The 58,487-nt window shown below is 41.3% G+C and overlaps 2 protein-coding genes across 12 annotated transcripts; one reads left to right on the forward strand and one right to left on the reverse strand.

The window, feature by feature from the left end:
• Positions 1 to 813: 813 nt before the first annotated feature.
• Positions 814 to 15,369, reverse strand: LOC128455125 (cytochrome c oxidase assembly factor 1 homolog). 11 transcript variants are annotated; one of them, XM_053438790.1, is made up of 9 exons: positions 15,303 to 15,327; positions 12,809 to 12,890; positions 12,514 to 12,690; positions 10,142 to 10,295; positions 9,829 to 9,898; positions 7,994 to 8,101; positions 4,555 to 4,706; positions 4,108 to 4,184; positions 814 to 1,214 (listed from the first exon to the last, which is right to left on the reverse strand). In XM_053438790.1, the coding sequence occupies exons 6-9, from the start codon at positions 8,085 to 8,087 to the stop codon at positions 929 to 931; spliced, it is 609 nt and encodes a 202-aa protein (XP_053294765.1). In that variant the 5' UTR covers positions 8,088 to 8,101; positions 9,829 to 9,898; positions 10,142 to 10,295; positions 12,514 to 12,690; positions 12,809 to 12,890; positions 15,303 to 15,327; the 3' UTR covers positions 814 to 928. The 11 variants fall into 11 exon arrangements, with proteins under 11 accessions (XP_053294765.1, XP_053294764.1, XP_053294768.1 ...); XM_053438789.1 differs by lacking the exon at positions 12,809 to 12,890 and having other exon boundaries at positions 15,303 to 15,369; XM_053438793.1 differs by lacking the exons at positions 12,514 to 12,690; positions 12,809 to 12,890 and having other exon boundaries at positions 9,841 to 9,898; positions 15,303 to 15,369.
• A 3,928-nt stretch (positions 15,370 to 19,297) lies between these two features.
• On the forward strand, positions 19,298 to 28,632 carry blvra (biliverdin reductase A). Its single transcript, XM_053438746.1, has 7 exons — positions 19,298 to 19,501; positions 23,122 to 23,245; positions 24,747 to 24,866; positions 25,750 to 25,847; positions 26,683 to 26,790; positions 27,019 to 27,184; positions 28,055 to 28,632. Exons 1-7 carry the CDS (start codon positions 19,381 to 19,383, stop codon positions 28,308 to 28,310), a joined length of 993 nt encoding a protein of 330 aa, XP_053294721.1. The 5' UTR covers positions 19,298 to 19,380; the 3' UTR covers positions 28,311 to 28,632.
• The last annotated feature ends 29,855 nt before the right edge of the window (positions 28,633 to 58,487 follow it).

Here is a 58,487-nt window from a genome sequence, read left to right on the forward strand (position 1 = left end):
TCATTTTAAGTGTGAAATGGCTCAACGCTGCAAACAGCTACTGGACACCAGCATTGAGAGGCAGAAGTAGTAGGGCTGGATCATTACACTCCTGTGACCAATCCTGCATGAGACTGCGGTTAGGCCCGCCTTTCTCATTAGCATAAGGACACTGCAAATGAAAAGGAAATGTATCAGGGAATAAATAAATGTGCAAATATATTTAAGACATTTATTTTGACATTTCTCTTGGTATTAACATATTTATTTATTTATTTCTGTATTTATTTATTTATTTCCATTTTTATTTATTCATTTATTTATTTATTTCTGTATTTATTTATACATTTATTTATTTATTTATTTTTACTTAAGTCATGTATGGTCCTCCATAATGTGTTGGGGTCATGTTGGTTTGGGAAAGGAAATCCTACTTATAAGTTCAAAAAACCTTGTCTGTCATCACTTCCTCTTTCTATCCGTCCTTCAATTTTCTGGACAACAACTCAACTGATCCACACTATTTCTGAAACTTACTTGAGTCCTGCTGTTCTGGGTTTGTACCCTCATGGTTGATGCACTTATTTGAAGTCGTTTTGGATGAAATCGTCAGCTAAATAATATGTTATGTAATTAATTTTATAATGTACTAGTTGTACTACTGTGACATCTCCAGTAACATCCCATAATATTTCTTTATGAGTTTATAAACAAACCCCATCGCCTGGCAATATTTTTGCAACAATGCAAAACAGTGACAGGCATATTTTTAACAAGCAAAAACAAAGTTACTGGTTATCAAAAAGAACAAAAAATCCTAACAGTATAGCCCAGTGGTAAGTGCAATAATATGAATTATTTATTCAAAACAGAACACAACAACCGGAGAAGCCAGGGAGAAGCACAATGACACTCACTGAGCTGTGCATCAAAACGAACTGTTGGCTCTTCACAAATGATGGTGGAGCTGATAGTGGATAGTTAGACTTCTATTCAGCACCTCCTGGAGCAGAACACCTTCAACTTCAGCATTCAGCTCCAGTGACCTGTCTCTAGTCCCCGTGTCTGCCCTGCTGCCTGGGTTTGTGGAGCGGCAACTGCTGAAGGAGGACTCAGCAGGTTGATGGTCTGTCCTCCTCGGAGATTCAGTACTGCCTGCTCCAGACTCCAGCTGCAGGTAGCATAAATACCAGTGATTTGTCCAGCAATGAAACGTATTGGATATGGAGGTGTACCTGGCAGGGGGACTCTGATGTGTTAAATTACGGTACCATAAGACATTGCGTAATTCATTTCCCCACCATTGATCCTGTCCATAAAAACACAGCCTTATTTGCCTACGGGAGGAGGTGTGTATTAAGTCAAGCAATGCTTTCAATTGATCATCTGGCAGTACATCTCCAAGGTCGTTCTCCCATAGTCTTCATGCGTCTTGCAGGGAGTGAGGAATGATATTGTTTATATTGTTATAGAGAACTGAGATTAGACCTTTGTGAAATGGGGATAGTGAGAGGATATGATCAACTGTGTTGCTGGCTGGAAGGCCTGGCAAATAAATAAGGCTTGTCTGGACAAAATGTCTAATTTGGAGATACCTACAAAATTTTAGTTTTGGTAAATTTAATGATTGTGAAAGTTGTGCAAAGGATCCAAACGTTAAATGTTGATCAAATTCTGATTGCGTGATAGACCGCTGGGTTAGAGCAAAACTGACTTTGAGGAGGGGGTGAAGGTCGATAGTAAGGAGTCTAGATTAAGTGGGAAGTAAGCATACTCCAATTGTACCCAGGTTTCACATCTACATGATCGGTCCCCCTCCACCGCAACATTGCCTTTATGTTCACAAGCTCGGCTCCGCAACTTAGAAACTCCGTTAGCTCTAACCCTAACCCTAGTTTAGCACGTAGCTTAGCCTTAACTAGCAGTCCCGTGCAGCCGGGAGCCCAGGGCAGCTGGGTGACGTTCCGGAGGGGGCATAGTGCTAGTCTTAAAAAGCCCACGATTAAAGAGCCACCAGCTCACGTTTCAAATAGATTCGCTCAACTCAGCAAGGCACCCGCTGATAAACAAACTCTGATTATTGGCGACTCGGTTCTGAGAAACGTCAGGTTAGCGACACCAGCGACCATAGTAAATTGTATCCCAGGGGCCAGATCCAGCGACATCGCATCTAAACTGAAGTTGCTGGCCAAAACCAAATGTAAATACAATCAAATCGTAATTCACGTCGGCAGCAATGACTCCCAGCTTCGCATGTCGGAGGTCACTAAAGTGAATGTTGAGTCGGTGTGTGCTTTCGCAAAAACGATGTCGGACACAGTAGTTTTCTCTGGCCCGCTCCCTAATACAACAGGTGATGACATGTTTAGCCGCATGTTATCTTTTAACCGCTGGCTGTCAAAGTGGTGTCCTGTAAATTGTGTGGGCTTTGTTGATAATTGGCAAACTTTTTGAGAAAACCTGGTCTTGTTAGGAGAGACACCGTTCATCCCACTTGGGATGGAGCAGCTCTCTTATCTAGGAATATTACTCAGTCTATTTCATGACAACCCATAGTTGGGACCAGGAAGCGGAGCTGCAGTGCTAAACACTTCTCTGCGCTCCCTCTGGATCAGTCACACAACCCCATAGAAATCGTGTCTGTCCACCATCCGATTAAATCATTGAAATTATACAATAACAGAGCGAGAACTCCACACAAAAATCGAATACAAATTAAAACAACCTCTGAAACAACACAGAAAACTAAGACTTTTAAATGTGGTCTTTTAAACTCATTTGAATGTCTTGTTCTTAGTCTTCCACGCCAATCCAGGAAACACCAACAGCCTATCATATTTGCTGTAGTTTAACGTGCTCCGGGGGCTTATACCTCACATGTGGCTCTCTCTGAGGTTTCTTCGTATTTTTACCCTATAAAAGGTTTTTTTTAAGTAGTTTTTCCTTACACTTGCTGAGGGTTAGGGAAAGAGGATGTCACACCCTGTTAAAGCCCTATGAGACGAATTGTAATTTGTGAATATGGGCTATACAAATAAAATTTGATTGATTGATGTTACATGCCCATTAATAATAATAATAAACACAGTTATTATAAGTTAGTGTTAATGTCCCAAATCTAATCTTTGGTTTTTGTTTCCCCAAAATACATTTTGGAATCATTCTGTTCATGAGGCACTTTGACAGGCAGTAGCTAAAAAATTTGGGTTCATGGGTGGCATAGGTATTATTTATTAGTTATTTGTACACTTAAGTATTTAATTACGTTATCCTTTCATTTCAATTACATTCTTATTTCATTTTCTTGAGCTTCATAGTTAAAAGCTGGGAGCTTGAGTTTTATGCAAGCTTAATTTTTAGCAAAAATAAAAATGATTGTTGAAAATTTTGATAAATTCCCTTATATTTGGATTTTGGTTGTAGAAGAGCAGTAGAGAGTTCAGATGTCTAATTACCAGGTTATTATTAAGAACCAAAATAAATATTCCTAACAAAGAATGAGTCAAAGGCCTTTTCTACCTATATCTATGAATACAGATCTAAAGAAGTTAAAGAAGTTTGCATGGATGGGCCTCCAAGATTGTTAGCAACTTTACAAGTTTCAACACTCCACTCCTCCATGTCAGCTGCTGCTCCATCGACTCAGATCCTGTCCATTATTTATTTTTAAATCAGCAACAATAAAATGTTGCTACAGGCAAACTTCTCCTCTGAATTCCGCCAGAGAAGTCCTGCCACTGCAGTATAACAACAATGATGTCATCTTGGAGAGCTTCAATAGCCTCCTATTCAGTTTGGTTTCAAGTGACATGGTCAGTGTCTTCACTTGTATTCAGATAGTTTGCCACATCTTGTGTGAATTGTCTCCTGTTTGTCTTTTGTTCCTTAATTTACAAGTGAGTACAAAGTACTCATTTAGATGGGATGAAAGTATTTCTAAGAGCCCCCTGAATCATTCTGCTGCTGGTTTCAGCTCCATACCAGAGGCCCTCATTACTGTATGTTTCTAAGAATATGCTGCTGTAATCCCTTGTATGTTCAGCATATAACAATAAACAAAAAAAAACAAAGAGTAACCATCATTTCCAGTGATCACAGAAGAGGACAGTGATATGAGAGTGTACTCACCTGTTGGTATTACAGTCTCTAACTGAAGAAGTATAAAGACAACCGCCAGTTTTTGACCCAGCTACATGGATCTTTATCTGTAACACAATACAAATTCAACATTAAGATCAGTGTCATATGAGACATATGGAAGACAGCTTAAACTATTGCTTTTCTCTTCATTTCTTTTCCTCGTTTATTTCTAGCATTATTGCTCAGTGAAAGAAGTGAGCTATAGCTTGTCGTATCAAGTTTAAAATATCTGGGTTGGAATGGTGTTAGGCCACTCTCATCCACACATGTTGGTAGAGTCAATGCAGCTCCAAATATAGTCCAAATATCCTGACCTTTGAGAGGCAGTAACAATTCAACATGGATCTTTAGGATAGTTACAAGCAAGACAAACAACATGCAGGTTCGACATGGCAACTTTTTTTAAATTTCAGCTGACATTCTAAAACATAGTACCTGAGCAGTGTCCTGATCTACACGGTTGTGTCTGTCAGTCAGATGGATGTTGTAGACTTTTAAAGGTGGGACACCTAGACTTTCCATGGCTGCAGGACATGCTTCCAACTTCTGCATAGACATTCTGTGCCAGTCTGACCCAGTGAACTTCTCTATTTGAAAAGTAGAAATGAAATAACAAAAAAGAAAATGAAACTGAATTGTAAACAAATTATAATTATTATAATAATAAGTAGAGGAATTGTGTTAAAGTATTTCTCTCTCCCAAGAGTGCCATATGAAACCAGTAAAATTATCAGATGAGAGCAGTTCAAAAGTTAGCCGGTATGTTGACATGTTGTAATTCATTGTGGATGGAAGCTCTAAATATTAGGGTTGGTACATCACGCCCATAAGTAAAATCTTCCAGCATCATGACTTGGAGAACCTAACTTGTGAAAACCTTGAGACAACCAATCATGCTTATTTTGAAAAAGTCTCCCATGTACCCAATGAGCTGTGTGCAATCAGATGTATACCACAGCCAATCATACGGTGAGGTGTGCTAGAGAGTCTATTGTTGTTTGGTAGAAGAGTAAGCAAGGTATGAAGAGTCGTGGCTTAGAGGGAAAGTCCATCTTATTCTCTAGGGGCTAGTTGAACTTCCTCTTGATTCCCTTCTCCTCCAAGGAGACTTGTGCACAGCCAAGGCAAACTACAGTTATCTATGACAATGGTGATAGGGATACTTCACCAAGCAAACAGAAAGGGAAAGGAGTATGTGAGAACAAAGCTTTTAAGAGATCCGGTTGCTACCACCTATGGCCACTTAGAATAGAGATCATATGCCGCCAAAGTCAGGTGCTGGGCATGGAGAAATATACAGAAACAGGCCTGCAAACATGTTCTCTCAGGTTGGTGTGACCTGCAGGGTGAGGTTTTCTGATGTAAAAAGTGCTGCCTGTACAAGTACAAATCGCATGGCATTGCCACCCTCTCCAAAATATTTTTGTTTGGTTGCAATGAGAGATTAAGAGGAGAATACAGTGGGTCATTTAGAGCCATGCTGAATACCAAAACTGTGTGGCATCACAGGTCATGATTGTGGGGCTTGTCAAAATCAGTGGTTAGGTCTTTGAGCAGCTGAGCAAGTAGAAATACATGTGCTGATGGTGTCCATGAGGAGGAAGTCCAGGTAGCAGCCGTCCTCACCAGGAGCCAGGCATTTTGGGTTTGGCAGCTGATTGGCTTGCAGAGGTGCAGCATGGCCAACATTAGCGTTAAATAGGTTGGAACATCTAGTAAAGGCCACAAACTTGAGCAGGCTAGTAAAAGTGTGCATTTGTCCCTATACAATGTACTGTGGTGACTGTAAAGGACATTAATGAAGAGCAATTATGCCCTTTTCCCACAATTTGTCAGTTTCTTGAGGTCTTAATACAATGTCTGTGATATACTTTGGTCAAAATAAAAAAGAACCAAAACATGACTGGAATAACAGTTTTTAAGCAATATGTAAATATTGTATATTTATATTTCTTTATATTCCTTCACTTAAGTACTGCCTGCTACTTATGTGCTGTCTTCTGCTGCTATAACATTGCAAAGTTCCCCATTGCAGGACTAATAAAGGACTTCTTATTGCAATACTGTTTGAATGTTGAAGTGGTAATGAACCACTCAGAAGATTCAAACATCATGCCAAGTGTTTGAATCTGTACAGACCAGTCTTAGGGACATCTTCTGCCAGTCAGCCAGATGATAAAGGAGATATCAGATAATTAATTGAATTAATGGATTCCACCCATGCTATGCTTCTTTGAGTACACTATCCAGTAGTGTCCTGGGAGTCCACCAACAGAGTGGAGCACTGATATTTCGCATATGCCTGATAAATAATGATATTTCAGCGCTCAAATTTCTGAAGGTCTTCATAACATGTTCAGCTAAGTGAAAATTTGACAAATTTTCAGATCCACTATATTAGTGATTTTTAACATGGGGGTGCAATGACATTTTTTTCATTTGCGGATGTGATGTTGCTTGAGCAAACATGTATGTGGAAGATTCACCAAATTGTTTGTTTAAATCCTTCAACTTTAGGTTTACGATTGTTGCTCAGAGATGTTTACTCTATGGCCTCTTGAAGCCTTAACCTTATGGTGTCTCTTTGCAAATGGTTGGGATCTCACACCTGGGGTCTCACTCTAGGGGTCGCCCAAAGAAAAATGAAGGCAGGATAGCTCCCACCCTGATAAGACATCAGGAGGGTAATAATTAACTTTACATACCGAATTGGAGGGGCTTGTGGGTTATACGAACACCACTCTGATCTCTGTTCTTTGCTCATTTGTACATGTCATTCAGGTGATTTTTATTTTGAGTCCATCTGCAGATGCTTGATTAAATTTACAGAAAGACAAGTGTTTGACTTTGTGCTTGATTAACAGAAATTGCCAGCAGAGGGGATAGCCTATTATTTTTGATACATTTGGAGCTGTGACCTATATTAAAGGAGATTTCCCTCCAAAAACGTCAAAATTAGTTGGCCATATCTCCCCTAATTACGGGTTTATTATATGACCAAATCAGCATACCAAATTGTATTAATATTTATGATGGTGCGGCCAAAAATGTTGATGATTTGACATGGAATAACTCTAGTATTACACTAGTAATTCCAGGTCATCGAAGTAAACTCCATGAATGTCTTTTAATATGTTGCATATGATTTTCTAGTAACACCTGGGGGTGCAGCTGCGAAAAAAAGGCATTCAGACGTGGCAAACTCCCAGCTTGGGTCACTAAAGCTATTAGGTAGGTTGTGGCTGCTTGGATGCAGCGGAAATGGCAGGTTGCCATGCACTGGTGGACTGACCTGTTGTTTCTGGAAAAATAATTCCATCAAAGCAAGACACTGTGTTTAGCATCTAACAAACTAATGCAAAGCGTCTAAAAAAGATGCATTGTAGTGTGGCTCACACACACAACAGTTCTATTTCCACCGTGTAGGCTGTATTTCTGTTGGTGACTACGCCCCTGCCACAGGATGTGTGTGATGTAACTAGTCCAGCAGGTGCTTACCTTCTGCTTTCGGTTGCTCCAGCTGGCTAGGTTAGGGTAGTAATTAGATAATATGGTTTTCTGGGGTATTTGGAAATAGGTGGCAGTTTTATAATCGTTCTGAAAAAAATTCTTTAAAAAAGCATTTACAGTGTTTGTTCAGAACACCACACCAAACATTGAGCAGATATTACCGAGGCACATATATTACCATAGTCTTGAGGCCTGAAGGATGCTTATGGTGTCATATGAATCGTAAGAGAACAAGGCAGGAAGGATACAGTATAAATGCCCACTTATGAACCCATCCCAACTCTCTTGTGCAGGGTTACACACAAAGTAACCTGCATTTACACACTAGCAACTGACACACACACACACACTCATTTGTACTCACGCTGTAGTAGATAGTACATGGTGCCAACCCCTCCACCAGTCAGTACAGTGGTGAAGATGGCGAGCTGCTGCAGATGACTATTGGAAACCCTCATCTTTGCTTTCTTTCCTGTGAGAGTGTTAAATAACATTCACATCTCAACAACAGCTTCAGACTTTAGTAAAAGAAGACTATGGGCAAACATGTAGAGGAAGAGACACGTTTATGCTAATGTTCTAAAAAGAACTGGATGCTACAACAGCAATAAAGAACACACACTGATGCAAAAACAGAGTTGGAAAAAACAGACAAACAAAAAATCTACAAGAAAAAACAGAGTCTGTATAGAACACAATATGTTGATAGATTAAAATTAAAGTAAATTATTGCTATTTTAATTACCATGTCTAGGAAGCACATTATGTGCAATTAGCATTATAAAAGTTGTAACAATGTATGTGGCTCCAGTTATCTGGATGTTCTAATTTCTAACAACAAATACTGCAGCCAGGGGATCTGGTTTTATACTTGAGAGAGGTGGATGAAACTGCATCAAGAACATATACAGGGTCTTTATTAGGATACATCTTACCAAGTTCCATTTAAGAGAAATGCAACTGATACAAAGCATCATACATTGAATATCTTGCTCCTCTTAACTTGGGATCTGGTGTAAAAAGTTCTATTGCTGCTGATCTTAGGAGGTCAGAGAAAGGAAGAACATTTTGATTTAATAACTTTGGACTGAAAAAAAGAAAAACTAAGTTTTAATGTTTGAGGAGACACGCACCAAATCAATATATTCTAGTTTTCATTCCATTGGTGCATGATTTTATATTTATCACATCAATCAACTCCTCAAAAGCTAAACCAATTATTTCAGTCAAATCTTAATCCCATGCTTAGTTGACTGAAAAATGTTAACGCTTTTTCCAGCTTCAGACAAGATGAACATAGATACTTATCATTAGATCACAGGACATGGCTAAACTAATTCTGTCATCTGCTGGTTCCATACTGGTACATATCAAGCCAGTTCCCAGGAATTGTGGCATCTGGTTTGACACTAATGTTAGTATTGAGTTGTTCAACAATTGAAAAGCTTTGTTGTGTTCACAACAAAGCTTTTCAATTTTAACCATCTTAGTAAAACATTTTTTTATATTTTCTACTTTAACTTTTGAAGACTCTGAGACCCCATCATGTCAGGACTATTTAAACAGTCTTCTTATCTGCCTCAATAAAAAATCTATTGACTGACTCCAATGTGAAACTCCAATGCTAGTCTTTTAGTAAGAACCAAGAGACATGATCACATCCTTCCTGTTATAGCCCATTTACACTGGTTTCCAGATTGTCTTGGAAATTATTTTAAGATCTTACTTATCTTTTTCATCTCAAACTGACCTTTTAGTACCAGATTATACAGAATGATCTGCCTGCGATAATCAGAATGACTGAATCATTTCTTTGCCGTCACTTCTTTAGACATACTTTGATCAGAAAGCCTTTCATGATTACATTTTTGGAACTGTCTGTTAACTTCTATAATCATTTTAATCAAATGATTTGTATATGCTAACCTGTGAAGCCCTTTATAATCTGAATTTTTAAATTGTGCTTTGTGAATAAAGAATACGTTTTTGTTGTTGTTGTCGTTGTTGTTTTTTATAATGAAATACTAGGATAGGCTTTCTCACAAACCGATAGAGAAGGAGCTTTGTAACGACTGTATACAATTTGATCTTAGACCCTAAATAAACATTTGAACAGGCCATGGTTGAATTCCCAGCTGAAGAGAGAGAAGAAAAAACAACAACAAATCACCCGCCGCATTAAGAAAAGTGAAAAAAAACCTGTGTGCACACTTGGCGTCTCAGCAGGAAGACAAAGCAGAAGACAGCGTTCACCTCACGGCTTATGGGCCTGGTATGGAAAAAGAGAAGAGACTGATTTAATTCGATTTTGATATTGGAAATGTTTTGTGGTAGTAATTTAAGTTAATGAAAATGATACAAGTTGATTCACATTGATTACAAGTGACGTTAATTTTTGTTTATCAGAGTATCAAGTTTGTTTTTTATTTTTGATGTACTTATGTATAGTTGAATGGATATTGTTATTATATATTTTGAAATTTTTTTACATTTGTCTTTAAAGGTTATCAACCTGAGATGAAGAAGAGAGTTGTCCTGTGTGTCCTTTAAACTTAACCAGGCCGTCTTAAGGACAAATCAGCCAAGAAAATGTATTGACTGGATCCAGACAGTGGAGAAAGCCCTGGCAGATCTCACAGCTTGTCCAAAATGCCGCAGCACGTGTCCTGACGAGAACAAAGAGAAGAGAGCACATTTCTCCAATATTAGCATCGCTACACTGGCTTCCGGTTAAATCTAGAATAGAATTTAAAATTCTCCTCCTCACCTTCAAGGCCCTTAATAATATAGCGCCTTTTTACCTTAAAGAGCTGTTAGTACCTTATAAACCCGCTAGAGCACTCCGCTCCCAGAATTCAAGCCTACTTGTCGTCCCTAAATTCTCTAAAAGTAGAGTAGGAGCCAGAGCTTTTAGCCATCAAGCCCCTCGGCTGTGGAATAATCTACCACTTTCAGTTCGGGAGGCAGTCACCATCTTTTCGTTTAAAAGTAGGCTCAAAACCTTCCTTTTGTTCTATTTTATGACACATGACACACGGAGCTTCTCTTTCCAGCTTCTCTTTCCTCTTCTCCATCCCTATCCCCCTTCCCCGGAATCCCTTTGCTTTATCACCCGCAGATCCAGGGCCTCTGTGGCCGCACCATGGATTGCGGTTTGTGGATCGTACACCGGGGGTCGCGGTGGTGGATCCATTGTGGCGGATTCTGAGTAATGTGGGCTGATCGTGGTGCTGGTGGCGGACCCTGTGTCGCGTTGGCATTGGGCACGGGCGGTGGACCAGGACCGCGGTGGTGGCTTGTGATGGGTCCTGGTGGGCGGCGGTGGACGGTGACTGAGGACTGGAGTGGCGTCTGGTCTGGATGGTGGATCGTGGTCTAGATGGTTGCTGAGCATTGACTGTGCTTGCAGCAGGACTGCTTGGCATGTCATGTTGGGGTTGTCCTTCGGGATGTCTACCCTCATCAAATGCTGCTAGAGACTTTGATTATTGATGATGTTTTCCTGCACGTGGCATCTATTGCACTTCTGTCCGTCCTGGGAGAGGGATCCCTCACATGTGGCTCTCTCTGAGGTTTCTACATATTTTTACCCTGTTAAAAGGGTTTTTAGTAGTTTTTCCTTACTCTTGCTGAGGGTTAAGGACAGAGGATGTCACACCCTGTTAAAGCCCTATGAGATGAATTGTAATTTGTGAATATGGGCTATACAAATACAATTTGATTGATTGATTGATTGATTGATTGATAGAGCTTGGAAAACAAAAGTGCCCTCAAAAACCCACTGTTAACTAGGTCCATAGAGAGCAAGCTACCTGACACTGGGAAAAAAGATTTTCATGGTGAACCCCAACACCAGACAACCGTTTTGATAGTCTCCTGGACTGATATAGGCAAATGTATTGTAAGAGCTACCAGTTATTATGATGCCACTAGAAGTCACTACAAATGCAGGGCAGAAAATTGGAACCCTGACAGACTTAGCTTCAGACACCAACTACATCACCCACAGAGCTGCCAATAGATTCAAGCTGAGGTGGGAAAATAACTTTAGTCGTCCATGAGGTTGGAGGGATGGCTATGAAGGTTAATACCAGAAGATACCTGCTCAGAGTGGGAGTCAAGACACCCAGATATACAGAAAGAGCTCATGAAATGGTTGGATATGGTCTCAACGAAATAGCCAAAGTGCACAGAGTCATCAAACCTGAGCAGTTGAGGAAATTCTTCCCAGAAACTAAACTGGAAGATTTAAGAAGACCCGAGCACATTTAGCTACTAATCAGCTACCGAGAAGGTAGACTCACAAGGCAATGAGTGAAGGTCATCGAGGACCTTTCTCTGTGGAGAGCCCCCTGGGGAAAACTGTAGGTGGCGCTCTTTCAGATCTCTTTGAGGAACTGGACATGCCAGCACATAAGTCTGAAACACACTTTGCTCGCTCCATGAGAAAAGCTGCTGCGAAGTATGAAGAGATCATCGAGGCACGATTCAAACTGAGACCCAGAGCACAGTTGCTGGCAGAGAGTTTCTGGAATGGTGGAAATGGGACAGTATTGGAGAAGCCACTGAACCGAAGTATGGAGGATGTCGCTGCGGAAACTGTCAAACAGGAGGGAATGAAATGACAAAGATGGAGGAGAAAGATCTTGAATTTATAAACTAAGGCCTCACCTACGTAAAAGCAGATGCCCACAGTAATACTCCACACTGGGACACAAAATATCCTTGGTTTGAAGACCCAATCCCTCTTTCCAATAACAGGAGTAGTGTGGAGGCCACTTTTCTGAAGACAGAAAAACAGCGCAAGCGGGAGCCCGAGTGGCAAGCTGCCTACAACGCTCAGGTACATGTAATGGTGGAAAAAGGAACAGCAAGAAAACTCACCACAGAGATTAATGTTTAAGGGACTGAGTATGAACGATCTCCTCCTGAAAGGACCTGATGAGCTTAATCCAATCCGAGCAGTTTTATTTAGGTTCAGAAGAGGAGTGTATGCAGCTCTAGGTGACATCAGGAAGATGTGCAATTCTGTGTGGCTTGAAGACGGGGAAATGCACATTCCTATGGGGAGACACTCATGGTGAGGAAAATAGAGAGTATGACATTACCAGAGTTAACATTGACGATTTATCTGCAGGGTGCATAGCACATGTGGCTATGCGAGAGACTAATAAATTACCATCTTTCCCCACTAAGAGGAAGAGCGTAGATTCCTGGTCGAAGATACCTACGTGGATGACATTTTGACATCCCACAATGACCTAAAAAATGTGAGACAAGAGCACAAAGGAAGTGGAGGAAATTCTGAGAGCTGGTGGGTTTTCTGTCAAACCATGGGTCCAGTCGGGCCAAAGCGGGAGGCAGAAGCATACGCTCAGAAAACCTGGACAGGAAAAGACAGTCTTCATACTCGCCATTTTGTCCACCCGTCAGGGTGCTCTGCCACGATCTTACTTTTTATCCAGTTTTAGGCCACATCTTTATAAATCTCTTTTAGATTATGGTCTTTTTAAACTATACATTTTAACTGGATAAAGGATTTTAGTCATCTGACGTGTATTTCAAAGTTATTTTAAGGACTTGTCTTCTGCTGGTGCTCTCACGGAATAGCGAGAACCTACGTCCGAGAATGACATAAAACCCATTTTTAATATTACTCTTTTACCGAACGTGGGATTACTTTTATCCCTTTTTAAAGACTGTTTTAAGAGTTATGCCTGGACTAAATTCAGTTATAATGGCGGTGTTCCGAAAGGGAGATCGGCTCCTAAACCTCCTTTAACCCTCTCTATATACTGCTTCTCGATTCTGGCAGACGAGCCTTAAGTCCATCCTGGCGATGGCTCCCCAGTCCTGGCTCCTATGGCTTCTCCCATCGCCGCTGCATCCCCTCTACCTGCTGCCAGCAGGTGGAGGGGATCTCGCTGTCTCGCAGCTCCTCCAGGGCTCCTCCTGTCACCGCCGCATCAACTCCACCTGTGGCCAGCGCAGGTCAGGCAGCCTGTCAATCCACAAAGGGGAAGAACTGCCGTCGGATGCCGTGGGAGGCCGTCACCACACGCTCAGGGGTCTTCCTCGTGCTGACCCTTCCCGCTGCTGTCCGCTCTACTACCCCCAAAAACCCAACCCGTCCTTTCTCTCCAACTAATCTGAATTTCTCACCCAGCTCTGCTCCATCTCACTCTCCATCCTGCTACTGGGCGACTTCAACATTTATATCGACTCCACAGACTGTAAATTAGCAACTCCACCCCGTCTACTGGCTCTGTTCCCCAAGCCCTCAGACTCGCTGTGTCACAATCATCCTAAAAAAGCCTGGCCATGACCCTGACATCCCCAGCAACTAAAGAACAATCTCCAATCTTTCCCTTCTGTCAAAAATAATGGAACGTACTGTTGCCTCCCGACTAAAAACCTACCTGGATTCCAATCAACTATACAAACCATTTCAATCCGGATTCAGATCTCATAACAGCACTGAAACCACCATAATCAGAGACACAAAAGACCTCCTCCTATCCTTTGATGATCACTCCCTCAACATCCCTATCCTCCTTGACCTTAGTGAAACCAGTTCAGTAAAGTTGGCAAGATATTCACAGATTCTGACTTCCTGGATCAATAAGTCATAAGCAAAACTTTGTTAAAGCACAAACGCTGCATAATTCCCACCGTAGTAATGTGGACAACGGGCTACAGGCCAGTTAACGTCAATATGAGTCTTCTTCCGTGATGGACACATAACATTGGTGTCTATGTACAGCCGAGTGTGCAGGGACCGTCTACAAAGTGCAACACCGAAAAGAGATATTACAAAAATATTCAATAACATCACTGTAATACTGTATATTCTCACCAAAATCATGTCACAGGTCCAGGGAGTCCGGCTGACTATCCTACAGTACTAACTTAGGGAAAAAGTGATTGAGCATAATTTTGGTAAATATTTGTTATGAATATTATTCAATAACTTCGGTCTCATACTGTATATTGTCACCAAAAACACGTCGGGGTCTCCTGCTGGCTATGCTACAGCACTAAGTTTGGGAAAAAGTGATTGAGCATAATACAGTATGAGACCAAAGTTATTGAATAATATTCATAACAAATATTTCCCCAAATTATGCTATTTCACGAAGGATGTTCTGCTTTCTATCTATTGTTTTATATTAATGTATACAGTTTTAAGTTAGGCAAGACAGGTTTCTGTTTAAGAAAGATTCTTATTTTATTCATTTAATTTAGTTTATTAGAGTGAATTGCTGGATAATAATTAGTTTTCCATGTGTTCCTGTCACTTAAAAATATGCATCTAATTCAATTCAGGGTCAAATAGTTAAAAAATCGTTCACTCACAAAAAAAGAGGCAAAAAAAATTCCCCAAATCAGGAAGGGTGAAGGCAATCGGGTCGGCCGGCCCTGACAATGAGGTTACCCTTATTTATTTTTCAGGGAGTTGGCAACCCTAATGGCAGCCAACCTGGCTAACGAGAGACCCACAGACGCAAGGACTACCTCATTACACTACTTCACTCTGCACCGCAGACAGTTTATTAAAATCTCCTGCACAACATCCAGAACACAAACAAGAGAAAAATAAACTTCCCATTCCAAACATGGGTTCACATCGGGCACTGCACCAACAGAACTGCAGAACGAGACAAACCTCTCACCTTCTGTTAAACCGGTAGATCGACGCTGCTCTGTATACTTCCGTAAACGTCACAAAGACTGTAGCCAATTGGGTGTGGGCTCGCTCCATTTTTACTCGGGCGTCTGCAACTCGTGCTCGGCCGGGCGGTGAGTGTAGTCTTTCAAGAAATCATATTAAGGGACAGGAAATATAAAGGAAATATACACATGAAGTACTGTTGGATTGTACGGAAGAGGATTAGGGCCACTGTGGAAAAAACAAGTGAGTTCTGAGTTTAAACTCAGAATTATGACTTTTTTCTCAGAATTATGACTTTAATCTCAGAATTCTGACTTTAAACTCAGAATTCTGACTTAAATCTCAGAATTCTGACTTTAAACTCAGAATTCACTTGTTTTTTTCCACAGTGGCCCTAATCCTCTTCCGTAGGATTGAGAGGAAAGAGAGACCAGGAGCCATTGTGTACAGGTTATGATTACTATAATAACAGTTATAATATAATACAAAAAAAATTGTATTAACAATAATTGCAGTCAAACTCCTCTTAACTCTAGGAACCACAAGGGAGCCTGCCTTTGAATAGAGTAGCGTTCTATAAGGTCCTAGAGATGCAATGGAGCTCGAATATAAAGAGATTTGTGTGTGTTAGGAGCAGGATCTTGAATTCTATTCTGAATTTCACAGGAAGCCAATGTAGAGAAGTTAAGACAGGCGTAACATGAGCTCTTTCTGTTCCGCTTCTTTCACAACTTCTAACATTTCAGTCTTTGTCAAAGTAAAAGCCTGCCAGTATGCACAACTAAATGTGCGAAAAGAGCTATAAGTGAAAACTAAAAGCTCTTTGCAGTACACATCACATTCACACACTATTGCTACACTGTCTGCACTTTCAGTATCTTGCCCAAAGACAGTTCAGAATGCAGACTGGAGAAGCCAGGGTTCAAACCACAGACCCTCTCTGCCTACTGACCAACACCCACCCTCCTAATAGCATTGGTTGTATTGGTGATCAGGAGTTTTTTTCTTCCCTCTTGTATTATTATTTATTGTTATATATATGTTTTTGTTTCCTTATTTATAGTCTTTACATGCTCAATTAATGCAACTGGATGTGCTTGTGTGTGTGTGAGTGGATGTGAGTGAAAGTGTTGAAGGTCAGAGAAGGTGGGTTAGTAAGAATGAGCATAAGCACGTGTATACAATATTATCTGCCACTGCAAGCATTTAACAGCCAGTTGTTGTTGTTGTTGTTGTGTTTTGTTTGCTTTCGTAATTTTCTTTCTACAAATAATTCATATATTAAAAAAAAGGAGTTAAGTCACCTCATTAATATATATATTACACTATAGCTATATGTGACCAAGTGCTCGGGCAAGTCCTGGATTTGATTAACGTTTTGTAGTGTACCAACCCTTTAATACTGTGGCTGAGGGGTAGAGTGGTCGTCCTCCAACCTGAAGGTCGGCGGTTCGATCCCCAGTCTGACCCATCTGCATGCCAAAGTGTCCTTGGGCAAGATGCTGAACCCTGAAAGGCCCCCCATAGAATAACAAAGTGCTGCGAATAGATGCACTGTATGAGTGTGTGTGTGAATGGGTGAATGTAAAACTGTACTGTAAAGCGCTTTGAGTGGTCATCAAGACTAGAAAAGCGCTATATAAATACAAAACATAAAATCATATACCATAATACTGACTCAAATTAATTAAAGGCCCAACGATCATTTACAACGACCCATGACAGTAAAAGATGGACTGAGACTAGGAATTCCCAAGATTACATCAATTTATTCAGCAACTGACAACTTAAACATTATATTAAAACAGAAAAGTTAATCCATACAAGAGAGTTAATTGTAAATTAGCACTCCCCTTTCCTATGGTTAATTTGTCCTGTTAAGTATTCTATATAAATATATTCTATATATATATATATAGAATACTTAGCAGGGCAAATTAACCATAGGAAAGGGGAGTGCTAACGGGGGATTTGGCTGTGGCCACTGACAGTAAGAGGACAAAGTTAAACTGGGACAGTGTACTCACCACGCTCATATTCCTTATACACACAATTCAAAGCAGAGCAAATGGTGGAGGACAATAATATAAATTGTGAAGGACGTGCAAAGTACCACTACCAAACATGCGATTATGGGGGGTGCAAAGTACCTGTGATAAACACAGGTACTTGTTTCCCCCCACCACCATCTGGACGCCCACGTTTGACACCGTTCCTGTAGCACTTGAACAAACAAATACAGGAAACAGAAGTTCAGTACACAATACTAGCACTGCAGGGCAGATACAAATATCTATAAGCTCCTTGGGGGAAAGTAAAGGATACTACAAGGATAGCAAAAAGGACTGCATGCAAACATATGGCTAACATATGCATCCAGACAAATTAGAAACCAGGGAGTAGTAGATGCTAAGGTCTACCCATCCCTACAGTAGCCCTGGAGGGACATTTCACTACCAGCTACATATACATTATAACTGTAGCTACATATAACTGTAGCTGTTATCTTTCTCCCTCCTATGTTGGATTCTGTGCGTCTGTAGACCAAGTGTGTCATAATTGAACCGTTATTTCTTTCTAAGAGTTCAACAGAAAAGGTAAGAAAAACAGGAGGGGCTGTATTTATCTATATATTACAGCCCTGAGAATTCTGTGGGTGTGTCTCCAGTATTGAACTGCTCACGGAATCACTATGTGTTTGTCTGCTGGGAAAACATTCACAATGCTAAATGACTCAATACAGTTATATGGACAGACACTCATACATATATCATGAAGCTCTGTTCACCCTGTCATGATGTCATTAAGATTAAGATACATTTATTTATCCCAAACACATGCACAGACATGCAAAGGCACACTCATGCAATGGAAGGGAAATTTAACCTCTGCTTTTAACCCATCTGGTGCAGGACACACAGAGCAGTGAGCAGCCATGTACGGCGCACGGGGAGCAGATGTTGGGGGAGTAAGGTGCCTTGCTCAGGGGCACTAGACAGGGTAGGGAAAATCCTCTTGGATTTTTGGACAGATCAAGCCAGGTTCGTCTTTTTGTTGTTTCTCCGTGGAGTCGAACCAGAGACGAACCAGAGACCTTTACTGCCCATAGTCCAAGTTTCTGCCACAAGTCAACAGTCTACGTCATCTACTTTTAGAAGCATGTGTATGGATTGCTTTTCTGTTAGAATCTTTTTTCTTTATTTAGAACCCATTATGAAGATTTTAAATGTTTACTGCTACAGAAACAAACAAATCAGTATTGATTTCAAATATATAATATGGATCTTTGTTGATGACATAATCATTTTCCCAGTGATACTGGTTTTCCCCAACTCTTGTTTTTTTTTATGAGTTGCAGTCGCATCACCATGAGAACGGTTTAATTGAAATATGAACACCTTATGGAAGTCATTTTTGTCAAATTTTTTATAACACTCCAAACAGTAAAAGTTTCTACAAAGGCACCGTAAAGACCTTGTGTACACTGGCTCTCCTCTTTAACAAATATTAAAATAAGGTAAGAATGATATTAGAACAGCTTTGTGATGGCAAAAACCGAGCAGGATTAGTGGTTTCGATTAAGGTATAAGGTTTTGTTTGTACAGGATGAATGCAGTCGTGTAACCACACAGTTGTCTTTGTATTGTATATACATGCACGTTCTTGAACCATTTGTCAATAGAATATTCTTCTAAACTGCAAACAATAAAGATGGTAAATGTAAGAAACACTGTGAGGAAGGATGAAGACTGAGTCCGTACTGTTTCTGGCACAAAGTTTTCCCTCTTTGCTGCGAAATAAAATCCATCAGACCCTGAAATGTTGGAGTTTCAGAGCTACTGGGTCTCCAACGTAGCCTGGATGCCAGACGAATTTAGCCCCGCCCACAACAACTGCCCGACCAAAATGTTGTGGGCGGGGCTAAGTTCGTCTGGCATCCAGGCTATCTCCAACGTGGTTGAGACCTTCTCATTACTGCAATCACGTGGTAAATGGACCTCCGCCCCTCTGTCTCCAGTCGACCGGTACTACCCGTGCAGTAAAGCAAGCGCACCTTATGTAACACTTTTCTGCTGTCGATGGAGCAGTCCGCTCCTCATGCTGGGACCGGCGGTGACAGAGCTCCACACAGCCTCAGGAACTCGTTGTCGGTGTATCTGTGTTCTGAGCTGGAATCTCCGGGTGAGCGACAGAAAGCAGGTAAGAGCAGTGGCACAGTCCACTCCTCTCTACGTATACTCCGGCTGAACATCTGTGGTCAAGCTTTCAGTGTATTAGTCTCCGCAATGATATATGTTTCTGTCATGAACAGCTTTTTCCCCCAATGTTATGTCATGCTTAGTGAAACTGGATCCACTTGATATTCATCATCGCTTTCTCCACACGGCAGATATCTTCTCTTATACATGTATTCACACGTTGTCATTGGGTCACACATTATACAACCTTTCACAGAACAGACAACACACACCTTATACAAAGACCTTGAACCCTATTTTATTGACTGCGCTAAACATGGGGAAAACATCTGTTTACAGCTGGTAGCAATTACATGTATTAATATGTATTACTATATTTCTAATGCACCTGTGTGAGACTCCTTTGCACAAATCTTAAAACAGTGATCAGTCTTTATCAACTTATCAAAGGACCCACCTCTGTGTTGTTCATTGTAAGCAGGGACGTGCACAGCCATTTTGGGGGGCAGGGGCTCAAGTGAGAAAAAGGGCACTTCTCATAATTGTTTATTAAAAATACTTTTTTTAACAAAAAGTGGAATATAGTCAAACATCTCTGACTTACTTAACAATTTATTTCATTACCCTCACACTCACGAAATTGTTAAATACTCTTTCCTTTCCTATGTCACTGCACATGGCTGCTTTTCATCAATAAATAATAGTTAATAAAATCAGCCCAATATGAAATATATTTTTATTTAGAAAGTACTTTAAAATGATTATAGTCTGTAACTCTTATTACAAGTGTGCTTTAATTTACAAAATAAGGTTTTCAATAAAAAATATCAGACTACAACAGTAAGTGAATGAAGCTGGTTAGTGCTCTCCACACTGATTTGACATTCATTCAGTTCAGACTTGTGTGCTGCACCTAAAGCTTAAAATGACAAACTCTGATTTGAGCTTTTTCTGTACCCCCCCCCCCTTAGCTTTGGTGTTCCTGGATAAACGGGGCGTCGCTTCTTCTGCAACAATGAAGATAAAACACTGTGTAACGTCTAACCCTTGCTTCTTGTGTTTTGCAGCAGGTTTATCTTATAAACTCTAGAGCAATTCAAACAAAAACAAAGTAAACCTCAGTCCTGTGCTTGTCTTAATAACTAGTGATCACTGCTGGTGTTTATTGTTCAAGTGTAAGGTGAGCGCAGGAGTGAGGAGGAACAGAGACTCTGACACACCGGATCTTTAATGAGCGTCCTTTCTGGTGCTGAAACAGTGCTTCTGTTCAGCCTGTGTTCATCGTTCTAAAAAACTGGTGTCCTTCACAGTGCAGAAATTTCAAGTGTGACCAACAATCCACTGGCTCTATCTCACTACGAACTATTAGAGCATATCCCTGGCAAACCCAAACTTAAGTCCCTGCGTGAGTAGAGCCCTGAGCAAGTAAGCTGGAGCTGACAAATGTCTATGTCAAAGGCCAAAGCTCCAAGACTTCAATTGCATTTCCACAGCTGTGTTTGAACCTATAACCTGATGTGCATATAAACTGGCGTCTTTTACATGAAGTTGACATTAGAACCTTTACTCATGACTTTTGGTTTTCTTTAAAGGGGACATTTAAAAATTAAAGGGGAAATTGAAAATTCCACTTTTGTAGTGCTTCTACACGTTAAATTGTGTATCTGGCATGTCTACCATCCCAAAAACTCTGGAAAAAAACAACTCCCGCGATTTGTTTTGGTTCCTCTATGTCAGAAACGACACGCTAGAGTACGTCGAATGGGATTACGACAGAAAGTACGTAATTTTCCAACCATGCCAATGTAGGGAGTCTCGCTACATGGTCTTGGACCACCCCCCACCATCATCTCACCGGCTCTGGGGAGAGACGGCACGGCTCCGTCAGCCCGGCTCCCAGGCTAGCGTTAGCTCGCGAGCTTACGCAAGCTAACGCGCTCCGACCTCTCCCCGGGGAGACGGAGCCCGGCCGGTGGAGCGTGTTAGCTCGCGAGCTAGCATTAGCTCGCGAGCTAGCATTAGCTCGCTGCTTCTACCCCGTCAGACATCTAAGTGGCGGGGCCACTTAGATGTCAAGAGGTCTCCGGGACAGAAGAGGTTTCCCGGAGGACCCCGGGACACCTCTTGTTGAGAGTGGATAAGTGTATGAATGCATTTATCTGTATTTGTTCAGGAGGAGGCGCTTTTGCGCCACATAAGGTATGGAGTCACGTGTGACTGATTACACCACTACCTTATAAGGGGATGTTACCACCCTCTCACTCTCTGTACCTGTCTCTCACGGAGAGAGCAACCTGTTCTTACCAGTTCTTAAATAAACAACGCCACTAGATCGATTGCTTAAGAAACACGTCTGTTCATCAGTTAGAATTATTATTCCGCTGTGCAGGTAGGCAGAAGGTATAAGCCTACCTGTTAACAGGTTATGGGCCCAGGTAACCGAGAATGATTCTAAAGTTTGACGGACACGTGAGTCGATAGCTAGCAAGGATGCGCTAGCATACAGAAGTAGGATTATCCAAAAGAGCTAGTTTAGCATGGGGAGTACCAGGAAGCTAAAGCTAGGCTAAAAGGAGCTAAACTGAGCTACGAACACAAAAAGCCATGGCGAACAGAAGCAAGAGCAAGTGGCCCACGTTTGACGGGAGAGCAGAGGAGTACAAGCTCTGGGAAGAAAGGATGCTCTGCTGCATGCGTAGGGCTGAAGCAGACGATCCTCACAGAGCCCGCTGGACCACTGTCGGTGGAAGAAAAGGCTAACGATGACAAGCTGAATGCGGACGTCTATTGTACACTGGCGCCGCTACTTGACAATACGAGCTTGGGACTGATAATCAGAGACACGAAGGACAAGGGCCGAGAGAGTCTCAAAGTGTTAAAAGAACACTACATCGGAAAAGGTAGACCCCGGATTGTCTCCCTGTACATAACAATCACTGCGCTGAAGAAAGCTGACAACGAGACTGTAACCGAATACATTATACGAACTGAGCAGATCATTCTGGCACTCAGGGGTGCAGGTGAAGCACAGAGTGAGGGACTGATGATGGCGATGGTCATGAGGGGGTTACCAAAGAAGTGCAACCCGTTCACACTGATGGTGATGCATTGTTCAGCGGACATGACGCTCGGCACTCAAAACATGTCAATCTGAGTAGGGCTGTTTTAGACAGGGTAAAAAGGGTGCTGTTTTAAATGATCCTTGTGGTATTTTGACCAAAATATGTTACAGACATTAAAACCCCATGGAACCATATCAACTGTGGTAAAATGGGCATAATATGTCCCCTTTAAAACAAACCACATACAGTGAATCCAACAGAATATAATGTCTGGAAGAGGCGGAACACATAGACCATGATGCTGAGAAACTCCTGTTACCTACAAGTGTTTTCTAGCTAGTTAAAAATAAGTGCATTATCTAAACATTTATAGATATAATTCATGTCTCTTATTAGGCATTAATGACTTATTTGATGTATGACTACGAGAGTATGTTGAATGATCTTTTTATGGTATTTTTTTTAAAGGATAAAAGAGCTCAAATGTCTATTCATCACATCCTGTTCAATCAACTACACTGACTTTAGTGCTCTGAAACCTCTTGTCTTTGTTTCTCAGGCAGGATGTTTGGAGCTGTGGTGGTTGGAATTGGCACAGCAGGTTGGGTGAGGATCAGAGACATGTTAGCTCCACAGCCTGGCAGTCATGCAGAGCAGCTCAGTGTCAGAGGATTCATATCCAGGTAACTCACAGACACTGTCCCACATACACACAGAAACACAGCCAATATTGGCCAAAGATAAGATAGGATATGACCTGAAGCATCAAGTGAGGAAAGGCAACACAAGATCTGCACTTGGTTGTCCTATTTTGGACTTGAGAGCGTGCCCAAGTAGAGGCGATGATAACGAGAATGTTTCTGTCATCTTAGGCTGTTTTTATCACACAGATGTTTGTTTTTAATATGTTATTGGATGCTATAAAAACAGGACCAAATATGATTGACAGCTGAGACTCTTGATTCGTCGCATGTATCGGCAGGACCTTAATACCTTGGCCCAAACCCTGATTGACACTGTGCAGTCTCATTCTCTTTTTCCTAGTTGACATCTCTGCATGGTCTACATGTATGACACTTCTTTTTCATCCTGAGATATTTGTATACCTCAACTTTTGCGTCACAAAACACATGTTTTCTAACATGTGTGTTAATGAGTTTTCAAAGTCACGCTGTCAATTTACCAGACATTGGCCTGTGGTATTCTCACATTTGCTCACTCGGATAGTGTTTTTCTTTTTTAATAACTTTTTTTGTAACAGAGGATTTGCATAGGAGTACTTTGACAAAGAATTCAAGAAATCTTTCCTGTACAAAACAGATTTACACCTCCTAAGAAAAGAGATTTATAAAGAGGGAACATTTAACCACAGTCAGCAACTCACAGGAAGAAACATCAAAGTAGAATTTACTAAAAAAATAAAAACAAAACAAACAAATAAAATGTTAAAATTATATAATACTACAAAAAATAGTCAAGAGGAGAAAGTTGGGACATACACAAATAATTGAATAAAAAAAAAAAATGATGACGTAAATGCATACACATTTTTTTGTGCATTCAACAATTTGGAGATGAAATGACATTTGTATTTATATAAAGTTCTGATGATGTTATTTGAACTAGTTCAAAATGCTTGTTTTTCAAGATGTCTTCTTACTGGACAGATGTGACAGAAGAAATCTGTATTCATGGAAGACCACCACCCTAGTGTTGTTTCCCCACATGTGACATTTGCCTGCCTCTTGCCTGTTTTTAGTGCTATAAAAAAACTAATTAGATGGTCCTTTTTTATCATATCAACAATCAAACATCTGCTTCGGCCATTTCTTTTAGAGCTAGTAGACACAATTAACCTATAGCTGAGGGTAGTTAAGTAGCTTAAAGTCTTAAACACAATATCCCTGACACACTATTCTAAATTAATGTGTATAACGCCATTGTGAACAGTACAGGTGAAATGAAAAAACTCCTTCTGGCTTTTTAGCTTGAGTGTTTTCTCACCTCTAGGTATATAAAATGATTTTCTCAAGTGAAGCTATTCACCTCATACAGTATGTGAAAGGGAAGCAGCAGTTTAACATGTATAGTCACTCACACACAGAGTCAAAGTACTGTCAGATTTTCCTCCACATGTCAGAAGGTAACAGCACAGTGTTACTATCAGGATGTTTTTGTTACCAGGAGAAGTCTGGACACTCAGCAGGGAGTAGGTCAGATCACATTGGAGGAGGCTCTGAGCAGAAAAGACATTCATGCGGCGTTCGTCTGCACTGAGAATGTGGCTCATGAGGACAATATCAGGTAATGTGTGATTGACAACTACACTAAATAGGAGGGGGGGCGTGTTAAATGCACTTTTTGTGATCAGGCCTGGAAAAAAGAAAGCATCATACATTACACCCAGGTGTGTTGTAGGTTGTTTCTTCATCCTCTTAAACACAGGACAGTTCGCATCTTGCTGACATCACTGATAGTTAAGGGATGATGTGATTTGTCTCAGAGAGAGCATATTGTTGTCTTGGATAAATAAAATACAGCAGCTCACACATTCTTAAATGGACTTATTTCTCCATTTTCACATTTGCCATTATCACCATAATCCATACAATAACCATGTGCAGTTAAATACCACCATTCTGCCATACATACACTCAAAGGAATTAAGTTGAAATATTTTAAATATATATTACATAATTGCTCTAGTTTTTCATTTCTGTCGGATTACCTCAAAGATTGCTTCTGTAGGTTAGATGGTTTTTCCTCCATAAAATGATTGCTTGACACATTCAGAGACCAGCCTATGAACATTGTGGAACATTTAGCGGATGAAAAGCATGACGTTTCCTTCAGGTGCTTGTTGAGACCAAACACAAAGTCAAAGGGAGAATGAAAATTGGCTTCAGCAGGTGGCCAGAGAAATTTGTCTAAATTTATACCAATATTGCTGTGAGTCTGCTAGATGTATGGGCCATTACTCTCACTTTATAAAGTAAAATATGTTATGACGAGTACCAGTGACACGTACAGACACTGTTTAACTGTGCAGCTGATTTTCTGTAAAGTAATTTTTCAGAAAACGTCTCCCACAGAGAAACAGACATTAATCGGAATGCACGACTTGCAGCTTCTCATAAGAATTCCTGCTGCCTTCTGCTGACTAAGATAACTCCTCGTTTCTCAACAGAACCTTTCTGCAGGCAGGGAAACATGTCTGTGTTGAGTATCCCATGACCCTGAACTACAAGGCTGCTGTGGATTTGTGGGACTTAGCTCTGGAAAAAGGTACAACTTTAATCACGTGTAAATCAGGAGGGACAGTTTCATATAGACTGTCTGATGATGGATCCAGTGCAGTAATTGTCAGTAAGGTGCAGTGGAAGTCAGACAATATGTCATTTTGTGCTTCAGGGGTTCTCTCACTAAGTCTGGTCATTGCTGTCAGCTTCTCTTGGTTAGTACTCCTTTCACTAGCATGGAACTTGCTTCAACTATATCTGTCATTTAAAGGTTGAAATGAAAATGAATGGATTTTGAATGAAGGGGTTGAAGTGAAGATTTGTCTCATAGGCTAATCTGGGAGGATGCACTGGTGACTGTGCAGAGACAGACTAAGTGTAGGGATATTATTCCACCCATCCTACAATGAAACACCCAAGATGTATGCAAACTGATTAAGAAAGGATGAGGGAGGAAGAGACGAGAAGAAGATAAAGGTGGGTCACAGAATCTGAGACAATGGGTGTAAAGGTTTGTTTACGTAAATGTAGCCCAAAGGGTTATAAAAGGTTGAGGCGTGGCCCTACTACTGAATGCAACTTAACTAGTTAACTTCATTTAGGGTTTGTGTTTCAGCAGCTCTGAACCTGTGTGGAGTACAAAGGATGTTTCTGAGGGGCCGTTTTTTTTGTCAACTTAAAAACCCAGTATATTTTATAGGTGTGTGTGTGTGTGTGTGTGTGTGTGTGTGTGTGTGTGTGTGTGTGTGTGTGTGTGTGTGTGTGTGTGTGTGTGTGTGTGTGTGTGTGTGTGTGTGTGTGTGTGTGTGTGTGTGTGTGTGTGTGTGTGTGTGTGTGTGTGTGTGTGTGTGTGTGTGTGTGTGTGTGTGTGTGTGTGTCAGGAGTGGTTCTCCATGAGGAGCACATAGAGCTGTTGACAGAAGAGTACAAAATACTGAAGAGAGAAGTAGAAGGGAAAGTCCTGAAGGAGGGCACGCTTCATTTCACAGGTAAGAGACTGTGTTTACTTTGATACTTCTATACATTTTGCAAAATATATTCTAAAAAGTATGTGTTTGGTTTAGTTTAAAAATATATAGGTTTTGATAGTATTTCCAAGTAGATTACATGTAATTTCATACAGTGGTATAAGCAAATGTCACATTATCACTGGTCTGATCTGTAGAGTTGTCCTGCTCAAAGAACCACACTTCACTATGTTTTCTTATTTGTTCAAGGCGGATCTCTGAAGCCTGGATTTGGTTTTCCAGGCTTCAGTGGCATTGCTCGCCTCACCTGGTTGGTTGATTTGTTTGGTGAGTTGTCGGTGACTGCAGCAACCATGGAGGAAGACTCTGGTAACTGCATCAAGATGACTGCAAAGTTGGTGACTTGTGAAAACCGGTGAGAGACTGTTTGTTTAACGAGAATAACCGCCCTGTAGTTACGCCTCCGCCAATGGGGTTTTGTGAGGTCACAGTGACCCTGACCTTGGACCACTAAATTGTGTTTGTCTTATGTAATGAAAATCACGACTGGTGCTCCTGTTATTTCAAGTTCACAAGAACATGAGGTCAGTGACACCTTTGACCGTCGACCACAAAAATCTGATCAATACATTTCTGTGTCTAACTGAACGTTTGTACAAAATTTGAAGAAATTGTGGTCATGCCATTAATGAGACATCTTGTTCACAAGAAAGGGATGGACATAAAAACATAAATAAACTAATAATGTCCCTCTATATAGTCTTTCTGACTATGCTACCATGTCTGTGCTTCTGTCCCAAAGTGACTGATTCCTACTGAAAACACAAGTATCTATTCTATATATTTATATGTAAATATATTGTTTCTCTAAAGAGTTTTGTAATTCCAAAAAGCTGGTCACTGTACGTTTGCACAAATAAAATTCGAACAAGAGGAAAGGACGGTTTTTATCATTGATCGTTTTGTGCTCAGTGCTAGCACTGCTTAGATATCACAACCGTAAAGATTTATCATTGGTATCTACAAAACCCATATCTCCATAAATAATAGAGGCCAGAAATCCAGTTATGATCATGTGGTAGGAATGTTGTCGTCACAACAATGAAATCAGAGCATCACATCATATAGTGGCGCAAAGCAATTAATGCAAGTAATGCGAGTTTTGCAACCAATAAGATCCTAGACACAATCTACAGTTTATTTAGATTAACCAGTCATTCATCATCATATAGTTTAAATGAGGACTTTAAGTCAAAAATCTTTAAGTTTACCTCTCTTTTTGTAGACCTCTGACGTGGATTGAGGAGCGGGGACCAGGCCTTCCGAGGGCCAAGAACATCAACTTTCAGTTTAACTCCTGCACTCTAACCCAAACCCCCCCTGCACCCAGAGGGTCTGTGGGCCTCTTCATGCAGGACCTGATCCACTTCTCCGCCAAGCTGGCGGGCCAAGTGAGTCCTGAGGAGATCCAGAGAGAGAAAGTCAGAATCCTACACTGCTTGGAGCTGGCAGAGAAGATTCAACAACTTTGTCAAAGTTAAATTAGGACTATCAAGTTTATGATAAGCATAAATCTTGATGTTTAAAATAAATTAAGATTAAGTTTCCCCAGATCATCACATGTGAGCTAATTAGTTAAAAAACATGGATGCCTTATTGCAAAATACTGGGACTAGAAACACAGCATCTTGTAGAGCAGGTCTACAGCCTCATATACACTCACTCTATCATCTAAACCCCACTTATTACCCCCCCCCCCTCAGAGATATTGCCTTATGTTTCATGTTTTTCTGTTCTTTTCAGTAACTATTGCTTGTACACTATAAATTCACAACTAAACAATAAACGACACTAACTGACTTACTGAAATGAACAATGGGAAATCATTGAACTAGATTACAGGTTTGCTTAGGTGAAGATCCTGGTTGTGTGAATCCAGTAGAAATCACAGCTCAGACAATTAATAACTCTCAAATCCCTCTCCCTCTATCACAGCTGTTAGACCTAGATGTACTGTATAGGGTTTGGCGACATAAGTTAGTGTTTCGATTCTGGTTTTGTGGACCGGGAAGGGAACCCATTTTTGAATACTTTTATGCTGCCCACCTACCCTAGACGGGAGCGTAACAACACCATAATGCTTAATATTGTTTGAGCTGAATACTAGGAACACAATACAATGAAGTCCAATGCAACACTGGCGCAATTGGCAACAGTTTCAACACAAAAACCCAATCATTATAAAAGTAGTGGAGAGATACGGTAACTGGTCTGTATGATCAGTTATCAGATCATCTGATTGCCAGGAAGAGCATGTATTTTATATTCTATCTGAGAGATCAATGATGGACACATACATCCCAAAACATACAACCCCAGGTAGAGGCTCTGGGGCCATCACATCATCAGTAATGATTTCATGATTTCCCAAATAACATGCTGTCTAGTACAGTAGGCTTAGAGCCATATGTAGCACCAGATAAAAATCTAGACCACTTTAGGTCTATAGAGCTTTCTGAGCTAACTCTTCATTTAACTTTCTTCAACTTGTCCATTAGACTATATCCCAACTAAGGCAGTTTGAATTAATAGTTCTATATTAAATCAGATTAACAGATCTCTTTCAAGAGGCTTATTACTGCAGACTTTTATGTAAATAAACATGTGATTGAAAAGCCTTCTCATGTTTTAGCTAAATTTAGACATATAACAAAGCCATTTCTAAAATCCTGGAAAAAGCTGTTGCTGACCAGTTGTGTTGATTAGCACAGGAAGGGTCTGTTTAAAGACTTTCGATCAGGATTTAGAATCCAATGAACTTTACATGGCCTCAGACAATGGGCTTGTGTCAATACACTTCCTGCTGGCTCTTAGTGCTGCGTTTGATACCATAAATAACGAGATTCTGTTTCAGAGCCTGGAACAACATGTAGATTCCAATTTCTGCTCTCCTGTGGAACCAACTCGCAGTTTTGACTCTCAGTTCTGGGGGCAGACACCATCCGGCAGCTGTGGCTGAGTGGTAGAGCGGTCATCCTCTAACCAGAAGGTCGGCAGTTCAATCCAAGTCTTCACCATCTGCTTGCCGAAGTGTCCTTGGGCAAGAGGCTGAATCCTGAATTGCCCCACATAGAAAAAACAAAGTGCTGCTAATAGATGCACTGTATTAATGTGTGTGTAAATGTTTGAAGGGCAAACTGTTATGTTAAGCGCTTTGAGTGGTCATCAAGACTAGGGTTAGCACAATATAAATACAAACCATTTAGCATCCCTACATTTTAGGTTAGACTTACAATAATCCTTTTTGATGAAGCTTATAATTAGTGCTGGCTCAGGTGATGTTTTTTTCTCCAATAGTTGGTGTTCTCTCTCTCTCCCTCTTATTCTGCAGATGTTTCTGAGTCCATAGCTGGAGGAATTGAAATCTGACTCGACTCAATAATTATTATTATTAACTTGTACTGCTATCATTAATTACATAACTTTTTAAATATCACTTATTATATTTTGTCAGTGTGACGTAGCTTAATTATGATGGTTAAAAAACTGTTCCCGGTCACTCTCTCTTCATTCCTTTTCTCACCGACCTCTCTCCCCTCGTTAAGTAGAGAAAAGTTTTTTTGACCCATAATCGCAAAAGTAGTCTCTCTTCAAGGCAAGTTTGCCATATGACATGGAGCTGATATTCACATGAAGGGTTCACGATGATCTACCCAATACTTTTCTTGAGTTCATCAATAAACTATGATCCCCTGGAAAATATTGTGGAAAATTTGATTTAAAAAAAATTATTGAGAAAAATTTTCCAATTGTAAATCCCTGCTTATTTTTTTATTTGATTTGTAAGCCAGGAATAGTGGACATTCTTCAAACTGAAATGTTTTCAGAATGTATAAAAGCAGTAACTCTAAAACTACTTCAAAATAGTTTTTCAAAACAGTTTAGCGTGTAATTAGATCTACATTTTTTTACAGCTTACTTAAATACACTCATACCTCATATGCCAGAGATAGCTTTAAGGTCCTGGTGAAAAATAGGGAAATATTGCTTCATTGCTGCAATTAAGAAAGATGAGTGCATGAGAGAGGTTTTTTATATGAAGGCAACATTTCAGATTAATGTACCTTTTAGTTGGTGACATTTAAAACAATTATTCTCAACCAAACATCTCTCTTGAGAATCAATAGCTTGAAATGAAACAGCGCTCCTGGACTGGGGCAGAAGCCGAAATCCCTTGGATATATAAAACCCACATTAACTGACCAAAGAAATAATCACAACTGGAATTGCTGAGGATATTTTCCAAATTTGTCCTAACCCTAACCCAGTAATACATTTCCTAAAACTGAAGCAAAGTGAACTAAAGTATTTTTTAAACCTTATTCATCAAAAGCCCTGGCCTTCTTACAGTGAAGAACATACAGTAAAGTCGTCAAATAACCAGAAACCTCTCCAGCTCCAAATTATAACACACCAACCAAGCATGGGTCACATCAGTGGCTCAGAGCAATTGCTTAAGTGAGGAGTTTGTTTTTCAGGCTGATGAACTTGGAGGATGGTTTTGACTGTAGTGTATCAAGTCATACAAATAGTCTTTGAAAGACTTCAAATGTTTTGGCAAGTTTTGGAGGATAATCCAGATTTAGGGAATAGGTGAGGCCAAAGAGCAGGCAGCAGATGATAATGATGATGCCCACTGCATCCGGCTGCTGACAAGCGTAGATCCTCATGTCCTGTGTTTTAAGGTCCTCATGTACCTTCTCTTCTGCTGTTCTCTACAACACATGCAAAACAGTTGTTAACATGTGTTGATTAAAGCAGTGATTTTCAACCAGTGTGCCGCTGCACACTAGTGTTCCGTGAGAGATCGTCAGGTGTGCCGTGGGAAATTATCTAATATCTAGTGTTGCACCGAAGTATCGGCCGAACATCGGTAGCGGCAGATATTTGCCTCGTTTACCGACATCTGCACATCGGTAATAAACTTGACTTTCACCGATATCATTGGTATTTGTGGTTAAACCGCTGGGCAGGTGCCGCGGCTGGGGGAGCAGTCGCCCTCCTCTCCACGCCGCCGGAGACTCGGCGTGCGGCACGCCTCGACGTTCTTTTTTGGGGGGGGGGGGGTCCTATTCCGCTGTGCCTCACGGCGTCAGTGCTGCTGGGTGCTTTCTTTCTCTTGGACCGTGGGGCGGTGTCCTTCGCCGGTGCGGAAGGCGGGCCGTTGGAGGGGACCGGGTACGGCGGTCGGCGGCAGCGACTCTGGACGCGTGTCGGGCCCTTCTCGCGGATCACCTTAGCTACGGCGCCCGCTGGGGGAACCCTCAGTTCGCGCGGGGGGCCCCTTCCGGCGATGCGCCTAGCAGCCAGAACTGGTGCGGACCAGGGGAATCCGACTGTTTAATTAAAACAAAGCATCGCGAAGGCCCACGGTGGGTGTTGACGCGATGTGATTTCTGCCCAGTGCTCTGAATGTCAAAGTGAAGAAATTCAATGAAGCGCGGGTAAACGGCGGGAGTAACTATTGGCACTCAAAACAGGTCAATCTGTTTTAGACAGGGTTAAAAGGTCCTGTTTTAAATGATCCTTGTGGTATTTTGACCAAAATATGTTACAGACATTTCAATAAGACCCCAAGGAACCATATCAAATGTGATAAAATGGGTATAATATGTCTCCGTTAAATAAAGTTTAGTTAAATCAAAAATTGTTTCATAAATCTGATTCAATTTGTGCTCATTAAAAGGTAAGAGTAAGAAAGGGCTGAAATAATTTAAAATAGTGCTTTTTAATACATTTAGAAATTATATTACTAACTATATGTATTATATGTACTGTGTTAGTCCATAGAGTGTCATTTTGGTTGGTGGTGTGCCCCAGGATTTTGTAAATGTAAAAAGTGTGCCGCGGCTCAAAAAAGGTTGAAATTCACTGGATTAAAGGAAGAAAATTTCAAATCAAAAGGATCAATATAATCAAATTCATGTGATGCTTCATTAATCATTTAATCTTCCTTGAATATTTAAAAGCATTGTCCTATTTTTCTCTTTTTTTTCTCAACTGTTTTCAAAACTGAATCTGACTTCCTCGAATGTCTTTTGTTGAACTGCAAGTCCGAAAACTCAAAATATTCAGTTTACAAAGTTATAAACCAAAGAGAAGCAGCAATCCCTCTCTATACAGAGCTTTACGTTTTTGAGTGGCCTTAATATAAAACCCCACCCCCACAGCTGTTACTATTATTCCATTCTAGTTTTCATTGCCATGAATATCTGAGGCATCTGTGTTTGGATGAGGATTCAGAGGCCTCAATATTTACCTGTATGAACCTTTATTCTATGACAAATTGAGAACACACCCTTCATTTACATGTACTGGTGATTGCATCTGTTCAGTTGTGTTCTGATTTGTTGCATTTTCTTCTTTTTGTGTTGTTTTTAAAGAGCCAAACAAAATAAAAATGTGTCCATTTCCTCAGCCATTTTCTATTTAATAAAAATGTTAAACACTGTATCACAATGAATCTATTTAGATGTCACATCAAAATAACATGTTTTCAAAAGTATAACAGAAATCAATAAAATAGGACAAATTATTTGTAACACTATAAATGCCATATTAATGCTTCTCCTCCCATAAGTGAGTAAAGAGCATATTGCCAGTTTTATCATTAGGGCCCGAGCACCGAAAGGTGAGAGGCCCTATTGAAATTGTAAGGATTTTTATTATTAGGGCCCGAGCACCGAAATCGGTGGGAGGCCCTATTGAAATTGAAATGATTATTATTAGGGCCCGAGCACCGAAATCGGTGAGAGGACCTATTGAAATTGAAATGATTATTATTATTAGGGCCCGAGCACCGAAATCGGTGAGAGGACCTATTGAAATTGAAATGATTATTAGGGCCCGAGCACCGAAATCGGTGAGAGGACCTATTGAAATTGAAATGATTATTATTAGGGCCAGAGCACCGAAATCGGTGGAAGGCCCTATTGAAATTGAAATGATTATTATTAGGGCCCGAGCACCGAAATCGGTGAGAGGACCTATTGAAATTGAAATGATTATTATTATTCTTATTAGGGCCCGAGCACCGAAAGGTGAGAGGCCCTATTGAAATTGAAAGGATTGTTATTATTAGGGCCCGAGCACCGAAATCGGTGAGAGGACCTATTGAAATTGAAATGATTATTATTAGGGCCCGAGCACCGATTTCGGTGAGAGGACCTATTGAAATTGAAATGATTATTAGGGCCCGAGCACCGAAATCGGTGAGAGGACCTATTGAAATTGAAATGATTATTATTAGGGCCCGAGCACCGAAATCGGTGGGAGGCCCTATTGAAATTGAAATGATTATTTATTATTATTATTATTATTAGGGCCCGAGCACCGAAATCGGTGAGAGGACCTATTGAAATTGAAATGATTATTATTAGGGCCCGAGCACCGAAATCGGTGGGAGGCCCTATTGAAATTGAAATGATTATTAGGGCCCGAGCACCGAAATCGGTGGGAGGCCCTATTGAAATTGAAATGATTATTATTAGGGCCCGAGCACCGAAATCGGTGGGAGCCCCTATTGAAATTGAAATGATTATTATTAGGGCCCGAGCACCGAAATCGGTGGGAGGTCCTATTGAAATTGAAATGATTATTAGGGCCCGAGCACCGAAATCGGTGGGAGGCCCTATTGAAATTGAAATGATTATTATTATTATTATTATTATTATTTTTCTTAGCTTAAATGAATTGGCTTTTTGAGGGCTTTAATGTGCTCAAAAAGTTGTAGGAGTTTGCAGTAAATTCGAAGGCGGCGAAAATTTACGTATTCTGGAGTATTTTGAAAAGGGCGTGGCAAAATGGCTCAAGAGCGCCACCTACGGAAAAGCCCCTCATTTAGCATTCACCGATCTTCAAAAAAAACAAAGACTATTTTGTATCATGACTAGATGCACAAAAAAGTCCATCAGTGCATTATGAATAACGCAACAGGAAGCCCGCCAGTTTGACTTTAGTGGCCATTTTGGTCATATTCCATATTTTTTCTTTGATGTACTTGTCGTACAGCTTTCATCAGATCAACTTCAAATTTAGACGATCGTCATCACAACAAATTGGAGATCTAAAGTTATTGAAGGATTACGTTTTAGCAAAACCGTCTGACCGTGGTGTGGCGTTAAAGTTTGATGAAACGCCATCAAAACACAAGCTTCCATATTTCAGACATAGTTTGTCCAATTGAGTCCAAACTAGACACATACGACAAGAGTCGCGACCAGAAGACATCACTGCAGAAATTGTGACTTACAATCACAGCGCCCCCTGGTGGCAACAGGAAATGTCTTGTTTTTAAGACGTGTTATGTTTTTATGTACTACTCGGAGAGCTTTCATCAGATCAACTTAAAAATTAGATGAGACTCTACAAAACAAGATGAAGATCTAAAGTTATCAAAATTTAAACTTTTCATCAATCCGTGTGACCGTGGTGAGGCTTAAAATCTTGATGTGCAAAATGAAAAGACCTGTTTTCATTTCAACCATGTATGTGTTTCATGGTCTTATACTGACCTCTAGTGGCTTTATATTGCCGGCACAACCTACTTGTACCGCAATATTAAGTCACTAGAGGGCAGTGTAGGATCATGGTTTGACCAAGGCACAAATTGTGTCACCTAAGGCAGGGGTAGGCAACCTTTACTATTTCCTCCACTCTTCCCCCAATTTAAAGCTGTCTGTTGCCGCACAACATATTTGATAACACAGGTTATAAAGTTATATATATATATATATATATATATATAGTCATGCAATATATATAAAAACTATAGTTTGTTGCATTTATTAAATAATAGAACGACAATAAAGACAACTGTTGACATTTAACTGCTATTTTTACCTGTTACAAAATAGGAAAACACCAAACTCTGACCATGGCGTGGAGTCAAAGTCTGATCACACGCCATCAAAACACGAGTGTCTGTATCTTGGACATATTTGGTCCAATCAACTCCAAACTAGACATGTAAGACAAGGGTCGCGACCTGATGACATCTACAAAGACATCATGACTTAAAATCCTAGCGCCACTGGCTACAGGAAGTGAAGCGTTTATTGTTGCTGCAGAGCTTAAAACGCACGCAAGGCAGAGACATGCGCTTGGTCATCGATCGTTCTCTCTCCCCCGACCGCAACAGACTTGAAATTGCCTGTGCTCGACCACTCTTCCCCCAATTTAAAGCTGTCTGGTGCCACACAACATATTTGATAACACAGGTTATAAAGTTATATATATATATATATATATATATATATATATATATATATATATATATATATATAGTCATACAATATATATAAAAACTATAGTTTGTTGCATTTATTAAATAATAGAACGACAATAAAGACAACTGTTGACATTTAACTGCTATTTTTACCTGTTACAAAATAGGAAAACACCAAACTCTAACCATGGCGTGGAGTCAAAGTCTGATCACACGCCATCAAAACACGAGTGTCTGTATCTTGGACATATTTGGTCCAATCAACTCCAAACTAGACATGTAAGACAAGGGTCGCGACCTGATGACATCTACAAAGACATCATGACTTAAAATCCTAGCGCCACCTGCTGGCTACAGGAAGTGAAGCGTTTATTGTTGCTGCAGAGCTTAAAACGCACGCAAGGCAGAGACATGCGCTTGGTCATCGATCGTTCTCTCTTCCCCGACCGCAACAGACTTGAAATTGCCTGTGCTTGACCACTCTTCCCCCAATTTAAAGCTGTCTGGTGCCGCACAACATTATTGATAACACAGGTTATAAAGTTATATATATATATATAAAAACTATAGTTTGTTGCATTTATTAAATAATAGAACGACAATAAAGACAACTGTTGACATTTAACTGCTATTTTTACCTGTTACAAAATAGGAAAACACCAAACTCTGACCATGGCGTGGAGTCAAAGTCTGATCACACGCCATCAAAACACGAGTGTCTGTATCTTGGACATATTTGGTCCAATCAACTCCAAACTAGACATGTAAGACAAGGGTCGCGACCTGATGACATCTATACAGACATCATGACTTAAAATCCTAGCGCCACTGGCTACAGGAAGTGAAGCGTTCATTGTTGCTGCAGAGCTTAAAACGCACGCAAGGCAGAGACATGCGCTTGGTCATCGATCGTTCTCTCTCCCCCGACCGCAACAGACTTGAAATTGCCTGTGCTCGACCACTCTTCCCCCAATTTAAAGCTGTCTGGTGCCGCACAACATATTTGATAACACAGGTTATAAAGTTATATATATATATATAGACATACAATATATATAAAAACTATAGTTTGTTGCATTTATTAAATAATAGAACGACAATAAAGACAACTGTTGACATTTAACTGCTATTTTTACCTGTTACAAAATAGGAAAACACTAAACTCTTACCATGGCGTGGAGTCAAAGTCTGATCACACGCCATCAAAACACGAGCGTCTGTATCTTGGACATATTTGGTCCAATCAACTCCAAACTAGACATGTAAGACAAGAGTCGCGACCTGATGACATCTACAAAGACACCATGACTTAAAATCCTAGCGCCACCTGCTGGCTACAGGAAGTGAAGCGTTTATTCTTGCTGCAGAGCTTAAAACGCAAGCAAGGCAGAGACGTGCGCTTGGTCATCGATCGCTCTCTCTTCCCCGACCGCAACAGACTTGAAATTGCCTGTGCTCGGGCCCGTTAGTGCTACAACGTAGCCCTAGTTATTATTATTATTATTATTATTTTTCTTAGCTTAAATGAATTGGCTTTTTGAGGGCTTTAATGTGCTCAAAAAGTTGTAGGAGTTTGCAGTAAATTCGAAGGCGGCGAAAATTTACGTATTCTGGAGTATTTTGAAAAGGGCGTGGCAAAATGGCTCAAGAGCGCCACCTACGGAAAAGCCCCTCATTTAGCATTCACCGATCTTCAAAAAAAACAAAGACTATTTTGTATCATGACTAGATGCACAAAAAAGTCCATCAGTGCATTATGAATAACGCAACAGGAAGCCCGCCAGTTTGACTTTAGTGGCCATTTTGGTCATATTCCATATTTTTTCTTTGATGTACTTGTCGTACAGCTTTCATCAGATCAACTTCAAATTTAGACGATCGTCATCACAACAAATTGGAGATCTAAAGTTATTGAAGGATTACGTTTTAGCAAAACCGTCTGACCGTGGTGTGGCGTTAAAGTTTGATGAAACGCCATCAAAACACAAGCTTCCATATTTCAGACATAGTTTGTCCAATTGAGTCCAAACTAGACACATACGACAAGAGTCGCGACCAGAAGACATCACTGCAGAAATTGTGACTTACAATCACAGCGCCCCCTGGTGGCAACAGGAAATGTCTTGTTTTTAAGACGTGTTATGTTTTTATGTACTACTCGGAGAGCTTTCATCAGATCAACTTAAAAATTAGATGAGACTCTACAAAACAAGATGAAGATCTAAAGTTATCAAAATTTAAACTTTTCATCAATCCGTGTGACCGTGGTGAGGCTTAAAATCTTGATGTGCAAAATGAAAAGACCTGTTTTCATTTCAACCATGTATGTGTTTCATGGTCTTATACTGACCTCTAGTGGCTTTATATTGCCGGCACAACCTACTTGTACCGCAATATTAAGTCACTAGAGGGCAGTGTAGGATCATGGTTTGACCAAGGCACAAATTGTGTCACCTAAGGCAGGGGTAGGCAACCTTTACTATTTCCTCCACTCTTCCCCCAATTTAAAGCTGTCTGTTGCCGCACAACATATTTGATAACACAGGTTATAAAGTTATATATATATATATATATATATATAGTCATGCAATATATATAAAAACTATAGTTTGTTGCATTTATTAAATAATAGAACGACAATAAAGACAACTGTTGACATTTAACTGCTATTTTTACCTGTTACAAAATAGGAAAACACCAAACTCTAACCATGGCGTGGAGTCAAAGTCTGATCACACGCCATCAAAACACGAGTGTCTGTATCTTGGACATATTTGGTCCAATCAACTCCAAACTAGACATGTAAGACAAGGGTCGCGACCTGATGACATCTACAAAGACATCATGACTTAAAATCCTAGCGCCACCTGCTGGCTACAGGAAGTGAAGCGTTTATTGTTGCTGCAGAGCTTAAAACGCACGCAAGGCAGAGACATGCGCTTGGTCATCGATCGTTCTCTCTTCCCCGACCGCAACAGACTTGAAATTGCCTGTGCTTGACCACTCTTCCCCCAATTTAAAGCTGTCTGGTGCCGCACAACATTATTGATAACACAGGTTATAAAGTTATATATATATATATATAAAAACTATAGTTTGTTGCATTTATTAAATAATAGAACGACAATAAAGACAACTGTTGACATTTAACTGCTATTTTTACCTGTTACAAAATAGGAAAACACCAAACTCTGACCATGGCGTGGAGTCAAAGTCTGATCACACGCCATCAAAACACGAGTGTCTGTATCTTGGACATATTTGGTCCAATCAACTCCAAACTAGACATGTAAGACAAGGGTCGCGACCTGATGACATCTACACAGACATCATGACTTAAAATCCTAGCGCCACTGGCTACAGGAAGTGAAGCGTTCATTGTTGCTGCAGAGCTTAAAACGCACGCAAGGCAGAGACATGCGCTTGGTCATCGATCGTTCTCTCTCCCCCGACCGCAACAGACTTGAAATTGCCTGTGCTCGACCACTCTTCCCCCAATTTAAAGCTGTCTGGTGCCGCACAACATATTTGATAACACAGGTTATAAAGTTATATATATATATATAGACATACAATATATATAAAAACTATAGTTTGTTGCATTTATTAAATAATAGAACGACAATAAAGACAACTGTTGACATTTAACTGCTATTTTTACCTGTTACAAAATAGGAAAACACTAAACTCTTACCATGGCGTGGAGTCAAAGTCTGATCACACGCCATCAAAACACGAGCGTCTGTATCTTGGACATATTTGGTCCAATCAACTCCAAACTAGACATGTAAGACAAGAGTCGCGACCTGATGACATCTACAAAGACACCATGACTTAAAATCCTAGCGCCACCTGCTGGCTACAGGAAGTGAAGCGTTTATTCTTGCTGCAGAGCTTAAAACGCAAGCAAGGCAGAGACGTGCGCTTGGTCATCGATCGCTCTCTCTTCCCCGACCGCAACAGACTTGAAATTGCCTGTGCTCGGGCCCGTTAGTGCTACAACGTAGCCCTAGTTATTATTATTATTATTATTTTTCTTAGCTTAAATGAATTGGCTTTTTGAGGGCTTTAATGTGCTCAAAAAGTTGTAGGAGTTTGCAGTAAATTCGAAGGCGGCGAAAATTTACGTATTCTGAAGTATTTTGAAAAGGGCGTGGCAAAATGGCTCAAGAGCGCCACCTACGGAAAAGCCCCTCATTTAGCATTCACCGATCTTCAAAAAAAACAAAGACTATTGTGTATCATGACTAGATGCACAAAAAAGTCCATCAGTGCATTATGAATAACGCAACAGGAAGCCCGCCAGTTTGACTTTAGTGGCCATTTTGGTCATATTCGATATTTTTTGTTTTAAGTACTCCTCCTACAGCTTTCATCAAATCATCTTACAATTTAGACGATCGTCATCACAACAAAATGGAGATCTAAAGTTATTGAAGGATTAAGTTTTAGCAAAACCGTCTGACCGTGGTGTGGCCTCAAAGTTTGATTAAACGCCATCAAAACACGGGCTCCTGTATCTTGGACATATTTTGTCCAATCGAGTCCAAACTATACACATAACACAAGAGTCGCGACCTGAAGACATCGGTACAGAAATCGTGACTTAAAATCACAGCGTCCCCTGGTGGCAACAGCAAATGTCTTGTTTTTCTATGTGTTACAGTTTGATTCACTACTCGTAGGGCCTTCATTAAATCAACGTAAAAATTTGATGCATGTGTTCAAAACAAGATGAAGATCTAAAGTTAACGAAATTGCAACTTTTCATAATACTGTGTGACCGTGGTGTGGCTTCCAGTTTGAGGAATGAAAACATCTATATCTGGCAGATGTGCTGCAATTTTTAGTCACTAGATGGCAGTGTCAGACCATGCTTTGTGTTATCTATGCATTAACAGACTGTGTTTACAGGGTGGCCAACTTTAGAGGAGAATTAAACCTTTTACAGCATTGCTCAAACTTTGGTTTTAGTCTCAATCGCTAAGTTCTTCCTTCATGACAACTCTGAGGGGGGTGTATTTTATTTTAACTCCCTCGTTTAAGCGATATAGATGTTTGAAATTCACGTGACGTCACAGGGACGCGCGCCCACTTCCTGGTGCCATGCTGCGGTTTCAGCTCAATAGAGTGAGCAGCACACGCCTCATCAGACTGTCCGCGGCTTCCACTCCCATATCGTATGAGAAACACGGTTTGAAGTTCTGCTTGTTCTCCTGAGGGACACGTCAAAGACGTCTGCGCTCTGTGGTAAGTCACGTAGAGTATTTCATTTAGATGTATTCGCAGGGTGCCTTTGAATCAGCCGTGATAGCTAAGGGACGCTAATCCGGGAGCTACATACCAGCTCAGTGTATATCAACGGGTTCGATGCGAATGCCAGCTGTTACCGAAACAACCGCCATGAACCCAGGTCCACCAAGCAGAGATAAGCGTTCGTTTATAAGGATGAATCTGAGACAGGAGACTGTGTGTCGGCTTCTTTTTCGCTAGCGCCGGAGGCTAACTAGCTCGCTAACAAGCAAGCTAACAATATCTTCGCATGGGTGCAGTAACTGTCCTTCGATTCGATTGGGGTTATTACCGACAAACACCGACATGAAACGACATGAGCGGGTCCACCCAGCAGATATAAGCGTTACTTTATGCGGATGACTCTGAGACAGGAGACTGTGTGTCGGCTTGTAAGTTAGTTTCGCTAGCGGGCTAGCGATGCTAACTGAAACCTGAGAAACCTGAGTGTTTAAAGTCACATCTGCATTGCAAGAGCAGCTGTTCAAAGGAGCATTACGTGTCCTAAAGCTCTTTCTTCAGAGTAGTGTTGTAACGTGTTACAGTGAAAAGTAACCGTGTCTCCCACCTTCAGTATTTAAATCGTTAATCTCAGACAGACTTCACTGAATTCTTTTGTTAAATATGAGTAAATCATAGCCTTGTAACTTTACTAGAACAGACAGTGTCATACAGAATTGTAGGCTAATATGCACTACCTATTTCCTAAGCTGAAATGATTATGATCTGATTAACTTTGAATTAATATTTTATTATTACCATGTAAAAGTCTGTTAAGCAGATAACATGGCACATGTATGACTTAACATATCTGTGTATTTGTGTTCAATGTTCCTCTAGGATGTCCAGCGTGAGACACAACTTGAATCCAACCAGACTGAACACTGACTCCAGGTACAGACCTGTTTTCATTACTTACAAAGTATTGCACATAATACATAATGTGTTAAATTATAATGCAATACTTTTAATGTGAAATAGCTCCATACTAAACATTCATTGTCATGGTAGTGCACGTTTTAATCCAAAAGCATATTCAAATACATAGTTGAATATCCACCGAAAATAAGAATACACACTTTGTTCATATGTAACTCTTTCTCTATAATTATGACATACTTTCATGTTTCCTATCATTTTATTAGGGACGGACGAGCCTGAAGGACACAGCTGTGATGACCATGTTCTGTCCCTTATGACAAAGCAGAAATATAAAACACTGGGTTCTTATCTAAAGTGTATCAAATCAGATCTCCACCATGTTGCTGCTGAGGACATCAGGTGCTGCAGTTCTTCATCTATGAAGATGAAAAAACTCACTGTTAAAGAATGTTTTGTGTTGTGTATGAAGCACAACAGATTTCAGATAGAACCGTTGTACTGTGGTCTGGGTTTGTATCCTAATGGTTAAATGCACATATTTTAAGTCGCTTTTGATAAAAGTACTGAAAGAAATACAACATTGTAAAAATAGATAAAATGTCTTTCTACCTCATCTGTAATATTCAAGGTGATAATCTCCCACAGAGCTATTGATAACAGTCCACATCAAGTCTCTCCACTTCCCTCAGTGTGAAAACATAATTATATAATTAATTTGAGAACTGTTTACAACACTGATGTGTGGAGATTATAATCATATCTAAACTGTCATATTCACTGTAAAACTCCATGACAGGCTAAATAAACGCGGTGGGAATAGTAATGGTGGATATAATATATTGTAACTTTACTAGAACAGACAGTGTTCATAGAGAATTTGAAAATGATGTACACTACCTATTTCCCAAGATGAAATGATTATGATCTGATTATTTTTATGTTTCCTCTCATTTTATTAGGGACGGACGAGCCTGAAGGACACAGCTGTGATGACCAATTGACCATGTTTTGTCTCTTATGGCAAAGCAGAAATATTAAACACTGGGTTCTTATCTAAAGTGTATCAAATCAGACAGCAAAAGATACACATTGTTGTAATAAGTTTTTATTATTTTAACCAACCATAATAAAGACAGAAATGAATTGTTATCCATGACAATGAGCAATGACTGTTACCACTAAACAGTTGCAGGCCATCTTTATTTAAGGGAGGAATTTAGAAGTGTTGTGTAGCTTCTGATGATGATGCAGTCGTCCACGTGTTGACCACCATGTTGCTGCTGACGACGTCAGGTGCTGCAGTTCCTCATCTATAAAGAGAAGAAACGCACTGTTAAAGAATGTTTTGAGTTGTGTATGAAGCACAACAGATTTCAGATAGAACCGTTGTACTGTGGTCTGGGTTTGTATCCTAATGGTTAAATGCACATATTTTAAGTCGCTTTTGATAAAAGTACTGAAAGAAATACAACATTGTAAAAATAGATAAAATGTCTTTCTACCTCATCTGTAATATTCAAGGTGATAATCTCCCACAGAGCTATTGATAACAGTCCACATCAAGTCTCTCCACTTCCCTCGGTTTGAAAACATAATTATATAATTAATTTGAGAACTGTTTACAACACTGATGTGTGGAGATTATAATCATATCTAAACTGTCATATTCACTTTAAAACTCCATGACAGGCTAAATAAACGCGGTGGGAATAGTAATGGTGGATATACCAGCCTTCAACAGAATAATGGTGAAACATAGTTACTATCACATGCAACTTACACGTGTAGCATATTGATATTAACTTATTATAATAAAACATAAAGTCTCAACCAAACATACGACCCTGCAGCTAACTTGCTTCAATCTGTTCATTAGACGTGTTAAATAAACGGTAACTTTTATAACAGTTTTATATTAAAAAAGCCTTGCGGCATGTAAGCATATGATGATAGATAAAGCAATAGGTTTTGTTGTAGTATAGTTTCAAGGTTACTTACCTCTAGTTCATAGATCCTCCTGCTGGCTACAGTAAGTGAAGCGATAGTCCTTGCCGCAGTGCCCAAACGCATGCAACGCAGAGACGAGCGCTTCTCATTGAACGTTCTCTCTTCACCGACCGCAACAGACTTGAAATTGCCTGTGCTCGGGCCCGTTAGTGCTACAACGTAGCCCTAGTTCTTATTATTCTCCGAACAATGAATTGGCTTTTTGAGGGCTTCAACGTGCTCAAAAAGTTTTTAAATTTTCCCAGTAAATTAGAGAGTGGTGAAAATTTACGTATTCTGGAGTATTTGGAAATGGGCGTGGCAAAATGGCTCAACAGCGCCCCCTGGAACCAGCCCCTAGGTTTCCACATAAGCGATTTTCGCCAAAATCGAGACACAGGTGTATCGTGAATAATCATACAAAAAAGCCTCAAGGAGCATTATGAAAAACGCAACAGGAAGCCCGCCATTTTGGATTTAGTGGCCATTTTGGTCATATTCCATATTTTTACTTTAATCTACTTGTCGTAGAGCTTTCATCAGATCAACTTAAAAATTAGACGGGTGTCATCACAACAAGATTGTGAAAAAAATTGATCAACGGAATTTTTTTTCGTCACTTCGTGTGACCGTGGCGTGTCGTCAAAATTTGGTTCCACGCCATCAAAACACGAGCATCTGTATCTCAAACATACATGGTCCAATCAAGTCCAAACTAGACATGTAAGACAAGAGTCCCGGCCTGATGACATCTACACAGAAATAATGACTTAAAATCACAGCGCCCCCTGGTGGCACCAGGAAATGTCTTGTTTTTTGCTTGTCTTACACTTGGATGTATTCCTCCTCATCCACTGACCTCAACCATGTCAAACTGTATCAAATGGGTCTCAAGACATTGATAATGAAGGCATAAGATAACTGTGACTTTTCGTCAAACGCCATATTAATGGCGTGGCATCAAAGTTCATCAACTCGCCGTGAAACACGAAATTGCTTTAACTTCAGTGTTCATGTCTCTATCTCACTCAAACTAAATGTGTGCAACAACATCCCCCCCTGAAGATTTTCATATGGTTTTAAGGAATGGGCGTGGCAAAATAACTGACTAGCGCCCCCTAACGGGCAGCCCCGGCACTACGATTGGCCGACATGTACAAAAATCGATTTGGGCATGTGTCTTTTCATAACAAACAAATAAGTCTCTTGGATAGATATGCTAGACTAAACAGGAAGCCCGCCATTTTGGATTTAGTGGCCATTTTATACCTATTCCACATTTTTATTTTGATTTACTTGTCGTCGAGCTTTCATCAGATCAACTTCAAATTCAGATGAGTGTCATCACAACAAGATTGAGATAAAACTGATTAAGGGATTTTTCCCCCTTCACACCGTGTGACCGTGGCGTGGCGTTAAAGTTTGGTTACACGCCATCAAAACACGAGCATCTGTATCTCGAACATACATGGTCCAATCAAGTCTAAACTAGACATGCAAGACAAGAGTTCCGGCTTGATGACATCTACACAGAAATTATGACTTGAAATCACAGCGCCCCCTGGTGGCAACATGAAGTGACATGTTTTATACTTTGATGAACTGCTCCTGGCTGCTTTACGATATACAGCTCAAATGAGCTCAGTCAAGTCATTGAATCAAGGTCAGAATTGTGACATTTCCTCAAACCATTTAAACATTGAGGTGCGGCGAAGGATCATCCTTCGCCAAAGGACACGATGTTTTCATAAGTCCACTGTGCATTGTCCTATCACTACCAAACTTCTGTCACATGATAATAGTACAAGCCTGAACAGCTGTATGTGTCATTATTTCCTCAGTGTCATAGCGCCACCTACTGATTCGCCAGGAAACAGGAAGTACTTTGTTAATCCACTCTGCCTTATCCAACTGGCTCCAAACTACTGACCTATGATCACAATACTAATCTGAACAGCTCCACATATAAATATTAGTTCAGGGTCATAGCGCCACCTACTGATCAGTGTGAATATTAAGTTGTGTTAACATTGTCCGATTGACACAAAATTGCTCACGCTACATCAGAGCGCCTACATGAACAGATATATATATGTCTGTGCGTAATAATAGTGATGGCGCCACCTACTGGCAAACCTACTGCTGCAGAGCGCAAAACGCATGCAACGTGGAGAAGTGCATGCTCGATCGATGATGTGCGCTTGGTCATCGATCGCTCTCTCCACCGACCGCAACAGGCTTAGACGTGCGGGTGCTCGGGCCCGCAAGTGCTACAACGTAGCCCTAGTTCCTGAGTGTTCTTGGTTTATGTATGTTCTTTCTATTTTTACCTTCTAAAAATACCCTGTTCTCCAATGTGTTTCAGTTTTTATGAATAGCTTCAGGACGCTGCTGCAACCTCTCACTAACATGTTTAAGTCTAAATTGATTTCAGTGTAATAAAACTCGATAGTCTTGTGCTAATAATAATGCTCAATCAGCTGATACGCACTAAAGCAGATCACTTCTTCCTATATGTGAAAAGGTCAGTACCGGAGCAGCACATTGAAATAAAACTTGTGGAGCTTCCATAAAGGCCATACTTACTGTCAAGTTCCTCCCTTTCTTTTTGCAGTCTCCACTTGAAGGAGTTGGAAATCTACGCAGAGTTGCTGGGCTTCACTCAATAACCACACTTTTCTTTTCCTTTTTATCTTCTTTTATTTTGTGATTTTAAGGTTTCAGGCAAGTAGGTCGTTTGCTAGTAAGCAGGTAGCAGTTAGGTGAAAAACCTTTTAAAACAATAAACAAGAAAAAGGTTGTTTCTACAATGTTCTGGAAAATATACATTTCAACAACTATTGCCTTTTCCCTCTTAAACTAAACAAACCACTGGCATTTACAGGGTTAACCACGGCACTGCCGGTTCAGCCCCGTGGCTAACACTAGCGGCTATCGAACGCACAAACATTTCATTTGGGGTCTGCAGTCTCTCCTGATGGGCTCGGTGTCTTACCGGCTGCCTCTCTGGCGTTTGTAGATTTGTTTGCACGGGATCAGATACTAAGCACGCTTCAGTTTGCGTCTTCTCTCTTCACTTCCTTATGTAGATGTTGTGCCGCCTCCTTTATAGTCCGTGCGGCAACCTCGGACTGCCGAAAGGTTCCATTCCAGCTTGCGATGTGAGTTTCTTAATTATCGCGTTAGTTTGACTTCACACCTCCCACTCGATCTTCGCCTGGAAACGGTGTGAAGATCGACAGCTTCAAAGGCAAACTTGGTTCTCCTTTCCCTGCTGCTTTTGACTTTCTGTCTGTTCTTCTGCAGGTAATAGGACAACGAGCCGCCTGACGTCCCTGTGAAGGACGGTGGCTTGGATCTTTTCCCTCCTGATTCCAGGAATTGACTTGCCTTTCGGAGCTCTCGTGACCGGGACACAGTAGCTTGGGAAAACTCTTACATTTACGTCCCTTACAACGCCTTTATCATCTGGGGTCGTGCTGATGACTCTGCCAAGCTTGAATTGCCCTCGTAGTGCATTTTGGTCACACAGCCACACAACATCTCCGATGGCAACATTTCTTTGTCCAGTATGCCATTTGCTTCGGACAAATAAGTTCGGACCAGCGAGTTGGCTCCAGCTCCTCCAGAACTTGGTCACCTCCGACTGCATCGCTCTCAGTCTTTTGTACGGGTAGTTGTGAAAGTCGAAGGTTTTCAAGTCCCCACTTTGAGAGGCCCGGCCCAGTAGGAGAGTGTTGGGTGTGACCACAAGCCTGTCTAACGTGGTGCCAGGGAAGGTTGTGTTTTCTTGTGCTGCAAGAAAAATGTCTCTCAGGGCATCCTCTCGTTCCCTTACAGAGATGACTCCTGTGGAGGAGATTGCCTCCCACTTTGGACTCTCCACGGCTTGACCTCGTTTGCCAAACTGTTTTGCCGCTCTCCAGATCCATGCAACTGTCTTTACCAGATGGCTCAGAGTGCTGTATCTCCTGACATCCACCAGCGTTTGGATTGCTGACCCCGCAGGTAGCCTCCTTTGCTCCGTTTGTGCCTCCTGTTTCAGTTCGTGCTCCACTGGCTGCTTCTTAGCCTGAGCTCTGGTCAGTGCAGCAACATATGCCTTTTTTTAAGTTTTGTGACGTTCTCCCTGGCAGTGGCTGCGAGTTCTTTGGCTGATGTGATTGGCCACTCCTCCACTGGCAAGCTTAGAAACTTCGGACCTTTTTGCCACTCTGAGTCCTCATCAAGGTCTTGATGGCTGGCTCCTCTTGTTATAACGTCGGCAATGTTTTGTGGGCCAGGAATCCACCACCAGTCCTGGACCCTTGTGTTGCTTTGAATCTCCCCGATCCTATTGGCAAAGAACGTCTGATACCCATAGCTTTCCCGCTGTATGGCACCAAGGATGGTCTGGCTATCAACAAAATGGTACCACCTCTGAATCTGGATTCGGCTGTGCAGTTCAAAGTACTTTTTCAGCCGTGAGGCAAACACTGCTCCACACATTTCTGCTTTGACAGCATCCCCTCCTTGATCCAAAGGAGTAAGTTTTGCTTTGGACTCCACCAGCCGGATGACCGGGCCCTGGTCTGAACTCCATCGGAGGTACATCACTGCTCCATAAGTATGCTCGCTACCATCAGAGAATGTGATCGCCAAGGGACCATCAGTAAAGCTCGGGGGAGTCAGTGCTCTGGTGAACTTGACTTTGGCAATTTGGCCGTACTCCTCAAAGAGCTTTATTGCATCCTCCCTGAGTGCATCTGAGAGCGCTGTATCCCATGAGTCCTTCACAGGTGCACTTCCACCCTTTGCTTCCTGAAATGCCCTACGTACCAGGATAGCTCCCTTCTGCTTGACGGGAGTTACCAGGCCGACTGGATCATACAGCCCTGACACCTGGCTCAGCAGTGCTCGCCGAGTCAGGGGGTTGGGTGTTTGGGCTCCTATCTGCTCCTGCAGAAGGTTTTGGCCGAGTCTCATCTTTTTCTTTCTCCTTGAGAAATTTATTCCCACCATGACATGGAGTTTGTCCTCTTCTACCATGTATCCAAGGCCAAGTGCTTTATTATCCTCATCTCGCATCTGATTTGGTAAGACCATGGTCTTTCCCACAGCCTTTTCCAGCTTGTCACTGCGCTCTTTCCTCCCACTTTGCTCAGAATAGACCCAAGGTTTGAGCTCGAACCCTCCGGCTTTCAGAATCTGTTGCACATTCGCTGTGATGGTTTTCAACTGGTTTAAGTCATTGTGGGACGTGAGGATGTCATCAACGTAGCTGTCTTCTTGAATGACCTGCCGTTCCTCTTTGAGGTGAGTGAAAGGTGGGAGGTTGGCAGTTTCACGCATCGCAAGCTGTGCGATGCATCCTGCTGGCTTGTCACCGATGTTTACCCTGGTGATTGCATATTCCCCCAGCTCTTCGTCCTCCGAATCACGCCAAAGGAATCTATGCAGGTGCATCTCCTTTTCTTCCAGCCAGACTGAGTTGTACATCTTCTTTATGTCCCCCAGAGCAGCATGCACTCCACCCCTGAATCTCAGAAGCACTGCACGAATCTGGTTGAGGACATCTGGGCCTTTCATCAGTAGGTCGTTCAGGCTCACACCTCTGAACTTTTGACTACTGTTCCAAACAAGTCTCACAGGGGTTGTGACAGAGTGGGGGTTTGGGGCAATGAGGTGACTCACATACCATACTGGCCCATGCCAGCCGATCACTGTGTCTCTGGATAACTTGATTGCAGCTTTCCGATGTATCATGTCATGGACTTGAGCCGTATAGGCGACTTTCCATTCAGGTTCTTTGGCCAGTTGCTTTTCCGTCCTGAGGAATGTGGCCTCCACAATCCTTTTATTGTTCGGCAGGGAGTCTGGGTCCTCTACCCATGGATACCTGGTATGCCAGTGTGGTTCTTTGCTGTGGGCGTCTCCTGTGACGTAGGTGAGACCATCTTTCACCACTTGGAGTTCTCGCTCCTCAGCAAGAGTCATTTCTTTGCCACCCGGCTGACAGTTCCCACAGCGGCAGCCTCCACACTTTGGCTCACATCCTGCACCAATGCTGTCCCATCTCCACCACTTTAAAAAGTCTTGGTTGGTGGCTGAAGTGCTTGATTCACAGAGCTGGATGGTGCCTTGATTTTTTACCAGCGGACACTCTGGGACCATGCTGGCGAGTTGTTCCTCATATCTTGCAGCCGCTGCTCTCATCGACCTTGCGAAGTGTGCCTTGGACATGTGGGCTGACACGGTGAGTTCTTCAAAGAGTTCAGGATGCGTTCCTCCCACTGTTCTCCCCAGTGGGCCGTCCCACAGCACAAGGTCTCCAACAGCTCTGCTCCTCTGTGGCGCCAGCTGACCTTCTTTGTGGCTAATGAGCAGACTTATTTCTTTAGGTCTCCGGAGTTCATCCAGCGGTACATCTGGGAAGAATATCTGGAGCCGCTTTGGTATCACATGTTTGTGTATCTCTGCAATGCTGTCAAGTCCATAACACACCAATTGGTGGGCTCTGAGAGTGCCTTTTGGTGTTTTCACTCTGATCTTGAGGAGGTATCGTTTAGTCTCTACACAAACCTCCATGCCCCCAACTCCATGGACGACAAGTGCGACTTCTTCACTTTTGAGGTTTAGCCTGCTTGCAGTCTTGTGGGTTATGTAATTTGTGTCAGAAGCCAAATCGATTAATGTTCCAATTTTCTGCCCAGCGTTTGCTGTGACCTCGACAAGCATCATCAGTACTGGCAGCTCTTGAAGTCCGCTTTCCCCTAAAAGGCTTGGTTGGTCTTTAACAGTATTGAAAGCCCTGGATGCAGTATTGGAAAACACATTTCGGCATTGGTTTGCCAATTCAGGTGAGAGTTTCCCGAAGAAATCCTCCTGCTCCTCTGTGTACTTCCTCCTGCTTTTATCCCCTTCCGGACCAAACCTGCTCCTCTTCTGACCCTCGCTGCTTTTCTGTGCCTCAGCGTTGGGGCATAGATAGAAGTGGTGCTCAGGAGTATCTCCATCCTTGCAGTCCTGGTTTCTGCACAGGAGTCCAGGTTTGCACTGTGAGCCCTCGCCATGAACCTCCAAACATCTCTTGCATGCTCCCAATCTTTTTACTGCAGCTCTCTTCTCTGCTAGTTTCAGTGCTCGGAACGGTCTGCAAAAATAGATCTTTGTCCTGTGTTTAACATCATTGCAGACCACACACCCTTCTTGGTCTTTGCTTGATTCGGTTGACTTGGTTCCGGCATATCTTGGCTCCACCTTGGTTTTTCTCCTGCTTGGCTCTTCCTCCTCCAATTGCTCAAGCTGTTCATATATGCTTTCCTGGCCTTTGAGGAATGCCAAGAGACTGTCGAACCGATTACTTGATGTCACATCATTTCTTCTGTCAGCTGCATACACAAGCCATTCCTTCTTGAGTGTCTCCGGGAGTTTACTTTCAATGGACTTAGTCACAAGGGGATTTTTAATAGCACCTGTGTCCCCAAGGTCACTCAAATCTTGAAGTGCTTTCCCCACAGCTTGAATTAAGTCGACGATTTTCCGTGGCTGGTGACTTTTAACAGCTGGCATCTTCTGTATCTCCTCGACTATTTCTATGGCAATGGATGTTTGGTTGCCATAGCGGTTCTCTAGCACACGGAAGATGTCATCAGACGTGTTGTAAGCCATGAGCCGAAGGTCTCGTGTGATTTTATCCTCCAGGCTGTCTAGTAGCTGGACCTTTTTCACTTCTTTTGAGCCAGTTGGCTCCCCCTGACTCTGCAGCGCTTCCCAGTCCCTTTTCCACCTGTGAAAATCCCGTTTGATGCCACCAAACTTGGGGAGGGCTGTTGGCTTTAACTTGATGGTTGGTATGCGATAACTAGATGTCGCTCCCACCTGGACTTGTCTTTCAGTATCCTCCTTTATGGTTGCTTGTATGAAGTCAGCCTTTCTGAAGACCATCAAGGGGACTTGAAGTTCGAGCCCTCTCACATGACTCTCTAGCTCCTTCCGAGTCTCTGGTGGGGCCCACTGTTTCCACCGGCCAAGCGTGTCCTTCGCTGTCTCTGCCAGCCCTTTCAGTTGGTCCAGCATGAATTCATACGCTTCCTGGCTAACGTTCGGTTGCACAGCAGCGACGCGTTCGCATGCTGCCTCTGCTGCTTGTAGTGCTATAGACATTTCACTACTTCCAAAACTGACCCAAAGAGTCTCCTGGATCAACCTCTTGACCTCCTTCAGCTTCTCTTGACACTCATTTGTAGTTTTCCCCAGGTCGGCTTTTTGCTGCTCAGTTAACATTACTTTATCCGTTTCCAGCTCCGCTTCGAGGTCTGCAATAAAGCCAGCTTCCAGCTCATCGTTTGCCTCCATGACGTTCTCTCCTACTGCCTTGAGTTTGCTGAAACTATTTCTGAGTTCTTCTTCGGACATGTCTGTATGTGACCGGGTTATACTGTTGACCAGACGGGAAAACACTCTTTTGGCTGTAGTTCTTTCAAGTTTTAATTGTTCAACTGATTTTCCAGCTTCTTGATCAGCCATGTTTATTTTTATTTTCCGGTTCCTTATCTGTGAATTCGAAAAGTGGAGGTCGGTGCAACTCTCCAATGGTGCCTTTAATGTTGCTTATGGTGCTTCCATGTTGCTTCATGCGCCACTTCCTTTCCTTTCCAGGATTCCAGGTTTTTGCTCCTGCTGTTCCAGCTTTAAGCTCCTGTACTTTTCCTGGCCAGCTTTCGGCGGTTTTTCACTGTCAAGTTCCTCCCTTTCTTTGTGCAGTCTCCACTTGAAGGAGTAGGAAATCTACGCAGAGTTGCTGGGCTTCACTCAATAACCACACTTTTCTTTTCCTTTTTATCTTCTTTTATTTTGTGATTTTAAGGTTTCAGGCAAGTAGGTCGTTTGCTAGTAAGCAGGTAGCAGTTAGGTGAAAAACCTTTTAAAACAATAAACAAGAAAAAGGTTGTTTCTACAATGTTCTGGAAAATATACATTTCAACAACTATTGCCTTTTCCCTATTAAATTAAACAAAGTGCAACCTAAATTCTCCCACTTTTATCATTATTAATGTATCTAGGGATTTTATTAAGTTACTATTACAGATTTTAAATAATTTACATTTACCTAATTTTTAAATGTCATAATAATATAATTTCATCATAATCATTTTAACTTATTAATCTGCAACATATAAGCTCACTCAACAATCATGTTCCTAATTTAAACAATCATGACATCATTAAATTATGAATGAGAATCAAACTAAACAAACCACTGGCATTTACAGGGTTAACCACGGCACTGCCGGTTCGGCCCCGTGGCTAACACTAGCGGCTATCGAACGCACAAACATTTCATTTGGGGTCTGCAGTCTCTCCTGATGGGCTCGGTGTCTTACCGGCTGCCTCTCTGGCGTTTGTAGATTTGTTTGCACAGGGATCAGATACTAAGCACGCTTCAGTTTGCGTCTTCTCTCTTCACTTCCTTATGTAGATGTTGTGCCGCCTCCTTTATAGTCCGTGCGGCAACCTCGGACTGCCGAAAGGTTCCATTCCAGCTTGCGATGTGAGTTTCTTAATTATCGCGTTAGTTTGACTTCACACTTACATAGTAGTCAGTGATGAGCTCCTGCACACTCTCCCCTAGGTATTCGACGAGGCATCTCAGAGTCATGTCCCTTTTCTTTACCACTGAGGCATGTGGGTCCTACAGTGGATCATTGGATCATGAGTACCAACAGCATGTCTTGATGAACAACTTTTTGTATCAAACCATTTTGTAAACAAAGACAAATCCAGCTCTACTCCGTAACCCCAGATGAATGTATTACTTAACTTTTTACATCTTAACCACCTTAAACTCCCCTTTACCAGTTCAATCAACACACACTTGAGGCGCTGTCCAACAACTCCTCCCTTTGTCCTGAATAGTTGCAGGAACTTTGGGGTGTACTTATCCAGCTGGGACAGAAATATCGACTCCAGGGGAATAGTGTTGCACCTTCGGAACGCTTCATTTATCTGTGTGGCAAGATTTTGCTTTTGATTAACGATTCTGAAGACATTATGGAAAAGCCACCATATAATGTAATACTGCTGCAGAAGAACACTAGGTTACGTCATAACCTTGGATCTCTGAGTCTATGTCTCCACTCTGTTATACACTCACCAGCCACTTTATTACGCACACCTGTTCAATAGAGGAACTGAAATGAGAGGTAAGTAGAGCTTTTGCCATTCATCACCTCCTCCCTCCCTGACTCTCTGGACCCTCTTCAGTTCGCCTACAGGTCAAATAGGTAGACTGCAGATGCCATCTCCCTCACCCTCCACACTGCCCTCTCCCACCTGGACCAGAGGGACACATATGTGAGAATGCTGTTCATCCACTACAGTTCAGCATTCAACACCATCGTGCCCCTGAAGCTCGTCACCAAGCTAAGAGACCTTGGGCTCAACATTGCCCTCCGTGAGTAGATACTGGACTTTCTGACGGGCAGACCACAGGCGGTGCGGATCGGCAGCACCAAATCCTCCACCCTGACTCTCAACACCAGTGCCCCCCAGGGCTGCGTGCTCAGACCTCTTCTGTACTCCCTGTTCACGCAGGACTGCGTGGCCACCCACAGCTCCAACACCATCGTTAAGTTTGCTGATGACACCACTGTCATAGGCCTGATCACCGTCGACGATGAGAAGGCCTACAGAGAGGAGGTCAGAGCCCTGACATCTTGGTGCCAGGACAACAACCTCCATCTCAACGTCAGCAAAACGAAGGAGCTGATCGTGGACTACAGGAAGAGACGAGGAGAAGAACACGCCCCCCTCTCCATCAACGGGACCAAGGTGGAGTGAGTCAGCAGCTTCAAGTTCCTCAGGGTCCACATCACTGATGACCTGACCTGGACCCATCACAAAGACTCCATCAGGAAGCTCCACATGGACTCCAGGATTCTCTGCAACTTCTACAGGTGCACCATAGAGAGCATCCTGACTGGCTGCATCACCACCTGGTATGGCAGCTGCACCGCCCTGAACCGTAAGGCTTTACAGAGGGTGGTGAAGTCTGCCAAGCACATCACCAAGCACTTCTATTTTATACTATTTCTATTTTATTTTATTTTATAGGTTGTAATTATTTGAGCATTGCTAGAAGAGAGCCTGAGACTCAAGCATTTCACTGCCAGCGACTGCTTAATGTTATTGTGGTGCATTTGACAATAAAAAATCTTGAATTTATTGAATCTTGAATCTTTTGGGGAAATCCCTGCAAACAAGTTATAAATATGTTTTTCTAAATTATTGTAGACACTGAAATTGTAGTCTGTTCGTGGCAGGCTGCACCCCTCTGTCAGTGTCAAATGGACTGACAGAAATACAAATTGAAAAAAAGAAACACAGAAATAAATAAACATATCCACAAATTAATTCATGCTGGAAAAAAGAAAGGTAGAAAAATATATAATTTGTTTTAAATATACTTAAATAAATATGGAAAAGGGTACTTTTCATCACTACTGGATAATATGTGTACTCAGACTAACTAAAGACAACATTTTCATCTTCGTGAACTAAAGGTTGTACATTTGTATTTGCATTTAAAGTGGAAAGTGACATCTGATCACTGTAGACACCTATGGAGATGCATTAAAATAATAAATGTGAACTGACATACTTAGGCTATGTCCACAATGATGCATTTGTGTCATAACAGTGTTTAAAACTAAAATGATAATCATCCAAGTTTTTGTTGCTCCATATCAGAAATAATCACAATTATAACTCGACTTACAGCACATATTACTTGACCATTCACGTAAACTGATCATACACATGCTGGTGTCAACAAGAATCAGATTGTCTCCTTGCAGTTGGTTTCCTGGTTACAGAAAATACTTTGAACGAGGAACAGCAATGAAGAACTGGAACTGTGGAACATGGACAGTAAGTGTTACTAATGTCTAAAGTTTTAGGAGCAAGTGTGTGTTACAGGTACGACCAGGACATACATGATGCAGTATATGTATTATCACAATGTAGCGTTGACATCAGGTGTAAACATAGCACAAAGCTATGTGTTTTAAAACTATACTGCATTAGTGAAGCTTTACCCATAGAGCTGTCCTCTTGTGATCAGATCACAAACATTATTACAGTCAGTGTATTTACCTGAAATGGATCAAAGAGGGCAGGCCATCGCTCTTTGAATTCTGCCACATGTATGGACTGGCTGACCACTTCCCTTCTTCTGCAGCTGTATGTTCTAGACATCATATCATTGATCATCAGTCTATTGTCTTCTGTCATGCTGACTGCAATTAGCGCAATTCTCACATTCTCCAGGCTGTCATCTGTTTGACCGGCTGGATGTAGGGGGAGGTAGTTAACTTCGGATTTTGTTGTTTTTTTAAATATTTTTGGCAGGTTTTTTGTCACCATCCTGCTTGTATTTCAGTGTATTTATCATTAGCTCAGGGTTTCCATGTGCTTTAAGTTTGCTCCTGTAGTTTCCACATTTGTACTTGAGGCTTTGCTGCCACCCATAAAATCCGTTAAAAGAGCCAGGCTCCCTCAGGCAGGAGTGCTTCTCTATTAGGGCCTGTGCAACTGCAGCCATCTGTGGATCATTGGGATAAGCGGTGTAGGAAAACATGGCCTCAGCTAGTCTCTACAGAATATCTGATTTGACACTTGGTGTTGTCAGTGGAGTTCCATCTTTTAGAAACCTCTCATTACCTTGCCTCAGAGCCATTTCCGTGTTGTAGGAAAAGGTGGGAATGGGAAAGACAGCAGGCCAGAGGTTGTGCCTCTCAGTGGCAGGGGGCCTGGGAATCAGATTGTCCTTTGAATCAGTGGGGAGCATTTCATCCACTGAAGATGCATCAGTGGTGTCAAAGTGGGACTCCAGAGGGACTGTTGTCAATATTATGCATGGGTTCACATGCAAGACTTTAAGAGTGTCTTTATCTTTCAGGTCACTTGTAGATGTTAGTGTGAGGAATTCGTCAAAGACAGCATCTTTGTACTGCAGGCCTATGTCTGAGGTGATGGAAAATGCCTGTTTCAACCCTTCGATCATGTCCTCCACAGATGAGGGGATGCCATTTTCTTAATATCATGATCAATGAAAAACCCTAACCTCACGGCCTGTTGCATATCTGTGAATACAAAACAAGAGGTTTCATACACTGATAGTTTTTTTTTCTGAACTATTCCAAAATTACAAGTATTTTAAATATTTAAATATTATTTTAAACACAATTCTTGATTAAATTCATCAAACCAAAAAAACTGGCCTATGAGGTTGTTAATAACCCATTTTCTGTGAGAGTGTTGTGAAGTTTGTTTCTTAAGTTTTACCTTTTGAACTGTCGCAACATTGTTGTCTCCTGAATTTAATCCAGGATTAATTTTCATTTTAGAAAGGACACTTTTTATCCTATTTTACCCCAGAATGCATGGTGATCTGCCAAGCATGCAGCAAGAATGTAGTCTTCCACATTAAAGTTTCAGCTTCTATCAAAACTGGAAAATTACCACACTGCACACAGCTCTAATATTTCCTGTAAAAGAAACGTACCTGTCCAAAACTCAGATAAAAAACAAAAGGAGGATCATCATAGTGTAAAGGCTAGCTTGTGGTCATATGTAGAGTTAATGTTGACAGTTGTTAAATGTCTTTGGCTATGCCAGAGCTTTGTCAGGTTTCAAATAATAATCATGATTCAGTCACAGTGATGTCATCGTTGCTATTTGAGCATGCACATGCAGAAATTTAAAATATAAAACATTAATCACAAATCTTTGCTTATAGTTTTAAGTGACTTTGCATTTTCCAGGTAAGGATCAATGAATGTAAATAAGGCTGGACGACATGACAGCTACCAGAAGTGAAGCCAAAAGATCGTGGCTGTAAATGAAGGGTTAGGTGGTTCTCATCACATTGATGCATTTTCATTACTTACATTTCTTTGAAGTTTGAAAATGTAGAGTTCAGTGTTCCATGTTTATATGCAGTCTACTGTTTAGAATTATCTAACAAAATATATGCTATTGGTTGGATTATGGCAAAATAAACATCCTCTGGCTTTTTTGACTTCCCTCGCGACAGAGACGAAAGCCCTTTCAGACATGGGACACATACATCTATCAGTTCCAGTGACAGCTTTTTGTCATTCAAACTTCTAATTTCTTGCATTTTTGTTCAGGCCTAACAGCACATTTAAACAGTGAGGCACATATGTCAATGATATTTTGGACTTGGTGCAACAGATGGAGCAGAGAGCAAGGAGGAAAATGGTTTAAG

This window comes from Pleuronectes platessa, chromosome 13, assembly GCF_947347685.1.
Source record: "Pleuronectes platessa chromosome 13, fPlePla1.1, whole genome shotgun sequence".
Lineage (NCBI taxonomy): Eukaryota > Metazoa > Chordata > Actinopteri > Pleuronectiformes > Pleuronectidae > Pleuronectes > Pleuronectes platessa.

Coding starts and splice junctions, on each gene's coding strand:
- LOC128455125 (XM_053438795.1), bottom strand. CDS start 8,087: ATGAGGGTTTCCAATAGTCATCTGCAGCAGCTCGCCATCTTCACCACT. Junction 4,707..7,993: donor CATGTACTATCTACTACAGC/GTGAGTACAAAT, acceptor CTTTTCAAATAG/AGAAGTTCACTGGGTCAGAC. Junction 1,215..4,107: donor AGAGACTGTAATACCAACAG/GTGAGTACACTC, acceptor TCCCCCTGCCAG/GTACACCTCCATATCCAATA.
- blvra (XM_053438746.1), top strand. CDS start 19,381: ATGGAGCAGTCCGCTCCTCATGCTGGGACCGGCGGTGACAGAGCTCCA. Junction 19,502..23,121: donor GGGTGAGCGACAGAAAGCAG/GTAAGAGCAGTG, acceptor TTTGTTTCTCAG/GCAGGATGTTTGGAGCTGTG. Junction 23,246..24,746: donor GTCAGAGGATTCATATCCAG/GTAACTCACAGA, acceptor TTTTGTTACCAG/GAGAAGTCTGGACACTCAGC.